Consider the following 71,816-nt stretch of genomic DNA (forward strand, 5'->3'; position numbering starts at 1 on the left):
AGTTCCTTGTGTTTTACAGTAGGTTCTCTTTAGTCATCTGTTTTATACATTTATACATGTATCTGTATATATATCTGTACATTTATCAATCCCAATCTCCCAATTCATCCTACCTCTCTTTTCTTTTATTTTTTAAAAATGCTTTTTCAAATTCTTTTCCCATTGTTGCATAATATTGAGCAGAGTTCCCTGTGCTATACAGTAGGTCCTTGTTGGTTACCAGTTTTAATTTTTAAAAATTAAAAAAACAATCTCTGGCCACAGCATGAGGCACGTGGGGCAAACGGGATCTTAGTTCCCTGACTGGGGATCCAACCTGTGCCCCTCTGCACTGGAATCGAGGAATCTTAAACACTGGACCGCCAGGGAAGTCCTTCCACTTTAAATATAGCAGTGTGTATCTGTCAGTCCCAAACTCCCTCTCTATCACTCCAGACTGCCTTTCCCCCCTGGTAACCATAAGTTCCTTCTCTAAGTCTGTGAGTCTGTGTTTGAGAATCACACAAACAGGCAGTATCCTTTGTCCAAGGACCTCCACATCTACAAATGCATTTAACCAAATTTCAGTTGCAAGGGGGTTTCCAATGATATTTTTACCCCCTAAGGAAGAGAAGTCACAAATTTTCATATGTCTTATGATCCATGGGAAAATATTAATGATCTGTGTTTCTGCTAAGTCGCTTCAGTCGTGTCCGACTCTGTGCGACCCCATAGACGGTAGTCCACCAGGCTCCGCCGTCCCTGGGATTCTCCAGACAAGAACACTGGAGTGGGTTGCCATTTCCTTCTCCAGCGCATGAAAGTGAAAAGTGAAAGTGAAGTCGTTCAGTCGTGTCCAACTCTTTGCGACCCCATGGACTGCAGCCCATCAGGCTCCTCCATCCATGGGATTTACCAGGCAAGAGTACTGGAGTGGGTTGCCATTGCCTTCTCCAATGATCTGTGTTACTGGTACACAAAGCATCAATATTCATTGGGAATGTTACTAGTAATATGTTGAAAGTCTGTCCTTTGTCCCATTTAAATATATCCAGAAGAGCTACTTCATTTCCTGGTTCTGTACGAGAGCTTGGGTATAGACTTTTCTAGTCACTGCCTAAACCTAAAATATAATAATATATCTATTATATCCAATAATATATTATTAGATTTTTCAAAATATAATATAATACATTTAGAAAAAAGTCTAAGCCCAAGCATTAGCTGGGCTTGGGTTGAAACATTTGTTGCTCACGTTGCAACAGCTGAAACACTAAGCTTGAATTAAAATGGTTGTTCCCTCCACACCTAGAAAGAGAGTTGGCAGTTTCCTCTCTATTTCCTCTCCTCCTGCAGGTAGCTAAGAGCCATTTTGGAGGTGGGAGCAAGAATAAAGGAGTCAGGACAGCTCTTTCTGGCGGGCAGTGTTGCACTCTTGAAGTTTGTACTTTCTGGACTTAGTACTGCTTCAAGTTGACTCTGTCCCGGGTGGTTTCATGGCTTGAGTTTTCCCCCACCCAACTGATGGGAGTTGCTCACTTGTGGTTGTCTTGATCTGGCTGAATCCATCTCTTTTCCAGCTAGTTTACTGTGATACCTTTCCCTGACCACTCGCTTTCTCTTTTTTTTTTTCTTTTAAAAAATATTCTATTTATTTATTTGGCGTTGGGTCTCAGTTGCACCACGCTCATCTTTTGTTGCAGTTTATGGGCTCTCTAGTTGTGCTATGTGAGTTGGTTTCCTGACCAGGGATCAAACCCAAGTTCCCTGCATTGGAAGGCTGATTCCTAACCACTGGACCACCGGGGAAGACCCTGAGTCATTTTTTTAATCAAGGGAAAATAACACACACATGCAAAAAAAAAAAAAAAAAAAGATTTTCCTGCAAAAGTAAGGCATGAAGCTTGTTTTGTAAGCTAAATTTGAATTATCATTATTTTAAAGATTTATTTACTTATTTCGCTGCATTTGGTCTTCGTTGCTGTGTGCTGGCTTTCTCTAGTTGCAGTGTGTGGGCTTCTCAGCGTGGTGGCTTCTCTTGTTGGGGAGCACTCGCTCTAGGCATGTAGACTTCAGTAGTTGTGGCACTCAAGCTCCAGAGTGGGGGTCAGTAGTTGTGGCACATGGGCTTAATTGCCCTGCAGCATGTGGGATCTCCCCAGAGCAGGAATCGAACCCATGTCCCCTGTGTTGGCAGGCAGATTCGTAACCACTGGACTACCAGGAATCCCTTGAGCTGTTTTTTAATCAAGGGAAGATAGCACATTAAAAAAAAAAAAGGTTTTCCTGCAAAAGGAAGGCATGAAACTTGAGATGGAGAGAGACCTTTTAGCAAAGTCAACATCCAGAATTGGTTTGTACCTGTGGTTGGGTGGTGGAAGGCAAGGAAGAATAATTAGAGGGCAGAGTGTAAAGAAATTCCATGAGAATTTCCTCTTGCTTCCCAGCTCTCTTTATTTGTGTCTTTTGATCTCTAGCAGCAACTGGGACGGAAAGAACTCCTGACGACCCCTATTCAGACGTATATATTATGGTCAACATCATGAAGTTCTGGACACCTCTCCCCGTGATGTTCCTCTGTATGGTTCTACTGTCTGTGCTGGGAGGAGTGAAGGAAAGATATAACAGGTGATGAGGCTGGATTGAGGATCAAAAGGGCATGACGGGGCTGTGCTTATTTCTGAACAAATGAAGAAGTATCGTGCCTAATACATCTGACCCAGGACTCACTTCCCTGGATCACCTGTTGGAGCATTTGTGTATAGATACTTTTCAATAGACAGAGATCCAAGAAATTCCCAAGCTGAGATCCTTCAATGTTTCTTCTTCCAACCTTAAAAGTATCAATGAACATCTGTCAGCTTTTAGATACATTCCATAATTATAAGGATATGATATTTTCCCATGTCAGGCTATCTTAGAGGAGAGGGGGCACCAGTCCAGAGCTACCATATTTTCCCATTTTTCCAACTCTGTGTTCTAACTGTGCACATTGATGATTACCAAATGGCATTTCTTGATATATACCCTTAATTTAGTGGAAGGATATTTCAGAAGTCCAATGCAATGGAATGATTGCTTGAGATAAAGCCGACCCATTGGTAGGATATTTCAGAATGTAAAAAGATGGAAAAGAGACATGAGATGGGTCTTTAGTGGAGCAATGTTGGGGGCCACATGATGAGAAAATGAAAGCAATGGAGGGGGCCCAGAAAATGAGATGAGAGAGAGAAGAGTTTGGAGAGAGGCTGAATTACTTTACTTTTTTTTTTTTTTTTTAATAGGATGATTTTTTTTCTCGAGTTGTGGCATGCAGATTTAGTTGCCCTGAAGTATGTGGGATCTTAGTTCCCCAACCAGGGATCAAACCCATGTCCCCTCCATTGGAAGGCGGATTCTTAACCACTGGACCACCATAGAAGTCCTGAGGCTGAGTTATGTTAAAGGCAGGGTCAGCAAGGAGGGGAAGAAAGTAAGGAAAATCTATTCCTTACTCTGCCTGGTCTAGTTTCCCATGTTATGAAATAGGTGTGATAATGAGGGTAGAGGTTATCTCAGACTCTGAGATCTCCCATTATAAAGATGCAACTTTTATAGGAGGGCATATGAATGCTGGGAGTATACGGAGTCCTATCTCTAGGATGCTCAAAGAGGACCCAGAAGTCTGCAACACTATAGGACTTCGGGAGCAGAGAAGTCTAAGAGGTTAGTGAAGATGCGATGGGGTCAGTGAAAATACAATGAGAAGGCTAACGAAGGGGATTTTTCTTAGACGATAGGTACTTTGGTGGGGACTTGGGGCCAGGATTCTAGGAGGGGCCCCTAGAGGGGCCCTCTAGCTTAACTTAAGCTGTTAAGCTTATGAAGGACTTTTCTCCCCACACTTGGTCTATATGGCCCCATCAATGTCTTACCATCTCATCTCATTTTCAGGGGGGAATTGTTCCTTGATGAGTGCTGGGGAGAGCCAACCATCCGAGACTGTAGCAAGAGGTGTTCTAGAAGCTTTAGATGTGTAAAAATAAATCACACATGCTGCTGGACCTACTGTGGAAACATCTGCTGGGAAAATACAGTGAGTTTGGAGGTGCACACTTGGGTGTGTGTCATCACTGATTCTCACCTTCTTCTCAGATGCTGTTATCCCTAAACAGAGGGGTCCCAAATCCTAGGCACAAATGTAGCAGAAGACCATTTCCCCTAAACCTGAAAGCCAATTCACTGGCAAATAGACCGAGATACCAGCTTGGGGAACCTTGTTTCTTCAATATATAATTAATGCCTGTGATGTCTTCATTCTGTATTTCAACAGCTTGGTGTTTCTCTATTTTTCAGTCCAGATTTCTAGCCGTAGCATCCATAGTCAGACTTTTCCATGAACCATTTTAGCTTATCCAGGTCCCAGATTTCTACCTTCGTCTATTCAGTGAACTAATACCATCCCCTCCTCCAAATCAGAAGTGGACAATTCCTGTTGTTACATGAAGTATTCTTGTTCCAAGGTCTGGTGAAGATGAATAATATTAAGCTTGGGAATGAATTCTTGCTTCCCAGATTTCCAGAGCCTCTAAGCATCTAACCTTTTTCTCTTGCAGCTAATCACTGAAGAAGCTAAAACTCTACCCTCCCACTGAGACACCAGTTCATTCAGACTGAGGGCTGGGAAGGAGTAACTCCTTGGCAAATAAACTCATACGCCAGCAGCGGTCCTTGACATTTTTCCCACTCCATTCCACTACCCTTGAATGCCATTATTACAGTCCCCTCTATTGTTATAGTGTGTACATAAGTTTCCAACTCTTGCTTCCAAATCTTGCTTCCCCATTTGATTACCTTAGAACTAACAGGCTAAATCATGGACTTCAAGAATAGAGGTTTATTTCTCGAATGCCATTTTAATGCGGGAAACTGGCAAGCAGCCGTTTCTTTCAGTTTTTCAGAGAGCAGGCCTCTGATGAATTTGTTTTTCACAGGGTATGGGTAAACAATTCTAAAACTATTTTACAGGTATGAAAGATTGAACAGGTAAGTAACTGGTAGATAAGAGCCAGGTTTCTGTGAGAGAAGTTGGAAATAAGCAAAAGGAAAATGCTAGGATGAACCCTGGGTTACTGGATTAAAATCAGAGATATCAATATGAACTCATGTTCAGATATATATATATATATAGTTGGTCAAAAAGTTCACTTGGGTTTTTCTGTAAGATCTTATGGACAAACCCAAATGAACTTTTTGGTCAACCCTATATATACACACACAGGGGCTTCCCTGGTGGCTCAGTGGTAAAGAACTTGCCTGCCAATGCAGGAGACACGGGTTTAGTCCCTGAGTCGGAAAGATCCCCTGGAGAAGGAAATGACAACCCACTCCAATATTCTTCCTGGAGAATCCCAGGGACAGAGGAGCCTGGTGGACTACAGTAGATATGGTCTCAAAGAGTCGGACACAACTGAAGTGACCAAGCATGCATGCACACACACTCCTAGATAATGTTATTTTAGACTTAAGAACATCTCCTTCTGGAAAGAAAATCTTCCTGGAATGGTTCAAGGAACCAATATACTTGGACTGATGAGCATTTCTTGGTGGTAAATCTTGCACCCAGCACCTAACCCCAACATCTGCATTCCAGATATCTTCCTGGAGCTTCTTAATTAGGCATTCTGAGTCTGCTTATGACACAGAGAGCTATGAAACGTGGGATGGAGTACACTTGCTGATGAAGGCATCAGTATGAACCCACCTGTGAACACTGGGGGCAGTCAAAGCATGGAGCAGGCAGGAGCTGACCACCATTATGATGTATGAGATGAGGAGGATACTTCTAGAGTCCTTTCATATGCTTGACATAGAGAAGACCAGGAGACGAGAACAAGTCATGCAAAAGTCGTTGCAACCATGAGGCGATGGGCTGGCTCACAGCAGATCAGCTCTGACTTGCAATTCTCTGCAGGCTGGAACTTGACCTTTTAGAGACCCAAATCAAAGCAGAATCGGCATTTGTTTCTTCCTTTGCCTCCATAAATTTCAAGGTCTTCCAAGGGACCCCCCACTCTTCCTTTTTGCGTAATAAAGACGCATACAATTATTTCAATAAAACCAGAAAAGGCTCTGGTGTCCAGGCAAGCACTCCTCCTACCTATAACATTCTAGGTATAGCCTCTGAGTTCTCTAGGGCAGGGTAGACTGTGGAAAGGAAGAGGTCAGCCTGGCACCTATGATTACAATCTCTTTCCTAGGGCCCCCCTGTCCAAGGGCAGCTCTTAGCGGAAGTGGAGGACACCCTCCAGTACCAGAAGCCCTGTGATGCTCCTGAGATGGGTCAGAGGCTCTGGGCCGATGCAGGCATGTCCTGTCTCCTTCACTGATGCTCAGCAGGAACCACTGGCCTGGAGCCTAACACCACATCCCCGCCTCCAGCAGGGCCTGCCCTCCCGAGTGCTTCACAACTGACCCCATGTCCCAGCTGGACACACGTGCCCGGGTCTCTGGACTTAGTCCAGGACCACAGCAGAGGAGGGGTGACTGCACAGAGTAGGGGGACTCTGGACCCCAGGGGAGAATTTCTACTGACTCACCGTGAAACCAGCGGCAAGACCCAAGGCATCCTGTGCCAGTCAAGCCTAGTCACATCACCCTGAACCAACTGTTCCTTCCTCCAGGTTAAAAAAAGAAGAAAGATGAGGCCACAAGGAAAGGTTGGGCTCATCCAGTTAAAGGAAGGGCCGGGGTCTCAGGGGTCGCAGGCTGGGCCCCACAACACGAGCAGCCTGTCGCTGGTGCTGGAGCGGGGACAGCACAGGACTCAGTCCCCGTGGACCATCTCACTGGGAGGCGCAGAAGGGAGCACAGAGGAAACCTCGTCCTCCAAGCAGCCCACGACTTCTCCCTCTGCTTTGCCCTTGGACATGTCCTCTCGCTTCCTTGGGATTCATTTTCTTCGTTGCAAAGAGACAGTGACCTGAACCTCTCAAGGACGATGAGCAGGATGGGATGGGGGTGGACCAAGTTTACGAAGAGTCCTTCTCGGGGACCTCCCCCTCTGTGCCCCAGGGTCTAGCCTCCCGGCATCTCATGTTGAACTTGGCCCTCTGTGGCTCCGGGCGAGGCATGTTCTCCTGAAGACCAGGAGGTGCCGCACATGAGCGGGTCCTCCCCCTGGGAGTCCTGGTTCAGTGAGCAGAGGAACAGGGGGGCTGGGCTCGCAGGGGCCTGGCAGAGAGGCAGGAGGGAGGTGGGGAGGGGGAGCAGAGAAGCTTGACAAGGGGAGAGAGATCAGAGACCTGGACCCAGAAAGGGGGGGCCCTGTGGGGTCTGCGCCGGGTCCTCCATGATCACAGGCACCGGGAGTGAGCCAGGCAGGTCCTCCCACATTTGTTCTGGTTTATTTGACAGGGACAGGTTGTTCAGATACTGGCTGGACAGGGTGGCGTTCCTCTTGACATCTTTGTGTCCAGGGTCAGGTCCTTGTCTTCAGCCGCAGGCACAGTGTCTGCGGAGACGGCTGGCGGGGGCAGGATGCCTGGTCCCCTGCTCTCTGACTCACAGGATGTTCATACAAACATTCCCGCAGAAGGTTGAGCAGCATACGGTATTTTGTGGACAGTGCTGGAAGTATGAACAGTGGTTCTCACAAGTAAACTCCTTGGGTCGCTTCGTACAGGCTTTAGCTTTGAGATCTTAAAAGAGCAGGAGGAGAAGCAGGGTCAGTGGAACCAGCCTCCACAGAGCACTCCTCTCGAGTTGAAAGCCTCCCCAGAGAACTGAGACCTCAAAATTTACTCAGGAGAAACTTGGATTTTTCAGGGAACTCACCTCCGCCCTTCACCAGATCCTGGTGATGGGTAGTATCTTAAATCCCACTCCTCCTCCTCTTCCCCAATAGACCTCGATGCCTGGACTTCTGGACTTTCTCCATAATCCTGCAACAGGACTCCGTCTCCCATACTAGTCATGGCCTTGGCCAAATCACCTCCACAGAACCTGCACCCAAACCCTGAGAACTCCACAAAGGCGAGGATGACCTGCTAACCCTCCCCTACTCACCACCATCTGCAGGGACCAGAGAGGGAGGTGAACTTGCCCCTTCATCCTCCCTCCTCTCATGCGGCCACTGTCTGCACGATCCCTGCCGCTTCCCAGCCACACAGCACCCTCAGCGTTTCCCTTCTACTCTCCCCATCCTGCTCCCTCTGAGATAAATTTATCCTGACCCTTGCACCCCAAACGTTGCTCTCCCATGTACTTTCATTCTACACCTACTCCCCTGACAGTCTCGGGATGTTAACCTGCCACCTGTGTGCATAAACCAAAGAACAGTTGTTTGTTTTCCCACCTGATTCTCACTCAGGTGTATCTTTCCCCGTTGTAGGCACCACGTGTCTCTGGATTTGGGGGATGGGGAATGAAAAGATGCAGGTTCCCCCTCCACCCCCATCACTCTTCCCAGAGCCAGATAAAGAGACTGGAGGACCGTGGTTTGGGAAGAACCAGAGTCTTCATAGTGCCATGGTCCGAATAGGATGTGTCGGAAAGTTCTAATTCCCAGGTCCTCCTTAGACTGGACATGTCACCCCCGCCCCCGCCCCGCCCCTGCCCCATCACCTACGGTTCATCCCCTGGCTGCGTTGCCCTCCCCGGGCCTGCAGCAGCAGGACGCAAAGAAGCAAGATGGACAGCAGAGCCTGGGTTCTCATGACTCTGGCCAGAGTGGTGAGCACTCCGTCTGGCCTGGACTCCCCTGGACAGCTGAGTGGGGAGAGGGGAAGGGAAGGAAGGAGAGGTGATCCTGGGCTCCTGGCTGCCTCTCCTGGCCAAGCCGGGGCAGAGCAAGGAGCCCTTGTTTCCTCCCCTGGCCTGCCCCTCACCACGGCCCACTCCTGTGACCCTGGGGCTCCTACAGGGACGGTCCTCCTCTCACAGCTAATCGTCTCCTTTTGCAAACAAACTATTTTTTCTGCAAAAAAACAGTAGCTCTATATTTTGTTTATAAAATAATTTATAAACAAAATTAAAGAAGGAACATAGTTTAAAAGATACAGAAACAACCAAAGTCCAACCATAGATGGCTGGATAAAGAAGATGTGATATATATATACAATGGAATATTATTCAGCCATGAGAAAGAAGGAAGTCCTGGCACTGATGACAACTTGGATGAAACTTAAAGCATTAGGATAAGTGAAAAAAGCCAGACAGGAAAAGATAAATGATATCACACGTGTGTTATCTAAAAAACTGAACTCATAGAAACAAAGAGTAGTATTGTGGTTCATAGGAGCTGGAGGTTGGGGGACAAGAGGAGATTTGGGGAAATGGTCCAAACTTTCAGCTATAAAATTAATAAATTCTGGGAATGGAATGTACAGCCTAGTGGTTACAACTAATCTTAGTGTATTATATACCTGAAAGTTCCTAACAGAATAAATCTTAAATATTATCGTCATTAAAAAGAAATGATGGGGACTTCCCTGATGGTCCAGTGTTTAAGAATCCACCTTCCAATCCAAAGGACGAGGTTCAATCCCTGGCTGGGGAAATAAGACCCTGCATGCCACAGAGTGTAACCAAAAAAAAAAAAAGGCAATAAAGTTCCAAGAGGAAAAATACAACTGATACAACTGTCATTATTTGCAGATGATGTTGAATACTTTGAACACTGAAAAGAACACATCGTGATATTACAGTAAACAATGGGTGAGTTTAGCAAGATAACTGGCTACAGATCAATACGCAAAAGTCCGTTTATCTACATTAGCAACAAACGAAAAGGAATAATTAAAAAGCTAGGATGTTGTTTACAATTTTAACAGTTCAAACCTCTAGGAATAAATATAACAAAGACAAGCCAGAACTCTACATGGAAGAACTTATTAAAACTTTGTGAAAGGATATTAACAAGACAGAAATAGATGAGAGACCTAACAAGGTCAGGATGAGGGGGGTGACGAGAGTGTGGATTTGAAAATGCTTCCTGACCCTGCAGTAGGCGTGGTTGGGAGGTGCTCAGATTTCTGCCAAAGCCTCCTGATTGGCGGACACAGTGTAAGGCAGTCACAGCTCCTCGCCTTCACTTTGCCTTCTGTTCTAAGCTGTGCCTGGTCACAACTTTGACCAGGACTTGCCCAACCATCCTACCAGCAGCATGAAGCCTGCGCTGTTTCTCCAGCTCCTGCTGCTGACTCACTTAGCATCGCAGCTGGTGTCTGGGAGTCCCAAGCAACATTTTAGGAGTAGGTGCTGGGTCTGGGCCCAGGGGAGGGAAGAAGCATCTGGAGAGATGAGAGGATGTGAGGGATGGGTACATCTCATGAAAAAATACAGTTTCGTGTTCAAAAGTCCGAGTTTTATTGTCAGCAAGATCTAGGTTTGAATCCCCGCTCTGTTTCACACTGAGTGAGCTTAAGTAGAGTGTGTGACCTTTGGATTTTATCTTTGTGATGGATAGAATGAGAGTGGGGTAGCTGGGAGACGAAATGGAGACAATGCATGTAAACATAGAGTGCCCCTACTGAACCAGGGTAAGTGCTCGATAAGTATTAACTACTGTAAATGTTATCCGCTCCATCATCCAGCTTCTTCATGGATGCTTGGGCCAACTTTTCAAGCATTGAAACAGAGAGGAAAAGTAAATTGGCAGAATTCAACCTGCGACCTACATAATCTCAGCCTCAGAGGATTTTTTGCGAGGAAAGGAAACAAAGTGTTGCATTTCATTTCCCATGTTAAATGCTCAGAGGTGCCTGCACAGTCATCAGAGATTAGCACTCATGGGAAGGTGTGGAGTTCATCTCTGCAGCCACTGTTGCCTAGCTCCAACCAAATAAGAGCTCTGGCCACAGTTACTTTGATGACCAAAACCAAATGGAAAATGAGTTGTCATTCATTATCCCTGCACTTCTCCATAGGAGATGTATCTTCAGAATATTGCAGGCTCAGGAGAGGATTATGTGTACTATCTCATGTATCTAGGGAGGCAAGGTCCTATGTTAGAGTTCTCAGAGAGAGAGTGCAGGTTTAACCAAGGAAGGCTAAACTAGCTGCAAGAGAATGGGGTTATCCAGGATAGGGAATAGCTGGAGAACCAGAGACTAAAATTTGAGGAGAGAGAGACACAGAGGCTTTATGAAAGATTGGTAAGTACCATAGAGAGATTAGGACCAGATACCCTGTAAAGGAAGCAGAACTTGAGACGGTCAACCTCTCTGAGATTCCTGGCTCATGGACTCTTTTTCCAGAGTGTTCCACTGAGCCCCAAGCTCTCCAAAGTGAGGATCAGGTCCAATTTCTTTTTTTTAATTTTTGGTTGCGTTGGTCTTCATTGCTGCGCGAGGGTTTTTTCCAGTTTCAGCAAGCAAAGGCTGCTCTTCATTGCAGTGCACAGGTTACCTGTCGCGGTGGTTTCTCTTGTTGTGGAGCACAGGCTTAGGCACACGGGCGTCAGTAGTTGCAGCATATAGGCTCGGTAGTCGTGGCGCTAGGGCCTAGTGGCTCCACGGCATGTGGAATCTTCCCAGACCAGGGACTGAACCCATGTCCCCTGCATTAGCAGGCAGATTCTTAATCACTGAAACAACAGGGAAGCCCAAATTCTTGCATGGATCCAGTGAGCTAAGGAATGACAGGCTGAGTACAGAGTACGGTGTGTTAGTTGCTCAGTCATGTCCAACTCTGTGACCCCATGGACTGTACAGCCCATCAATCTCTTTTGTCCATGAGATTTTCCAGGTAAGGATACTGGAGTGGGTTGCCATATCCTTCTCCAGGGGATCTTCCTGACCCAGGGATCAAACCCAGGTCTCCTGCACGGCAGTCGGGTGCTTTACTGTCTGAGCTACTAGGGAAGCCTTGGTTTCTGCCAAATTGTCATCAGCCTGGTTCTTGGCTTCTTACCCACCATCTCCGGTATCATTTGCTATTACTGTTATAGCCCCAGCTTCATTAATCACTTACTCCTTTTAGATCAGCATGATATCCTACAGATCCCCTTGTAATTGCAAATACCTGCAGAGCAGTAAACCAACAAAGGCTTACAGAATGCTCTTCTTATGACATTTGCCCCAAAGAAAAGACAAGTCAAAAGGAACGAAAATTAAGATCTGGCAGGTCTTGACTAAAGGAGTTAATGGGTTTGTTCTTAATGGCTTAGAGTTCAGGAACAGAGAGAATATTGTGAGCTGGAGCCTTGGGGCAGGATCCCCTGGTAGAGGTGCTCTTGGCTTTGATCTGATTTCTGGTAGGTGGGGTAAAGGAATGCCTAAGTAAAATATTTATTCTTCTCTAACAATAGAAAGTGGGGGACCCTGGAACTCTGACCTCACAATCGCTAGAGACCTGGGAAGATGAAACAGGTGATCTTTGCACCCTGTTCTGAAATACCCATCCTTCTTCCCATGAAAGAAGTCACCGCCAGAACTCATTTGAGATTTGGGTTCTAGCATTCTGATGCCAATAACTTACGTGTGCTGTGCGGTCTTTATCCATTTCAAAAATCTTCTCTTTTACTCATTCTTCCTATGCACAAATAACATGTTAGGTCAAACCCTAGGATAAACTATTGTTTGTTTGAGTCTGCACAATGAATCAGAACAAATGGACCGGCACACGTATGCCATTCATTCCCTTGAACCAGACTCAACCAGGGCCGATGGGGACTTAGCATTTGATCTGCCAGGGTGATGAGTGACCCCTGCGTGCAGGATTCTCCCAAACTCCGTCTTTCATAGAAAGAGTTCTCAGCCCAAAAATCTCACTCTACCTCCCTGTGACCACACTAGGGGATCAGCGTGCCTGGTTCCCCGGCAGTTCCTTGGACTTGTAGAGTTCTGAACATCACTCCAGGCTTCTCTTTTCTACTCTGTGTTCCAGGGTATATCTTGGAACCTCCACCCTGCCGATCAGACCCGGAAAACTGTACCGATTTCTGCACATTGCAGGAAGATTGCCAACCAGGATTTCAGTGCTGTTCTGCCTTCTGTGGTATAGTTTGTACATTAAACAAATATGTAAACCGCGAAAGGTAAGGGCCTCTCCTGCCCAACCCTGACTGTAGCACTGCTGGTGAGAGCTCAATAAAAGAGTCTCTCTTACCAGTCACGATGATGGATCTCTTTCTCTCTAACATTTTCTTTCTCTTTACCAAGAATAATTACCATAAATGTCCTGATGGAAGGAGCCTTCCTCCACTCAAGAACTACATAATCATTCTCTCCCTACCATCATACCTGTCAATCTCTGTACCTGTCTCTCTGAACACACTGATAAACTTCTCCATTCACTGACCTGTCTCTGAATCCATGCTCTGGGACCTTGCATCTGGAGCTGCATCACCAGAATCCCAAAGCAACTCTGTTCTCTGGTTTTGCTCACCCTCTTTTACCAAACACCACATTTCCGCCCCCCCGCCACCCCCAGTGTTCTGGTTTCTGCAGATGCTCCGGTACAAGGGATGCTCTGATTACTTGGCCAGGCATCAGCACCGGCCCCAATTCCACTGAACAGGGAGAACTCCCAGAAGAGAGAAAGGGTATTACAGGCCCGATGAAATGTCTGGTTTCTAATCCTATCTTGCAACTATCTCTTTCTGTGACCTTGAGTAGGGCAGTTCCCTATTTTTGCCTTTCATTTTCTCATGCGGAAAATGGAGACTCTTTTTTTTCCAGCCTTGCAAGATGGTTATGGAGGTATAGACAAGATCTCAAGAGACCCACAAGACAGGAGACGTAACCAGTGAGCTTCTGAACTATCTTACTCTCTGCTACATTCCCTGCCTTGAGCATTATAGCCCACATAGGACCCAGAGTGATCAAATACAAGCCCAGAACTAGATCTCTGGACCCAAATCCCGGCTTCACCACTTCTTGGCTGAGTGATCTGGGCCACAGCTTCCCCATCTTTAAAACCGAAACAGCAAAAGTGAAATTAAAGTAGAAAACCCAGACAATCTCTAAAAACATTGCTTGCCACGTAATTCTATCTTCTTTCCTTTCTGTATAAGTGTTAGTCGCTCAGTCATGCCCAACTCTTTGTGACCCCAAGGACTATAGGCCGCCAGGCTCCTTTGTCCTTGAAATTCTCCAGGCCAGAATACTGGAGTGGGTAGCCATTCCCCTCTCAAGGAGATCTCCCCAGCCCAGGGATCGAACCCAGGTGTCCCACATTGTAGGCAGATTATTTACTGTCTGAGCCACTAGGGAAGCCCTTTGCCACATAATAATTACTCAGGAAATTTTAGTGATGAGACAACCACTTCTCTCTCAGGATTGGCCCTTACCATTCAGCTCGACATCTTTCAAAGCTCCACCTTGGAAGGCACAAGCCTAAGTCTGAACCTCTGTGTTCTCTGGGTTCTCTGAGGTTCCGCTTTCCCTATGACATGAGGACTTAGCTTCACGGTTTTGTTGCAATCATGGAAGTAGTGGAAATTTTTAAAATGATATCTCTAAGAAAAAAACCTCATCAGGTAACATTTGAAAATGTTTTTCTTCTACAGACCCAAAAGCAAAACCTTGAGAAACAACGGGGTTGGCGAGTGAGGCATATTTTCCAGAGCATTTTGTAAGTATCACGGTTGGACCTGGGCTTCCCCAGACAAGTTTTCTCCAGTTTTCCTTCTCCAGCCTCTCCAGAGACTCACAGATTCCCAAAAGGTCAGAATAGCCTTTTGTCACTGATGGCCCTGCCTCCATTGTTCCCCTCCTGAGGCTATGTCCTCACTCCCTGGGGCAGGATGTGGTCCAGAGTCAGTTCAGCAACACAGAACAGCGAAGGAGGCTGGGTCATGGCCCAAGGTGAACTCAGGACACTCAGATCTGAATGTATGCCAGGGACCAGGGTCTGCCAGCCTCAGGTTGACAGTGCCCTGGGCAGGGAGTAGAGCTGAGCCCTTCACACTGTGTGGCCTTGGTCAGCTCACCTTATGTCTCTGAGACCACCAACTTCCCCATGGGAAAGACAAGAGAACATCTGTCCCTCAGGTTCTGTGAGGATTACATGAGGCCATGTGGAATGGAAGAATTTGGTCATTGCAAAGACGCTGCATAGGTTAGAAGCTGCCAGCAACTCACACTTTCTGGGTTCCAGGCTTTTCCTCTTTAAAAAAAAAAAATAGGGGAAGGACTTCCCTGGCATTCCAGTTGTTAATATTCCACGCTTCTGTTGCAAGAGGCACGGGTTCTACCCCTGGTCAGAGAACTAAGATCCAACATGTTTTGCAGCTTGGCCAAAGCAAAAGGTGTGTGTGGGGAGGGGGGTGGAATTATCTTTATTGTTTTACCAATATTACAAGAAAGGGGAGAAAAATGGAGTCTTCTGTAACTCCACCATCAAAAGAAAGCTACTCTTCATATCTTGGGAGCATCCCTTGTGGCTCAGCTGGTAAAGAAATCTGCCTGCAATGCGGGAGACCCTGGGTTGGAAGGGAACAGCTACCCACAAAGAGTCAGACACGACTGAGCGACTTTCACTTCACTTCACATCTTGGTAGCATTTTTTTTTTCAGGCTGTCTGGGGGGAAATGAGGAACTTAGGGTCTTCTAACAGCCCTTCTGAAGTCAACAGAGTTTCCAAGTTAGAACCTTGGTATTTCAGCTTAGAAACTCTGTACTCATTAGATAAATGGTAGCGAGCAGAGGCCAGTGAAGGTGTTGAAGTGCATGTGGACCACAGTTGCTCAGGTCCTGAGGAGCCAGCCATGCTGACTTCCTCTGCACCTTATAATAATTAACTTCCCGAGTCACACACTGGCCAGCAACCAATGCATCAACACTGTAGCCTAGTCCAGGACCCGTGCAGCATTCACTTTCAGATCTGTTAGATCCTTGTGTCACCATGTTTGCTGTCCCCAACCCTGCAGCCTGTCCTCTGCAGAATGGTTCCCCTCAACTGACAGTTCCTACCATGGAGACCCCTGTGTTGGCTGGGAAGTTCAGGCAAGGTAGGAGATGGTAGTGCCAGTGAGAGCCTGAAAAATAATACTGATCTTATTCCCAGAAAAGGTAGTGTTGAGCTTCCTGTGGAGACAGGGAATGGAGGATAGCATAGACCAGGCAGATCCCATCACAGTCTTCCAGGAAACCTGGGCTCTGCTGGGTGTTGTAAGGGCTTCCAACTTTGTCAATGAGAACTAACATTTTTAGCCATGATGTCCTTCATCTCACGGGATCCTCACAGCAACAATAATACCCAGTTTACAGACAAAGAAACCGAGAATTGTGGAGTTAAAGTAATAATCTCAGCATTAGCCAACCGGTCAGTGGTGGAGCTGGATTACAAACCCGAGGCTTGGGGTGACAAGCCCAGAGGATTGTCGCTGTGAGCGATTTAGTTCATTTCTACTGAGTAGATTCTCACACTTCCTATTTCCACTGAATGTTTCCACTGATGCTTTCATCCAGCTGTCAACTAGGGCTCATACTCCTTTCTAAGCCCTTTCAGGCTTAGAAACCTGCCTCACTAAACTTGATCTTTTGCCAATGCCCCAGCCACTCTCTCTCCAGCTATCCTCTAACTCAAGCTCTTCTTTCTGCCCAGAATGTCTTTCTCCCACTTTTTCAACAAACTCCCAATCATGTTTCAAGTTTCATATTAAGAAAAAGATCTCCATGGAAGCTTCACCAATCCACCCCAGGCAGAATGGTTCTCTTGTCTTTTCACAGAACCTTATCGTGGCCCTACCTTCTACTTTATCACACTGTACTGTAATTGTTTACCTTAGTATTTTCTTTGTCTAGAATATGAGTTTCCTAAAAGTAGAAACTGTGTCTGATTTCTATGCCACAGTACCCTTTAACCCAACACCATGCCTTGCACATAGTGAAAAGTGAAAGTGTTAGTTGCTCAGTCATGTCCAACTCTTTGCCCCCCTGTGAATTGTAACCCACCAGGCTCTTCTGTCCATGGAATTCTCCAGGCAAGAATACTACAGTGGGTAGCCATTTCCTTCTCCAGAGGATCTTCCCAACCCAGGGATTGAACCCAGGTCTCTCACATTGCAGGCAGATTCTTTACCATCTGAGCCACCAGGGAAGCCCGTAGTAAGGACATAATTCTGACTTCAAATGAGGATGAGAAGCAGGCTGGCAAGGTGTAGTCTAATCCTAACATTTCATCAATTCCTCTCCCAAAGAAAATCTTCACTGGCTAGCCCAGAAGCATTCAAATGGAGCTGTCTGTTTCAATTTTTGTCTGCTGGACTCAGGTGTTTTGCAAATTCTTTTCCTTAAAGACTCATTTATACTTGATTTTGAAGATAGAAATAGAATGAAAAACAAGCAAAAAAGAAGTGTGGAAATATCCCGTTCATAAGGGGGACTAGGAGGGAGTAAGGGCTAGGGGTCCTGGCTGCTGTGGAACTCAGCCCAGCTCTGTGCTTGCTGACCTGGTGACACTGGGTATCTCCAAGTTTTCAGGGTTCCAATCTCTTCATCAGTAAATGGATGAATTGTGTCATGAGGCAAAATGAGATGAGACAGGTAACAGCATATGCCACAGTGCCTGGCAGAGAGTCTAAGGAAAATGTGACTATTATTATTCAGTAATCCCAATTCCTTGTTTGTCCAAAACTCTTGTTTTATAAAGGAATCAAAGTGTACATTCTACCTTAAACTTTATGTTTCTTAAAAAATTTTTCTCTAGGTTCCATATACATTAGCTCTCAAAGACAAGTATCGTGTGTCTGATGTTTGCAATAGCTTCTAAGATGGATCAAGGCATATTTATGAAAAGCACTCCATCCCTGAAAGACTGTGTGATTAAATCAAATAAAAGCTCAGCTAATTTAACAATGATCTCGATTTCTCTACTAAACCTCCAGCAACTAAGAAAGATGTCGCTTCTCTCTGCAAGTCCCATGTAAATGTTACCAACTTGGAAATTTGTGGTCACCTAGTCCCACCATTCAATGTCGCCCCAATCACATCTCCTCCAAATGAACTTTTCCCAAGATAAATGTATCACAATTCCATATCCTACCCCTCTCTTATATGACACCCTTCTTTACTTGCGGATCCCTGATAAACCCTGCCTAAGAGCTGGAAACTGTTCAGAAAACTCTGCAGTCTCCTTTAGCACCGTGAGTTGACCAGATGTGTTCAAGTTGACCTAGTGAGCTGCTCCTCTCACGTTAAGGTTGACCCATTCAAGCGACAGCTATCAAACTTCCCTGGTGAACCAGTGATTAAGAATTTGCCTGCCAATGCAGGGGACATGGGTTTGATCCCTGGTTTGGGAAGATTCCACATATCTTGGGGTGGTTAAGCTGGCAAACCACAACTACTGAGCCCATGAATCCTAGAGCCCTCATACCACCACTAGAGAGTAGCCCCTACACATGGCAACTAGAGAAAGCCCTTGCACAGCAACAAAGACCCAGCACAGCCAAATACATATATAAAGTCAAAGTGTACAAACTTCCAGCTACAAGATAAATAATTACTAGGGGTATAATGTACTATGCGATAAATATAATTAACACTGTTTATGTTATATATGAAAGTTGTTGAGAGTAAATCAAGAGTTCTCATTATAAGAAAAAATCTTTTTTCTATTCATTTAATTTAGTATCTATATAAGATGATGGATCATCACCAAGCTTACTGTACTAATCATTTCATGATTAGTCAAATCATTCTGCTGTACCCCTTAAACTTATACAGTGATGCATGTCAATTATAACTTGACAAAACTGGAAGAAGAAATAATAAAATTAAACTAAAAACAAATGAAGCAATGAAACAAGGCAGAAACAGACTCATAGATACACAGAACAAACAAGTGGTTGCCAGCAGGGAGGGCAGTGGGGGAATGAGTGGAATAGATGAAGAAGATAAAAGGTATAAATTTCCAGTTACAAAATAAATGAATCTCAAAGATAAAATGTAAAGCATGGAATATACTCAATGGTTTGGTAAAAACTTTGTATGTGACAGACGGTAACTAGACTGATGACTTTGTGATGTATAGAAATATTGAGGCACTATGTTGTACACCTGGAACTAACACAGTTTTGTAGGTCAATTATGTTGTTGTTGCTATTTAGTCACTCAGTTGTGTCCAACTCTTCACGACCCCATGGAAGCACACCAGGCTTCCCTGTCCTTGACCATCTCCTAGAGGTTGCTCAAATCCAACCATCTCTTGTCCTCTGTCATCCCCTTCTCCTGCCTTCAATCTTTCCCAGCATCAGGGTCTTTTCAAATGAGTCAGCTCTTCACATCAGGTGTCCAAAGTATTGAAATTTCACCTTTAACATCAGTCTTTCCCATGAACAGCCAGGACTGATCTCCTTGAGGAGGGACAGGTTGGATCTCCTTGCAGTCCAAGGGACTCTCAAGAGTCTTCTCCAACACCACAGTTCAAAAGCATCAATTCTTCAGTGCTCAGCTTTCTTTATAGCCCAACTCTCACATCCATACTCGACTACTGGAAAAACCATAGTCTTGACTAGACGGACCTTTGTTGGCAAAGTAATGTCTCTGCTTTTTAATATGTTGTCTAGGTTTGTCATAGCTTTTCTTCCAAGGAGCAAGCATCTTTTAATTTCATGACTGCAATCACCATCTGAGTGATTTTGGAGGCCAAGAAAATAAAGTCTGTCACTGTTTCCATTTCTTCCCCATCTATTTGCCATGAAGTGGTGGGACCAGATGCCATGATCTTAGTTTTCTGAATGTTGAGCATTAAGCCAACTTTTTCACTCTCCTCTTTCACTTTCATCAAGAGACTCTTTAGTTCCTCTTTGTTTTCTGCCATAAGGGTAGTGTCATCTGCATATCTGAGGTTATTGATATTTCCTCTGGCGATCTTGATTCCAGCTTGTGCTTCCTCCAGCCCGGCATTTTGCATGATGTACTCTGCATATAAGTTAAATAGCAGGGTGACAATATATAGCCTTGACGTACTCCTCTCCCAATTTGAAACCAGTCCATTGTTCCATGTCCGGTTCTGACTGTTGTTTCTTGACCTGCATACAGGTCAATTATACTTCAATTTTTTTAAAAAGACAATCATTGAAGAGTGCCCATTCATTCTAAAGAGAATTATTAAATACCTAAAGAGGAAGCCATTTAGAAGTGGTCAGATGGTCCAATGACCATCACTCAACTTCAGCCATCAGAGAGAAGTTTAGAGCCTCAATATAGAGAGGGTTGATGAATATGTTTTTGGAAGGGATGTCATAGATCTAGCATGCTGTGTTTCCCTCCAGCACACCAAATCAGAGACTTTTTAAAAAACTAACCATTCATAGATGTATTAAGATATATTGTGCTAGAAGGGAAGAGATTCCAGCCCCATGCTGACCTGCAGAGACATGAGACTCCCTACCACTGTTGCTATCCAAGCAGAGCATGGAAGAATGCTTGGAAGAGATTGAGATGTGTTTCCTGAAGTTGGGGGGCATTAGGCTCTCGCCTATGTTACTAAAAGGTGTGTGGTCCAGCTGCTCGCTGCTCAAAAGCCAATAAACAGGCCAGGTTGGTGGAAAAGGAAGTTTGCTTTATTTCAGATGCTGACAACTCAGGGGGAGGGTGGGCATCTCCAAAGGCTGACTTCCCCCCTGCCACTGGCAACCAGTGGAGCAAGAACTTTTACAGACAGAAGTGGGGGGGGGGGGGGGGGGGGGCTACATGCAGAAACAGCACAGTGATCTCTGACAGTCATCTTCAAACTGGTCATCAGCGGTCTGACCAGCGTCATTCCTGATTGTTTTAGGTGCAGTTAATCTTCAGTTCCAGGGCTTCCCCAATGGTGCTAGTGGTCAAGAATCTGCCTGCCAATGCTGGAGACACAGGTTCAATCCCTGGATAGGGAAGATCCCCTGGAGGAGAGCATGGCACACCACTTCAGTATCCTTGCCTGGAGAATCCCATGGACAGAGGAGCTTGCAGGGGGACTACAGTTCATGGGGTCGCAGAAAGTTGGACATGACTGAAGCAACTTAGCAGCAGCAGCAATCTTCGGTTCCAAGGTGCATTTATTCCCATTTCTTTGAGGCCAGTTCTCAGAATTGTGGCAGCTGATGTCGTGGGTACAGTCTGTCATCATGTAGTTAATTTCTTCCACCTGCTGTTTTAGTGAGCTGTCTTATAGATAGCTCACAGAACACGGCTCAGAATATTATCTATATCCTTTAAGAAGGAACTAAAGGTCCTTGACTATGCTTAATGAGTACGTTTTCATTATTTGGTCTCATTGGACTGTTTTACTTCATTTCCACATGCTCTCATTTCTCTGATTAAACTTATTCTTTGACTAAAGTTTTCTGCAGACAAAAGGCAGGCAGAGGACCCTGGTGGAAGGACCGTAGGGTCCTGCTCTGTTTCACCTAGACAGTGAGAAGCAAAGGAAGAAGACTGCCTTCCAGAGTCTGAAAGGACTTGGAAGCCCCAGATTTCTTGTGAGCCAAGGAAATAACAGAGAAGTAGCCAGGCTTGAGACATTTAGGAAGAACTTCAGCAAGAAGACTTCCAGCTCTGGACTCCTTGTGTGTGTTGCCAGGGGCAATTACAGAAGGACTTAGCCCCTTAACCACCCCATTAGAGAAGGCTGCAGTCTGGAAATGAAAAACACCCCTTTGACCTGGTGCACCCGGTGTTTGTTGACATACCTTGAGGAAAGATAGACTGAATGGCTTCCAAAGACTCATCAATCCAGGATTCCCAGTTCTCCTTTGATTTTCTGTTTTTAGGTAAAGAGTGGGTTTATTTAGAGAGACACACATTCCACAAACAGAATGTGGGTCATCTTAAAAGGCAAGAATGGCTCTGGGAGAAACGTGATCCACAGACAGAGAGCGGCCCATCTCAGAAGGCGAGAGCGTTCCCTTGTGTCTTAACACAGATTTTTCTTCTAAGGATCCAAGAATGTCTCCAGCAATAGCCACTGTGATCTACCAACTTGGGTGTTGTGCAGTTTTTTTTTAACATCCCAGGATGGAATTCCTCCACCAAGGCTCACAAAACTGTACTTGGAAGAAGGGGTAAGATTGCCAAGTGGCCATTTCATGCTCTTCATTTCACTAAACGAATCAAGAGGGGTTTCCCTGTTGACTGTAGTGGCCAATCACTATTATAAAAAAGAAATAGGACTGCTATGCTAAGTTGTTCAGTCATGTCCAACTCTTTGTGACTCCATGGGCTATAGCCCACCAGGCTCCTCTGTCCCTGGAATTCTCCAGGCAAGAATACTGGAGTGGGTAGCCTACTGCTGCTAAACTACAAAGGTAAGAATTAGACCTAGAACATAGGAAACTTCTAGGTCTAATGTAATAGAAGATTACAGCAACCAATAAAGACAGAACCATGAAAGTCTCGCAAGCTTCAGATATGAGAATTTGGAGTGAGAATTCTACCAGGTTTAAAAAAAAGCACACACAAACCCACTGATACATTGCTGGATGAAAACAAAGGGAATGTGGATGAATAGCATGAGGAAAAGATCAAAAATATCAGCCACAACATTCTGGTCAGAAAAGTGAACCATAACATTCTCCTTCTTGCTGTATCATGGATGTTTATAAATATATATATCATTAATATTATATATGGGTCTATGTATGTTAATTCTTTCCCATCTCCTACTATCTTATACTGTGTGTGTATGTAATGTTTAAATCATAATTTTTTTCATGAGTGGTTTAGTCAACATTGCTGAGCAACATCATCCCTCACCAAGAAAATCTCAGTGGCAAGCAACAATAGAAGTTTCTCACATATCAGCAGAAACACAGACATCTGACTACCTAAACTGGGTTTAGCTGAGCTTGAATCCAGGCTGAGGGGAGGGTCCACTTTGATCTATACATTTCTCATTCTTCTGGGACCAGTGGTTTCTCAAGAAACATTCTTCTCATGGAAAAAAGCAGAAGTCAAAGGAGGAAATTTCAATTCTCCAAGCACATTTCAAACTTGACCAAAGCAAATAACAAACCAAGTCCAGAGTCAAGGAGATAGGAAGTACAGAGAGAGTAGTCTGTTCACCTGAAAGTCTTTGTACCAAAGTAGATGTGTAATAAAAAGCCTATATTTGATAAGGCTTACAAGAAAGAGAGTAACTTAAATACTACAGAAGGATAATGAATCCAGTGTACTCATACTTTGCATTTCAAAAGTGAGAAATGCTCCTTTTCGTGACTCAAAAAATTTTAGAAAAGCATGATAGTATGAACAGTGTTTATGAACATTGTAATAGAAGCAATGGGCAAGATGGAGGGAAGCTAGAAAGATCAAAGCTGGAGAACAAGGAAGAAGGCTGTACTTCTCAGATCCCCATCATTTAAATAATGTGAAAGAATGTTAACAAGGTATTCTCCATGGCGATGGTAATGATTGAATACCAAAGAAATTACAGTCCAAAAGAGCAAAACTAAGAGTAAAGAGAATGTAGGGTGAGGAAGGGATAGAGTGAGAGTTTGAAGGTAGCAGATGCAAACTAATATGTACAGAATGGATAACACAACAATGTCCTAATGTAGTTAAGTGAAAGTCGCTCAGTCATGTCTGACTCTGCAACCCCATAGTCTATACAGTCCATGGAATTCTCCAGGCCAGAACACTGAAGTGGATAACCCATCCCTTCTCCATCGAATCTTCCCAACCCAGGAATCAAACTGGGGTGTGCTGCATTACAGGCGGATTCTTAACCAACTGAGCTATCAGGGAAGCCATCCTACTGTGGAGCACAGAGAGCTATATTCACTGTCCTGTGATAAGCCACAATGAAAAAGAATGTGTGTGTGTGTGTGTTCTATATACATAAACATGGGCTTCCCTGATGGCTTAGACTCCAGGCCAGAATTCTGGAGTGGGTAGCCTCTCCCTTCTCCAGGGGATCGTCCCAACCCAAGAATCAAACCCAGGTCTCCCGCATTGCAGCTGAGCCGCAAGGGAAGCCCCAACATATATAAGAAATTTAGAATTGGAAGGACTGATGCTGAAGCTGAAACTCCAACACTTTGTCCACCTGATGTGAAGAACTGACTCACTGGAAAGGACCCTGATGCTGGGAAAGACTGAAGGCAGGAGGAGAAGCGGATGACAGAGGATGAGATGGTTGGATGGCATCACCAACTCGATGGACGTGAGTTTGTGTAAGCTCCAGGAGTTGGTGATGGACAGGGAACCCTGGCGTGCTGCAGTCCGTGGGGTTGCAAAGAGTCAGACATGACTGAGTGACTGAACTGAACTGAGAAATTAGAAGTTGTATATATATATGTAACTGAATCACTTCTAATTTTATTTCAGGGTACAGGCTAAGGCATGAATATAGCCTCTCCTGGGGATCTCACTACTGCTCTTACAATCTTTTCTAGTCATCTGGAGAAGCAAGTAAAGCTCAAAGAAGGGTTCAGATGAACCTCCTCCTTGATGCTATTAGGAGAAAGAGGGAGATGGCTTCTCTGAGATGAGACTATTCTTTTAAGTAAATTCTTGGCAGCTCTACTTGCGTTTAGTTCCCACTCATCCCACTTCACTACCTGTCAGCCACGGGGGCAGAACAGGATGTGCCAGGTCCCCAGCCATGAAGCTAATGAACCAAGGAGGTGACCTTGAGTCTCCAAAGCCCCTTTTCACCCTTTCCACATTCCAAGCAGCATGTTACCCTAAAAAAAAATAATTTAGGGGACTTCCCTGGTGGTCCAGTGGTTAAGAATCCAGCTGCCAATGCAAGGGACACAGGTTCTATCCCTGGTCCTCGGAGATCCCCCATAGCCTGGGACAACAAAGCCTGTGCTCCACAACAACAGAAGTCACAGCAATGAGAACCCCATGCACCGTAACTAGAGAAAACCTGCGTGCAGCAACAAAGACCTAGTGCAGACAAAAATAAAAATATAAAATAAATAAATAATAAAAATGATTTTATTATGAAGACTGAGTTCAAGCTAGCTTATGGGTTTACTCATTTATTTATTCCTATTCAACCTAGTTTCAGAAGGGTTTAAGGCAGCTTACCAAGACTTATAACACATTGTATTTTTAAAAATAAATTTAGCTGATATAAGGAAGACAGAGCATAGAAGATATAAGGGTAATAAAGTATGACAGAACCACGAGGGAGACTACGAAACATCATAAAATTGACTGTCAAAGAGAAAAAGAATCCAGAAGGAAAAAAGGGTATGTTACCCCTCCCTTTTCCCCATAAGACTTCACACTATTGTTTTTCTTAGTCCACTTTTAGAGAGATATTGGGTAGAAATAGATATTTTTTTCCTTTGGGCCACACTTTGTGGCTTATAGGATCCTAGTTCCCTGACCAGGGAATAAACCCAAGCCCTCCACAATGAGAGCACCGAGTCCCAATCACTGGACCACCAGGGAATTCCAGAGAAGCAATAAATTTGAGACCACTTTCCCCAACATGATCTGACTTGCAAATAGAGTTTGAGCTTGGCTGCAAAAGCTAATTTACCATGAAACTCATGCAGCTTAAGCCTCAGGCCACTCGTGTGCTCTTCTCAAGGCTCACTGCCTGCCAGGATGAGTCAGGAAGGAGTAGCCTCATCCAAGCATGGAGGCAGGCAGCGTTGTCCCTACCCGGGGTGAAGGGGTGGAGGCTGAGGGGGCACGGAATCAATACTACATGCCCTAATGAAGGCCTTAAGGTAGTACTGTGTTCACATCTGGACAATCCCTACTGACAATCTGTTGTACTCACCAGGCAAACTGATCCCATATTTGAGCTCAAGGAGAAATCTCAATCAGGTGTTGCACTGCAAGTAACCTGCTTGCAGCCAGCCTTCAAGGCTTCATGACCACATCATGAACCAAGGACACGCACAGTGGGGGGTGGGGAGGACTTGGGAGAGATGGATCAGAGGCTACTGAGCTGCAATGAGAGCCTATTAAGTTAAGATCAAAGAGTTAGGGTCTTCCCTGTGGTCCAGTGGTTAAGAATCCACCTTTCAACACAGGGTGCATGGGTTCAATCCCTGGTTGGGGAACTAAGATCCCACATGCTGTGGAGCAACTAAGCCCATGAGCAACTAGAGAGTCCATGTGCTGAAACAAAGATACTGCATGCCACAACTAAGACCAAAGCAGCCAAATAAAGAAATTTTTAAAAAGAAAGAAGGGAAATGGATTATCACCCCCTTCCTCAACTAATACATTCTAAGCACCTTGACTTGCTTGGAGGGAGACAAGGCTGGACTGAAAAAAACCTGGCACATATACCACACAAAAGGGACTGACCTTCCAGGATGGAATTTCTTTTTTTCTTTACCTTTCCTTTTTTTTATTTTATTGAAGTATAGTTGATTTATTATAGTAAATATTGTTAATATAGCAATATAGTGTTAATTTCTTCTGTATAGCAAAGCGACTCAGATACTTGTATATATAGATATATATGTATAGATACAGATATCCCCTACCCTGTCTCCCCCTAGGCAGCCACAAGTCGATTCTCTGTGTCTGTCTGTTTCTGTTTTGTAGATTTGTTCATTTGTTTGTATTTTAGATTCCACATATAAACAATATCATACAGTATTTGTCCTTCTCTTTCTGACTTACTTTCCTTAGTGTGATAACCTCTAGGTTCATCTATGTTGCTGCAAATGACATTATTTCATTCTTTTTGATAGCTGAGTAATATTCCAGGATGGAATCTCATGAAAGGATATTTTACCCCAGCCTGAGTTTTAGTTCACTTCAGTCACTCAGTGATGTCTGACTCTTTGCAACCCCATGGACTGCAGCACCCCAGGCTTCCCTGCTCATCACCAACTCCCAGAGCTTGCTCAAACTTACTTCCATCAAGTTGATGATGTCATCCAACCAACTCATCCTCTGTCGTCCCCTTCTGCTTCTACCTTCAATCTTTCCCAGCATCAGGGTCTTTTCCAATGAGTCGGTTCTTTGCATCACGTGGACAAAGTATTGGAGCTTCAGCTTCAGAATCAGTCCTTCCAAGGAATATTCAGGACTGATTTCCCTGAGTTGATTGAATGTATTAAAGAAGAAGTGACGAGAATGGGGAATTTAGGAGATGCGCTCATAGATTGGTCCAGCTTTTCCTGGGGAGGGAGTAAAGGTTGGGAAGCTGGGGGACAAGGGTTTGGGTACAATAATGGCCAAAATAAAATGGGCCAAGAAAGACAATGACACTTATGAATATACTGTTGACAACTGCTAGAAATTCTCTTTCCAGTCCACCCCCAGCTGAGACTGTGACAGATCAGTAGGTCCTCAATTCCTGGGGGGCAGCAGGGTGAGGCTACATCAAGTTAATAATGATACTTGGGGGACAGAATGAAAGACAATTGTCTTTTTACTTTCTATTTTCTGTCCCCCTGGAGAAGACTGAATATGAATACATGAAGACTATAATCCCTTGGAGAGCACCCTTGTCATTCCATCATGATGTCTCCAAGAATTACAATTTATATAAAAGTATAATTAAATAGAGGCTAAAGGTTTACCTCAAGAGTTGGCAAACTTTTTCTGGAAAGGATCAGCCAGTAAATATTTTTGACTTTTCAGGCTATCTGATCTCTGTCACAAGTACTCAAGCCTGCCGTTTAGCACACACACAAAAAAATAGACAATATATAAATGAATGAGTGGAGGTGTGTTCCAGCAAAGCCTCATTTACAGTCATAAATGACATGGCAGATTTGGCATACTCGTCATGTTTGTCGATACCTGCCTGCTAAGGTGGGAAGGGGAGGCTCTAGGGAACACCAGAGTTTTTGAAATGAACATCAAAGTCCTTTTATCCTAAAAGTAAGATGAAATAGAAATAGATACTCTTTTACAGGGCATATTAACTTAGGTTTGAACCATCACAATGACTCATTGGATTAAGGTGATCTGGAAATCAGTGTCTCTGGCCAAGACACTCAACCAGGGGCAATTTTCCCCAAAAGGAACATTCTAGTCAAGGCTATGGTTTTTCCAGTGGTCATGTATGGATGTGAGGAAAGCTGAGCACCGAAAAATTGATGCTTTTGAACTGTGGTGTTGGAGAAGACTCTTGAGAGTCCCTTGGACTGCAATGAGATCCAACCAGTCCATCCTAAAGGAGATCAGTCCTGAATGTTCATTGGAAGGACTGATGCTGAAGCTGAAACTCCAATACTTTGGCCACCTCATGGGAAGAGTTGACTCGCTGGAAAAGACCCTGATGCTGGGAGGGATTGGGGGCAGGAGGAGAAGGGGACCACAGAGGATGAGATGGCAGGATGGCATCACAGACTCAATGGGCATGAGTTTGAGGAGACTCCGGGAGTTGATGATGGACAAGGAGGCCTGGCGTGCTGTGATTCATGGGGTCGCAAAGAGTTGGACACGACTGAGCGACTGAACTGAACTGAACTGAGAGAAATTTGGGATTAGCAAAATTGAGCAGGAGATGGTTTCTACTAAAATGCAGTGAAGAGAGAGAAAGAACGCTGCCAAACATCCCACAAACAGAGCAGACTAAGAGCAGATTAAGGACTTCCCTGGTTGTTCAGTGGTTAAGACTCTGAACTTCCATGGTAAGGGGCACAGGTTCCATCCCAGGTTGGGAAACTAAGATCCCACAGGCCATGCAGTGTGGCCCAAAAAGAGAGAGAGCAGACTGAATGACTTAAGTTAGCTGATATAACTGACTCCTTTAAAAAAAAATGTTTCATCATCCTTTACCCTGAAAGGATTATTGGACTCAGGCTTTCTCTAGTTGCAACGAGCCGAGGGTTGAGCAGGGGGGTACTCTTCACTGCAGGGCGCAGGCTTCTCATCGCAATTCAACTCTTGTTGAAGAGCGCAGGCCACAGGCTTGAGGTGCGCAGCTTCCGTACTTGGGGCACACAGGCTCAGGAGCTGCTGTTGGCTTGCAGGCTTCGTTGCTGCAGGACACATGGGATCTTCTTGGGCCAGGGATAGAACCCATGTCCCCTGCACTTACAGGAGGATTCTTATCCACTGTGCCAACCAGAGAAGTCCAGAAATAGAGTACTTATTAAATCTCATGTCTAGTCCCCCAAATTGGCATCTGATAAAGTACATTCTGGATAATGTATATAATGGACAGATAATCGTATGACAGTACAAACACTTTTACATTTGTAAGAAGTTAAAATGACCTAGATGTCCTATGAATGATTTTAAGAGCAAATTTTAAAACTTGAATTGTGGTGTGTTTGGGGTTTTTTTTTTCAGTCCTTCTATACTTGCTCCAAGTTGTGGTCTTTGAAACTGTATTCCGTCACTGCACGTTGGATGAGCCAGGGGAATTATTACATTAACACAGAGACCTTTCATTACTTGTATGTAACTGTTGCTTTATACTGAGAGAAAACTGAAACTGCGGGGAAAGATTAAATAGTAAGCTGTACAATTTTATTTCGGGAAATAGGAGAAGGTGCGTTTTGTCTCTGGGAAAAAGGGAACATGGGGCTTCCCACATGGCTCAGCGGTGAAGAATCTGCCTGCCAATGCAGGAGACACTGTTCGATCCCTTGTCCAGGAAGATCCCACATGCTACAGAGCAACTAAACCTGTGAGCTGCAACTACTGAGTCCGTGCGCTATAGCCCGGGAACCACAACTACTGAGCACACACAGCCTAGAACTGTGCTCCACAGCGAGAGAAGCCACTTCAATGAGAAGCCCCCACACTGCAACTAAAGGGTAGCCTTCGCTCCCCACAACTAGAGAAAAGCCCTCACAGCAATGAAGAGTCAGCACAGCCAAAAAGAAAGCAAGAAATAAATGAAACTGAGCATGATTTTTCAGCATTTACCCTTGATTCAAATTACTGTTTCAAAATATGTAGACTAACCGTATCTTTTGTCCAGTGTAGATTTTTTCCCCTGATACTATGGTTCCTTGATGCCTTTTGCATTTGGACACATAGCATATGCTTTCTAGATTGGTATCTTGACAAAATAAGTGTTAACTATGTCTCAAACTTCACCCCATACCACCACCAAAATGTCTTATTCAAAAAAAAAAAAAACAAACTAAAACCATACTTCTAAGTCAGAGTCTATATTTTGGTATAAGACTTGGGATGGGTTTTTTTAGTTTGTTTGGGGTTTCTTTAGGATATTTATTTTTTAATTAATTTGTATTAGAGTTGATTTACAATCCTGTGTTAGCATCTGTTGTATAGCAAAGTGAATCAGTTATACATACATATATACACATAGATATCCACTTCTTTATGTGTATGTATATATGTCTCCACTCATATATATACATATATATATAATCCATGTAGATAGATAGATAGATATCCAGTAGTCGTGTATGGATGTGAGAGTTGAACCATAAAGAAGGCTGAGGGCCAAAGAATTGTTGCTTTTTAACTGTGGTGCTGGAAAACACTCTTAAGAGTCCCTTGGACAGCAAGGAGATCAAACCAGTCAATCCTAAAGGAAAATCAACCCTGACTATTCACTAGAAGGACTGATGCTGAAGCTGAAGCTCCAATACTGTGGTCATCTGATGCGAAGAGCTGACTCATTGGAAAAGATCCTGACACTGGGAAAGATTGAGGGCAGGAGGAGGAGGGGACGACAGAGGATGAGATGGTTGGATGGCATCACAACTCAATGGACATGACTTTGAGCAAACTCAGGGAGACAGTGAAGGACAGGGAAGCCTGGTATGCTGCAGTCCACAGGGTCACAAAGAGTCGACACAACTGAGCAACTGAACAACAGCAACACTGTGTTTTAGATTCCTTTCCCATATAGGTCACCACAGAGTATTGAGCAGAGTTCCCTGTGCTATGTAATAGGCTACCAGTTATCTATTTTATATATAGCTGTGTGTATATGTCAGTCCCAATCTACCAGTTTATTCCTACCTCTACCTTGGTAACCATAAGTTTGTTTTCTATGTCAAGTGACTCTATTTCTGTTTCGTAAACAAGTTCATCTGTACTATTATTTTAGATTCCACATATAAGTGGTATCATATATCTTTTTTTCTCTGTGTGACTTATTTCACTCAGTATGACAGTCTCTAGGTTCATCCATGTTACTGCGAATGGCATTATTTCATTCTTTTTTATAGCTGCTGGGTTTTTCTTTGTTTTGTTTATTTCACATTGAATATACTGAGATACCCAAGAAGTCTGAAATCTGCAAACAGGTGACTAGGGCCTGACCCAGCCCATCCTGGGCTTTAGATTTGGAAATAACTTCTTTCTGTGAATTCCTTGCCCAGTCTACTGATCTGAAAACTCATCTGATGTAAGGGTTTATGACTACATCTGAGAAATCATCTTCAATGTAAAACTTACACAAAAATTGCACTGTAGGAATCAAAAATTTGTGGGAAGAACTTTGTTTGGAGCACTAGCTTATATCATTCACTTTTTTCTTTTTTTTTGGCTGGGCCAAAGGTGTGTGGGATCTTAGTACCCCAACCAGGTTTCAAACTTGCACCCCCTGCCTTGGAGCATGGAGGCTTAACCACTGGACTGCCAGCGAAGTCCCTCACCTCTTTCTCTGTGATCCATCTCACTGATTATAGCATATGTAAGTTTTTTTCACACTGAAATTATACAGGACTTCCCTGGTGGACCAATGGCTGGGACCGCCATGCTCCCAAAATAGGGGACCTGGTGTTTGACCCGTGGTCAGGGAACTAGATCCCACATACCACAACTAAAGATCCTACATGCTGCAACTGAAAGAGATCCCATCTGCTTCAATGAAATAATAAAGAATCTTTTATTCTTTAGTTGAGCCAAATAAATAATCTTTTTAAAAGAGAAATTATACAAACATTTGGTATAATGAACCTTGTTACCTTGATATTTTAAGAAATGAAACCCTAGCAGGAGAGGATATTGGTCTCCAGTTTTGTTTTGTTTTTTTAACTTATATTGATGAGACTGAAGGAGAGCCATATACCTACCGGGAAGGAGTGTGCTTTGCCACACCAAACAGAAGAGATTTTTGCAAATTCAATTTCAAATTCTCACCTAGGTTTTAAATTTTTTTTCAGATACTCCTGAGTAATAACTTCTCCAAGGAGGTGAAGGGAGGAGTTCTGCAACATAGGGCCGGTAGCTTGGGACACCAAAAGATCACAGATAATTAAAGAAACCAAACATGTCAAGTTAAGGAATTCCTTGCTTTTCTATGTTTGGGAAGATGCATGAGTCTGGGCTCATTAAAATCATTCCTTTGATATGCACTTCACCTATCTGGGGCCAGTGTCCTGTGTTTTCACACATGAGTTTCCTCAGGGCTTGCTGCGGGGAATGGCTGCAGTCTGATGGCTCCTAGATGGCAGGTGTTCTTTCCTACCTGAGTTCCTTCAGGGTTCACTAGTTCACCATCCGTGGTGGCTGCAACTGCTGGTTACTGTGACATCCTTGTTTACCAATATGGCAGGAAATACTCCATTTCTCAAACTTGAGAGTGTAAAACTCCTAGAAGAAGGCATAAAAAGAAACCTCCTTGATAATAGTTTTTGGCAATCATATTTTGGATATAACATCAAAATTACAAGCAACAAAACCAAAAATAAGCAAGTGGGACTACACCATATTAAAGAGCTTTGCACAACAAAGGAAACAATCAACAAAATTGTTACCAACTCCAAGCTCACACTATTGGCCCCACAATAGGCCAACTAACTGAAGGAGGAGGTGTTAAGGCAAGGAACATGACTTTATCCAGAAAGTCAGCAGACTCATGTATCAAAATAACCATCTTGTCTTGGTCTGGATGCTGCTTTCTTTTATAAAACAGAGAGAGAAAGGGAGGGAGGAAGGGAAGTTAAAAAACCCATTTATCCTGCAAAATAGGAGGGTATGTGTTAATGTCTTCTTTTCTGCAGCCTGTCACAGGTGGGCTGGCTCAGATTGTTTATCTGTGAGCTGAATAAAGGCACTTTAGTTTAATAGTCAAGCAGAGAGGCTAGGTTCCCTGAGACAGGCCATTATGTATGAATATAATAACAAAAGCAAAGGTTAAAGTCAAAGAAACAGATCCAACATAGAGTAAGAATTGGCTCTTCCCTGCAACAAAATGAAAAGTCAACCTATGGAATGAGAGAAAATATTTGTAAACCATATATCTGGTAAAGAGTTTATATTCAAAATATATAAGGAAATCCTACAATTCATTAGGGAGGAAAAGCCAAAACATCTTATTTTAAAAAGGACAAAGTCCTGACTAGACATTCATCCAAGAAGACATAAGAATGAACATAAGTATATGACATAAGTATATGAAAAGATCACCAACATCACTACTCATTAAGGAAATGTTTATGCTGGACACAAGATTAATGTATAATATGAATAACTTTTTGTACATCAGAAAGAGGAAAAATGCATCGTTTAAAGGTAACTTTTACAATAATATCAAAAATATAATTAAGACTGCAAGACCTGTATGGTAAATACCATAAACCATTCTTGGCAGGTAATAATGAAAACCTGTATAGATGAACTGTATCCTGAAGACTATATTGTAAGGATATCATTCTCTTCAAACTGGTCTGTAAATTCGATGCAATTCAAAACAATATCCAAGATGGGTCTTTTGAAGTACTTAACAGACTCTAAAATGTATGAGTAAATGCATTTTATGAGTAAATGAGTAAATCCACCTGCCAGTGCAGCAGACACATCCTGGTCCTGGAAGATGCCACATGCCACAAAAACAGCTGAAACCTGTGTGCTGAAACTACTAAACCCATGCTCTAAAGCTCACGAACCACAACTACTGAGCCCATATGCTGCAACTACTGAAGCCCTTGCAACTACACCTGTGCTCCACAACAAGAGAAGCCACTGCAATAAGGAGTAGCCCCCACTTACCACAACTATAGAAAGCCCATTCATAGCAACAAAGACTTAGTGCAATCAAAAATTTAAAAAATAAAATAAAATGTATACGAACAGATTCAAACATGTGCTAATCAGGGAAGGGAAGGGATGCAGAAACAAGGTAGGAGCAGTCAAGAAAAATAGTGCAAACTTGGGACAGAGTCCTGGTTCCTCCTTGAGGAATATATACAATATCTTTGAGTTCTTCTTTCGGAACTAAGGCCTACACTCAGGCAGATGATGGTAACTTCAGGATGAGCACAAGATTCCTGGAGGACAACCCACATAACCTCACCACCAACCAATCAGAAAGAAGTCACATACCCTGCAGCCCTCACCCCAAATGTTGCCTATGAAAACTTCTCCTCTCCTCAGAACCTTTGGGGAGTTTGGGGGTTTTGAGCATGAGCTACCAGTTCTCCTTGTTTGGCCCCACAATAAACCTTTCTCTAATCCAAAATAAATAAATAAAATGTATATGAAAATGCAAAACCCTAAAATAATACAAAATGCAAGCAATTAAGCGTGATTTTGGAGCAGGAATATACAGCAGAGTAAAATAAATAGTTCAGGAACTGGACAAAAGAGGAAGTCACTAATAAACGGATCTAGAGGCACTGAAAAAAAGAAATTGTACCTTTACTTTATACTTTACCAAAAATAATCAACTTTAGGTAAAATGAAGATCATGGCATCCAGTCCTATCATTTCATGGCAAATCAGTTCAGTTCAGTTCAGTCACTCAGTTTTGTCCGACTCTTTGTGACCCCATGGACCAAAGCATACCAGGCTTCCCTGTCCATCACCAACTTCCGGAGCTTACACAAACTTTGAGTTTGCTCAAATTCATGTCCATTAAGTTCTTGATGCCATCCAACCATCTCATCCTCTGTCATCCCCTTCTCCTCCTGCCCTCAATCTTTCCCAGCATCAGGGTCTTTTCAAATGAGTCAGCTCTTTGCATCAGGTGGCCAAAGTATTGAAGTTCCAGCTGCAATATCAGTCCTTCCATTGAACACCCAGGACTGATCTCCTTTAGGATGGACTGGTTGGATCTCCTTGCAGTTCAAGGGACTCTCAAGAGTCTTCTCCAACACCACAGTTCAAAAGCATCAATTCTTCGGTGCTCGGCTTTCTTTATGGTCCAACTCTCACATCCATACATGACTACTAGAAAAACCATAGCCTTGACTAGACGGACCTTTGTTGGCAAAGTAATGTCTTTGCTTTTTAATATGCTGTCTAAGTTGGTCATAACTTTCCTTCCAAGGAATAAGCATCTTTTAATTTCATGGCTGCAATCACCATCTGCAGTGATTTTGGAGCCCAGAAAAATTAAGTCTGACACTGTTTCCACTGTTTCCCCATCTATTTGCCATGAAGTGATGGGACCAGATGCCATGATCTTAGTTTTCTGAATGTTGAGCTTTAAGCCAACTTTTTCACTCTCCTCTTTCACTTTCATCAAGAGGCTTTTTAGTTCTTCTTTACTTTCTGCCATAAGGGTGATGTCATCTGCACATCTGAGGTTATTGATATTTCCTCTGGAGATCTTGATTCCAGCTTGTGCTTCTTCCAGCCCAGCATTTCTCATGATGTACTCTGCATATAAGTTAAATAAGCAGGGTGACAATATACAGCCTTGACATACTCCTTTTCCTATTTGGAACCAGTCTGCTGTTCCATATCCAGTTCTAACTGTTGCTTCCTGACCTGCATACAGGTTTCTCAAGAGGCAGGTCAGGTGGTCTGGTATTCCCACCTCTTTCATAATTTTCCAGTTCATTGTGATCCACACAGTCAAAGGTTTTGGCATAGTCGATAAAGCAGAAATAGATGTTTTTCTGGAACTCTCTTGCTTTTTCAGTGATCCAGCGGATATTGGCAATTTGATCTCTGGTTCCTCTGCCTTTTCTAAAACCAGCTTGAACATCTGGAAGTTCATGGTTCATGTATTGCTGAAGCCTGGCTTGGAGAATTTTGAGCATTACTTCTATTGTTTTCCTCTATTTCTTTGCACTGATCACTGAGAAAGGCTTTCTTATCTCTCCTTGCTATTATTTGGAACTCAGCGTTCAAATGGGTATATGTTTCCTTTTCTCCCTTGCTTTTCACTTCTCTTCTTTTCACAGCTATTTGTAAGGCCTCGTCAGACAGCCATTTTACTTTTTTGCATTTCTTTTTCTTGGGGATGGTCTTGATCCCTGTCTCCTGTACAATGTCGCGAACCACCATCCATAGTTCATCAGGCACTCTGTCTATCAGATCTAGTCCCTTAAATCTATTTCTCACTTCCACTGTATAATCATAAGGGATTTGATTTAGGTCATACCTGAATGGTCTAGTGGTTTTCCCTACTTTCTTCAATTTAAGTCTGAATTTGGCAATGAGTTCATGATCTGAGCCAGTCAGCTCCCGGTCTTGTTTTTGCTGACTGTATAGAGTTTCTCCATCTTTGGCTGCAAAAAATATAATCAGTCTGATTTTGGTGTTGACCATCTAGTGATGTCCATGTGTAGAGTCTTCTCTTGTGTTGTTGGAAGAGGGTGTTTGCTATGACCAGTGCATTCTCTTGGCAAAACTCTTTGCGCAACGCTGGAGTGGCAAGCAGCCGAGAGGAGATACCCCATGTCCAAGGTCATGGCAAATAGGTGGAGATAAAGTGGAAACAATGACAGATTTTATTTTCTCAGGTTCCAAAATCACCTTGTACTGTGACTGCAGCCATGAAATCAAAAGACGCTTGCTCCTTGGAAGAAAAACTATGACAAACTTAGAGTAATTTTGCCATCAAAGGTCTGTAAAGTCAAAGCTATGGTTTTTCCAGTAGTCACGTATGGATGTGAGAGTTGGGCCATAAAGAAGGTTGAGCGCTAAAGAATTGTTGCTTTTGAACTGTGGTGCTAAAGAAGACTCTTGAGAGTCCCTTGGACAGCAAGGAGATCAAACCAGTCAATCCTAAAGGAAATCAACCCTGAATATTCATTGGCAGGATTGATGATGAAGCTGAAGCTCCAATACTTTGGCCACCTGATTCGAAGGGCTGACTCATTGGAAGAGACTCTGATGCTGGAAACGGTTGAGGGCAAGAGGAGAGGGGGACAACAGAGGATGAGATGGCTGGATGGCATCACTGATTTAATGGACATGAGTTTGAGAGAGATAGTGAAGGACAGGGAAGGCTTGTATGCTGCAGCTCATGGGGTCACAAAGAGTCAGACACAACTTAGCAACTGAACAACAACAACAGGTGGCTTAGAGGTGCAAATGCGAAAGTCAAAATTTCAAAAGTCTTACAAGAAAACAAAACCAATATGTCCCACATTCCTAGGTAATAGAGTGTTGTGAGTTCAAATCTTGTGTTCACTACATAATGGCCGTGTGACTTTGTACATATAACTTAACCTCAGCCTGTATCTTCATCTGTAAATGATGATCACAAGTGCACCTAATTCATGGGGTTCATGTGATTATTTAGTGAGATAGAAATAGATGTAGATATAGACTTAGATATAAGGTTTCAATTAAACAGTGCTTTTCTTGAAGAAATTGCTATAGGGTTTAGCTACTGTTGGGTTGCACCCAGCAGGCCTGCAAGGCCTGTCCAGCTTCAAGACCAAAAAAGAGCCCAAAGTCATCAACAGAGACATCAAAGGTTTAATGGATGGGAGAATCTGTAGGACACTCCACTGTGTGCAGCAGACAGTGGACAGGACACGGCAGCAGACTTCATTCTGGAGGCCAGCAAGATTGAGGGGGCAGAGATCAGTAGTTAAAGGGGAACTTGACATCAGGTTGTCTCATCAGTCACCAGGGAAACTAGTAAAAGGGCATGCCTCTCACCACCCTTTTGATAACAATCACTAGCTGAATACTGAGGCAAGTACATAGGAAAGTAGCAGGAGAAGGAGTTGAGTAGGAGGGTTGAGTAGGAGAAGCAGCACTGGTCCAATGGAGGATGTACAGAGAACAATAGAACAGCCATCTTGAGTAACCTGATCATACAGCTACTGTCATTACTGTTGTATTTATTACATTCTTTCTGCTGCACCAGGATAGGTCTCTTCTTTGCTGTAGAAGGTTAAGGTGAGGAAAGGAAGTAATCTCTTTAATTCAATGTTCTGATGGTTCTACCCTCCATGGTTAAACATACATAGAAGCCCTGCATTCTAGATAAACTCGTGACTCACTATCAGGGGTCTAAATCAGCTTGGGACCTTCAGCTTCATGGCTGGATACCCAAGCACTCACTGTCCAACTCATCACTAGGAAATGCCCAGTCCTGGCCCTTGGGGTAAGTGGGCCCAGCCCTCTCAAGTATCAGGCCCAGAATATAACATTAGTTGATACCAAAACTCTCCTACTTGCTACTGGCTGCACCATGAAATTGATCAAGCTGGGATTTCTTCTGGGGCTCTTCACCTTCTCCTTGCTGACTACTCCATTAATGGGTGGTATGACTAGGATTACTGACATGGTATGTGGACAATTCAAAGGTATGAAACTGAAGCAGAAAATAAATCCAAGGACCAATTAAGAATGAGGAAGAAAGAATTAGAAAAAAATTGATATGCAGATGGTCCAAGAAGGTCCTCCTTTAGTATCAATACCCATAAATGCTGACTACCTTGAGCTGAGGCATCTACTCTAGGCATCCTGTGGATGTCTGATGAGAAAAAAAAAAAAACTGTGATGCAAATAAGTCCTTTCCAAATGGGATTCTCTTTTGTAGGAAGTGCAAAGGACTAAAAGTATTCTGAATTATGGGTTTCACGGTAAATTTCAAAAATTCCAGACCATTCAAGGGCATGCGGGGGGGAAGAAGTGGAGCAAGGGATAGTTAGGAAGTTTGGGATAGACATGTCCACACTGCTATATTTAAAATGGATGACCAACAAGGACCTACGGTCCAGCACAGGGAACTCTGCTCAATGTTATGTGGCAGCCTGGATGGGAGGGGAGTTTGGGGGAGAATGGATACATGTGTGTGTATGGCTGAGTTCCTTCGCTGTTCGCCTGAAATCACAACTCTGTTAATCAGCTATCTGTGCTGTGCCTAGTTGCTCAGTCATGTCCAACTCTTTGCGATCCCATGGACTGTAGCCTGCCAGGCTCCTCTGTCCATCGGATTCTCCAGGCAAGAATACTGGAGTGGGTTGCCATGCCCTCCTCCAAGGGATCTTCCGCATCCAGGGATTGGACCCAGGTCTTCTGCTTTGCAGGCAGATTATTTATCATCTGAGCTACCAGGGAAGCCCAAGAATACTGGAGTGGGTAGCCTATCCCTTGTCCAGGGGAACTTCCCAACCCAGGAATCGAACCTGGGTCTCCTGCATTGCACCAAGAATCAAACCAGGCTTCCCCGGTGGCTCAGATGGTAAGGAATCCGCCTGCAATGCAGGAGACCTGGGTTCAATCCCTGGATTGGGAAGAGCCCCTGGAGAAGGGAAAGGCTACCCACTCTAGTATTCTGGCCTGGAGAATTCCATGTACAGAGGAGCCTGGTAGGCTACAGTTCATGGGGTAACAAAGAGTTGGACATGACTGAAGTGACTTAGCACTACCACAGGCTCTGGGGAAGTAGAGAATACTTGAACATATGGTTACTGTTTAGAGAAGCTTACAATGTAGACATAAAAGACAATGAAGTTTTCTTTCACAGGTACTATGTACAGGCTCAAGTGCTTCCAGAACATAGGGAAAAAGTAACACAGTCTACACTGTAAGTCAGACACCCCAAATTCCAGCTTTGTCATTTAACAAATGTGCACACTAGTACACTAGTCCAAGTCACTCAATCCCATACCATCCCTTAGCTTCAGTTTCACTTGTATAAAGTGTGGATCAAAAGAAAGCCTGTATCAGAGGATGTATGTATAAAATAAGCTTGTGCATGTCACTGTATTTAAATGGGTACTTTTACCAAGGAATAAATTCCAGTCTGGCTGCTTGAGTAGGATGAACAACAATCTCTGGGTTGCCAGTACAACCATGTTGTAGCTGCTTGGATCACTTACTATGTGATTTTTTTTTTTTTTTGGTATTTTTGTATTAAATTAATTTATTTCTAATTGGAGGATAATTGTTTTAAAATGTTGTGTTGGCTTCTGCCATAAATCTACATGAATGAACCATAGTATACGTATGTCCCCTCCCTTTTGAACCTCCCTCCCACCTCCTACCCCATCCCACCCGTCTAGTTTGTCACAGAGCACCTAGCTGAGCTCCCTGTGCGATACAGCAACTTCCCATTGGCTATCTGTTTTACCTACGGTAATGTATATGTTTCAGTGCTACTCTCTCAATTCATCCCACCCTCTCCTTCCCCTGCTGTGGCCATAAGTGCTTTCTTATCACTAAGAGCAGAAGGTTTGCCTCTGGGAAGCAGACAACGGGAGAGATGACAGGGTGTGGGGGTGAATGAGTATTACCTCCAGGTTATGCATCTTGGTATGCATCCTGTTTGAGAAGCAAGCACAGTTAACTTAAATTGGGGACATGGTTAGTATAGTGAGTCTATGAAAACTGGAAGGTAAGCATTGTATGTCCTGTCCAGGCAGTTAACAGGTGAGAAAGATGAGAAGGAGATTGAGCTTTAATATAATGTAAGATGTGAAAGGTGAACATCATTACTTCGCACAAGATACTGGTAAAGGGTTTCACAGGAGGTTCAGTGTTATAGAATCCACCTGCCAAGCAGGAGATGCATGTTCAACCCCTGGGTTGGGAAGACCCCGTGGAGAAGGAAATGGCAACCCACTCCAGTATTCTTGCCTGAGAAATCCCATGAACAGAGGAGCCTAGCAGGCTACAGTCCGTGAGGTTGCAAAGAGTCAGACAGACTTAGTGACTAAGTCACCACTACCACCACTGATAGAACCTCCTTTTTCATGGCTCACCATCTCTTCAAATCACTGCTGAAGACCAGAAACTGGAGTTGTAATCAATTTGCATGCCCAAGGGCAAACTTGCCAGGTGATCTTAATTCCAAGAGAAAACCAAATGTCTTTCAGTGACCTTGAATAGGGTATTTCCAGACTACCGTGGCAAATGTGTAAAGGCCTGTGAAGACAAGCTCTTTAATTTCCCCTAATTCAATGTGAACCTCTCACGCAGATCCCTGCTCGATGTCGATCAAATTTGGCAGCTGCTATGAAGTTCACTTCAGATATTTCTACAACCAAACCTCCAAATTATGTGAAAGTTTTGTCTACTCTGGCTGTGATGGCAATCTTAACAACTACAAGCTTAAAATAGAATGTCAACTAGCCTGTGAGAAAGATTTCAAAAAGTAAGGGATTTAATGTTATCCTTGGTTATTGGGGAGTGGAAAAGGAGAGGCTCTGAGATCCCAGGACAAATCCTGGCTGGGGAGGGGAAGTGGCATGATTGTCATAATCAAAACATTTAACAGTTGGGTTGGATCTCATAATCACTTGTCAGTTTGCAGTTAGGAAATCAAAAGTCCAGAGAGAAAATTACAGCCATCATTTACCACCAATTCTGGGTACTACACTAAGTAATTACATATATTGATAGAATTTAAAATTAAAATCACCCTAAGATAGGTGTGTATCATTATTTTTATATGGCAGATGAGGAAACAAAGTCCAATAGAGGTAACTAACTGGCCCAAGATCACATTAATAAATGGCATGGCAAGGTTTCTAACCAAATCTGGTCATCCATGGCTGAATCATCTTACATGCACAGGATCACCCAGACCCAAACCTTGAACTCCAAGACCTGTGAACTTCTCGTAGCAACATGCTGTTTTATACAGCTAAGCTCCCAGCCCACACCTCACCATTGCCCAGTCATAAAACTAGAAGGAGGTCCACAGAGCTAACAGGGCTATGGTGTAGGTGATCTCTAGGAAAGTGAGATGGAACATGGCCTTATGAATACTTCAAAAGCAGAAAATCTGTTTTATTTATTTATTTAATATCCCTAGTGACTCTTTGTAGCACCTGGCACATAGAAGACAATGGCTAAGTTTTGAGGGAATGAAAGAGAGATTAATGAAGAATGAAAGTTTAATCAATGGAAGTAGAGGGACACTGAAAGAGATGCAATCCTCTGGGCTTTCCCTGAGATAAAAATGACCTAACATAGTCCAGGGAGACTTTACAAAACCTATAACCTGTTTCTTTTGTTTCTTTGTTTGTTTTGCTTAAACAGGTCATCTGAGGAAGCATAAAAAATGCTGGAGCTTATTGATACACCGTCTGAAGCAAAGCTGTGGGGAAAGTCAGACCAGTTTTAAGATCTTTGTAAACCCCATAATCCTTGAAATGTGCATCCGTTTACTGTTTTCCTAATGTTAGTGTTGTGTTTCCTGAGAAATAACTGTATGATCATTAAAATGAAAGAATGTTGTGTGTGAGCCCTTCTTCCTCTCTGCATATCCCACCCCACCCCCCACCCCTTTATCCAGAGCTGGAATGTGAGCTGGTCCTAATCCATTACTCCCTACTCCTTCCTGAACCATTCCTCATGCATATAGTCAATGCTCATACTGTTGGAGATGTGATGAGCCAAATCCGGATGGGTTTGCATCACTTCACCTCTCAGGCTGAGTAGATAGTAGAACCAAAGTACCAAATCTACACTACTCTTTGTCCTTGAAATCAAACCAAGCAGTGACCCTGAAACTCAAATGAAATGTTCTTGCACTCATAACAAATTTTTCTTCGCAGTGTCTTCTGATTCATATTCACCAAGCCAGGAGTCCCAATTTGTTTAACTATCTTCCTGATATCATCTCTATTTATCACAGTTATTGAATACTTGGACATTTTTCAGTGCCTCCATCACTGACATTTGACTTGGCTATTCTCAGTGCTGAGAAAAGAACTCTCAGCTTCAGTTCAGTGAGTGTGCTTTAGCTCCCAAGAGAGTGACCATCCTGACACTGTTTGCCAAGTCTTCTGAACACAATGCTCCAAGGTTCCACATGACCATGATCTTCCCAGCTGCAGGACACTCAGCTTAGCCATCTCATTTCTGAATTTCTTTAGGCATCCCTTCCGTGAACCCCTTCCCTGTCTGTCTTTTTGATGGAGTCCAATCCTTCAACTGTGAATCACATCCTGCAGCACCAGTCACTAGGGCCAATGTCAGGGGCATTATGAACCAGTGAAATCTTGTCACTAGACATGCAAGTTTGGGTCTCTGCTCAGTCTTAAGAATAAGAAAACAAGTCCGCTAAACTGAGACAATTTTCTGCAAAACTTCTGATTACTTCAAGATGAGACTCTCATCCAGACAGGGTTTACTCTGAATATATGTACATTCCAACTTAGGTGAAGACTCTAGAATTACAAATCATTCTTGAACCCCATCAGCCATAGGAGACATGCTATGGAGCCTGAAATATAGGCACTGGGCTAATCTGATTGGTCCGCAGAAATGAAAGTTCTGAGATTTTCCTATGGTGAGACATGAAACTGGGTGTCCCAGAGTAGAAGGTTTGTTGGGTACAAAAATGCATAACATATTCCCTTAGACTGTCTGCTTCCTCTTCCAGTCAACTCCTGGAAAAGCCAGAGAAGTGAAAAAAAAAAGGTATGTAAATACTAATAACTAAACTCAAGACTAAGAATCCTTTGAGGAAAGAGGGCAGTTATACCTTGGGGAGGAAAGGATATTTTGATGCCCAAGACAGTTGGGGACCAAAAGTGGAAGAATGACTTGGATGATGGCTTTTAACTTGTGTTATCCTCCTCAACACAAAAATCTGAGTCTGTCAGTGTTTTCCTTGTCTCCTTGGCAAAGCAGTAATAGCCCCAAGATACCACAAGGGCAACTGAGATAACATGTGCAGCCCCAGCGCCCAGCTAGAGTAAGGTGTGCATAAAAACAAGTGCAATTGGGCTTCCCTGGTGGTCCAGCGGTTAAGAATCTGCCTGCCAGTGCAAAGGACACAGGCTCAGACCCCTGGTCCAGGAAGAGCTCACATGCTAGAGAGCAACAAAGCCCGTGTTGCCGCAACTGCTGAGCCCATGCACCCTAGAGCCAACGTTCCACAAGAGAAATCACTGCAGTGAGAGGCCCACACACCACAACTAGAGAATAGCCCCAGCTTGCTTCAACTAGAGAAAGTCCTCATGCAGCAATGAGGAACAAGTGCAGCCATAAATAAATAAATGAAATAAAAAACTGATGCAATTGGACTAACCAGACACAGAGTTTATTGTTTTGTCTTCTTCCTATATGCACCGAAGGTCCAACTGTCACGTCCATATGTGACTACTGGAACAACTATAGCTTTGACTAGACAGACCTTTGTTGGCAAAGTGATGTCTCTGCTTTTTAATACACTGTCTAGGTCAAAGTTTTTCTTCCAAGGAGCAAGTGTCTTTTGATTTCATGGCTGCAGTCACCATCCAAAGTGATTTGGGAGCCCAAGAAAAGAATATCTGTCACCATTTCCACTTTTTCCCCATCTATTTTCCATGAAGTGATGAGACCAGAAGCCATGATCTTAGTGTTTTTTTTTGTTTGTTTGTTTTCTTTTTTGTTTTTTTAGATGTTCCTTCCAAGTGTCACCACACCGGTATAATAAGAGCCTCCTCTGGTCCACTAAGAGCCAGTGTTACCAAAGGAAAAAAACCATTGCAGTTCCAATCCGAGTGACCTTTAACCTCAGAGATGCTCTTAGAGTTAGAGCTCCAACGAGTTTCCGAACTTTCGATTCCTAGCGAGGCTAGGCGCTTCCTGACTACCAATTCCAGTTTGAGACCTAGACCACAGAAGAGTAGCAACATAGATCACAAGCCCCTTGAAAGCCTATGATCCGATAGATTAGGTTAGTACTTCTAGTTCCCAAGGAGTTATGAAATGGTCAAAGAGACCGAAAAGTTTGACCGGGAAAGGAGGGTTCGGTGCACACGCTTTGCCCGTTTCTGGTCGATTCCCGAAGGAGACATTGGTTGCCTCTTGGCATTGGCAGGTCGGTATAAACCCCCGACAGGTTTCTGCCATAAGCCTTATGAGGTCACCGCGGAACCGCAGAGCAGGGCTCCTCACTTGCTTCGCACAGGACGTTTCATTCATTCACACAAGCACACCGTGGAGTTAGTAAAGTACAGCGGAAAACGTGTTCGCTAGGAGAACAAAGAACTAGAGCTCCAAGCATCCTCACCTTGTCCTGAAGGATCCCGGACGAGCCCCCAAGATGAAAGGTTGTTGCTGAACAATAAGATGTGGGATTCTTGGCCTCCGGAGGAGACGAATTCAATCTGGGGCCAGAGACAAGGCTGGATGGCTCAGAGCTTTTGTGTAATAAAGTTTTATTAAAGTATAAAGGAGATAGAGAAAGCTTCTGACATAGGCATCAGGAGGGGGCAAAAGAGTACCCCCGATCTTAGTGTTTTGAATGTTGAGTTTTAAGCCAGCTTTTTCACTCTCCTCTTTCACTTTCATCAAGAGGCTCTTTAGTTCCTCTTCACTTTCTGCCATAAAGGTGGTGTCATCTACATATCTGAGGTTATTGATGTTTCTCCTAGCAATCTTGAGTCCAGCATGTGGTTCATCCAGTCCAGCATTTCACATGATGTACTCTGCATATAAGTTATATAAGCAGGGTGACAATATACAGCCTTGATGTACTTCTTTCTCAATTTTGAACCAATTTTCTGTTCCATGTGGAGGCTGAGCCAAAGTGGAAACAACACCCAGTTGTGGATGTGTCTGGTGGTGAAAGTAAAGTCCATTGTTGTAAAGAGCAATATTGCATAGGAACCTGGATTGTTAGGTCCATGAATCAAGGTAAATTGGATGTAGTCAAATAGAAGATGGCAAGAGCTAACATTGACATTTTAGGAATCAGTGAACTAAAATGGACAGGAATGGGTGAATTTAATTCCGATGACCATTATATCTACTACTGTGGGTAAGAATCCCTTAGAAGAAATGAAGCAGCCTTCATAGTCAACAAAAGAGTCTGAAATACAGTATTTGGGTGCAGTCTCAAAAATGACAGAATGATCTCTGTTTGTTTCCAAGACAAACCATTCAGCCTCACAGTAATCCAAGTCTATGCCCCAACCACTAATGCCAAAGAAACTGAAGTCAAATGGCTCTATGAAGAACTCCAAGTCTTTCTAGAACTAACACCAAAAAAAAAAAGATGTTTTTCTCATCACAGAGGACTGGAATGCAATAACAGGAAATCAAGAGATACCTGGAGTAACAGGCAAGTTTGGCATTGGAGTACTAAATAAAGCAGGGCAAAAAACAGGGGAGGATAATAGTTGTAATTAATTTCAGTCAATTTCAGCTCTTAGGGGAGCAGCAGCTATGTATTCCCCACCCCCACCCACATGACAGACAACTGTGCACGTGTTCCTGGAGAAGTTTAAACACAGCTGTGGCAGCCAACTTGGGCGAAAAGAATTCTGTTCTCCAAATATCAGGGATCTATGCTCTGCCTGGCGATTGCCGCTTCTGATCTCGTAAAGAAGCACCTCCTCTCATTGTTACAAGCCCTTCCCCCTCTGGTCAAAGTGACTTCCAGGGCCAGTGCCCGTTTCCCTACACTTCATTTCTCTCTTTCTGGGAGCCAGACATTTAAAAAATAACTACGTATATAGGAGAAGTTAGAAAGTGAGAATGCATGTCCTGGAAAGGGCTCAGAAAAAATGTGAAAATATTGTAAGCTTTCATTTCAGACTGATCCTCAACATAGGGACAGACTAAAGCAATCAAAAACAAACAGAAACAAAACAGCACTCACAAAAACAGTAACAAAATAAAATCACTCCCTAGGGAAGGGAGAGATATGGATTTCCAGAGTTACCACATTATTAGATTCAAATGCCCGATTTTTGTAAAAAAAGAAAAAAAGTCACAAGGCATACAAAGAAATATGAAAGCTTTCTTAATAAATCAATAATAATTGTCCCTGAAGAAGATCTGATGGAAGATCTGCTAGAGAAAGATTTTTTAAGACAACTGTCTCAAAGATGCTTAAAGAGCTTTCTGGACCTGGCTAAGGAGGAGGCGCCATCTTTGGAGTTGACATTCACCACAACAAGGACCAAACGGTTCCACGCAAGGAGCCCAAGAGCCAGGACATTTACCTGGGGCTGTTGGTCAAACTGTACGGGTTTCTGGCCGGAGGAACCAACTCCACCTTCAATTAGGTCGTCCTGAAGAGATTGCTCATGAGCCATACCAACTAGCCACCATGGTCCCTTTCCCGGATGATCCGGAAGATGAAGCTTCCTGGCCGGGAAGGCAAAACAGCTGTGGCCGTGGGGACTGTAACCGATGATGTTCATGTCCAGTTCAGCCCAGTTCAGTTCAGTCACTCAGTCGTGTCCGACGCTTTGCGACCCCATGAACTGCAGCACGCCAGGCCTCCCTGTCCATCACCAACTCCCGGAGTTTACTCAAACTCATGTCCATCGAGTCAGTGATGCCATCCAGCCACCTCATCCTCTGTCGTCCCCTTCTCCTGCCCTCAGTCTTTCCCAGTATCAGGGTCTTTTCACTGAGTCAGCTCTTCGCATCAGGTTCGTGTCCAGGAGGTGCCCAAACTGAAGGTTGTGTGCTCTGCGAGTGAGCAGCCGCGCCCAGAGTCACAGCCTCAAGGCAGGGGACAAGATCCTCACCTTTGACCAGCTGGCCCTGGCCTCTCCCAAGGGCTGTAGCACTGTCCTCCTCGCTGGTCCTCACGAGGGCTGAGAGGTGTACAAGGCATTTTGGCAAGGCCCCAGTAACCCGGCATAGCCACCCCAAACCCTATGTCCGCTCCAAGGGCCGGAAGTTCGAGCGCGCCAGAGGCCGACGAGCCAGCCTTGGCTGCAAAAACTAACCCAAGAGTCTACCTTGTTATTAAAAAGATTTTGGATGCAAAAAAAAAAAAAAAAAGTTCAAGGAACTATCTTGAAGAAAGTCAATACAATGAATGAATAAAATGGAAATATCAATAAAGAGATTTTTTTTAACTAAAAACAAACAGAAAAGAAATTCTGGAACTGAAAAATACAGGAACTGAAATGAAAAAGTCGTTAGAGGGATTCAAAGGCAGATTTAAGCAGGCAGAACAAAAAAGCAGTGAACTTGAATGATGATAGAAATTATCAAGTCTGAAGAACAGAAACAAAAAAATGTCTGTGGTACATTATAAAAATATATCAAAATACTCATTGTGGGAGTCCCAGAAGGAGAAGTGAGAGAGAAAAGGGAGAGAGAGTTTTTGAAGAAATATGACAGAAAACTTACAAAATTTGGTGAAAGATATGAATATAAATATCCAAAAAGTACAATAAACTGCAAGATGAACAAAATACATATCTCTTATAGATAAACAGATTTTCTTCTCTTGGCCAAATTTTGAGTTCATGAGTGATGAGACCATGTCATCTGAGTCTTCTGTGTCTCTCTACCCTTTCTCTTTTCCTCTAGACCTAGGACATACATAGCCCGTCGAGATTAAATCATAACAATCAGCATGTCTGGAAGGAATTCCTCCATGTTCTGAGGTTGATAAAAAAAAAAAAACAAGGAAATATATCCTAAATTGCAAAGACTTTCAGCTAGTGAAACCATCATCATTTCTCCAAAGTTCCATTCTAGTAGATGAGATTGAATCAAATAATTAGTTAGTAATTATCATTAACAAATGATTAGTAGCAATACTACTAACTATAGTGTTATGGTATATTATAGTATTATAACTATAGTTACAATAGTATAACAATCAAGTAGTATATAAATAAATACAACATAAATAAAAGTACAGCTTTTATAAGTGTTACCAATGACGGGTACATATTGCTATAAAATTATAGAAAAGAGGGCTTGCCCTGATCAGGGAAGCCATGGAAAGGTTAACAGAAGGAATCACAACTGAGTCAAAACCTAATGGATGACACAGAGGAATGATGAGATAATAGAAGAACAGGCAGAGACAATACCATCTCTAAAAATGTCATGGTTGAGAAAGTGATGGGTTTAACAGACTAAAAAATAAATTCCACAAGTTAGGGGAAGAAAGAGTAGGAGGAAATTTTAAGAAGACAAGATGCCTCTAGAGATGGGAAAACATAAAGTAAATAAATTGACAGGCATTATTATATTTTATTACTTCTTGTATTGGGATATAAATTCCTAAAATAGTCAGGAACAATATAATACTACTTACTAGGAAAATTATAAAGCTTTCACTAAGTCCATTAAGGTTGGTATTGACAAAAATATAATAGACAAAAAAAAAAATCAAATCTAACGGGATGATGAAACAGTTTTGGAGATGGATAGTAAGGATAACTGCACAGCAACATGAGGGTACTTAACTCACAAAACTGTACACTTATAAGTGGTTAGAATGATAAATTTTATGATACGTATGTTTTACCATAATTAAAAAATCTAAGTTCGTTATAGCAGTATACTTATGTCCCAAAATGATCTAGTATTTGATCCTATTGTAAGAATCATAAGAAATTAATATCATAGCAAATGGGACACAGGGAAGTTGGATATCTCTTTGGCTAAATTTATGCATAGCTTCTATATCTATTCACTGGAAAAGACCCTGATGGTGGGAAAGATTGAAGGCAAAAGGAGAAGGGGGCAGCAGAGAATGAGATGGTTAGATGGCATCACTAATTCAATGGACATTAATTTGAGCAAAAGAAGATAGTGAAGAAGAGGAACATGGTGTGCTGTAGTCCATGGTATCACAAAGAGTAGGATGCAACTTAGCAACTGAACAACAACAAAGCTTCTACATCTAAAATTACAGCTGTGATTATTGTGAGTCTATTAACCAAGTGATGGGCTACTCAAGCAAGAGGATCATGATATTTACAAAGTGACATATCTGGTCCACTTGACTATTAGGAATCTCTTCCATATTGATGATCTGTAATGAATGTGAATGGTCTCACATTATGGGTTCATTTATTTCATAAGTTACTCTTGAGCAACAATTATGTGTCATAATAAAATTTCTGTTCACATTTCCTTCTCTAAAATTTGTTCTTAGATTTTTCGCCACTGTGACATGAGGTATGTGAGATCTCAGTTGCCCAACCAGGGACCAAATCTGTGCCCTTGCGCTGAGAACACGGAGTTCCTCTGCCAGGGAAGTCCCAGTTCTCACCAACTTTTAATCTTACTTATTCCACTACCCTTGCAATAAAGACAGACCATTATAATTTCCCATAAATCCATGAATTAGGTTGTCTTTGCTTCCAGGTAAAGTGAACAAGAACAGATATTTCCTCAAGATCTGCCCACTCAGAAAATTTTTGTTCCTCACTGTTCTTCAGGGTAATGAAGCTATAAATGCTGAAACAGTTGTTTTCAATCAGTCCTAACACACATACATGGAAGGATTGTGCAAATCAGACAATTTTTTCACCATTAGTCATCCCTGAAGAAACCTCAAGTGTGGATTTCAAATACTGTAACAGTGCAACACAACAGGAAGAGCATATTCCATAGGTTAAGAGTGTAAATTGCTTGCTCATAAAATTTACTTGTGCCTTTGGGACCATGTCATAATTGGTCTAATATAGACTCCTTCCTTATTTAAAAGGACTTTCAGTGGGTTTACCAAGTACTCCAAGCTTTTCTCAAACACCCTTCTTTTGCAAGCTTTTTTCCAGGCAAAGCAAGGAGTTAATGACCCTCACTGTTTTCCACCCTATAAATTTACACCCACTATCTTAGATCCCCACACACTGAAATGGAAAGCTTCATCTTCTCTCCCTGAGGACCTAAAGTTCAGAACATTCACACTTGCACATGACCATATGGGAACTTTCTGTTCAGTTCAGTTCAGTCACTCAGTCATGTCCGACTCTTTGCAACCCCATGAATCGCAGCATGCCAGGCCTCCCTGTCTATCACCAACTCCCAGAGTTTACACAAAGTCATGTCCATTGAGTTGGTGATGCCATCCAACCATCTTATCTTCTGTTGTCCCTTTCTCCTCCCGACTTCAAGCTTTCCCAGCATTAGGGTCTTTTCCAATGAGTCAGCTCTTCACATCAGGTGGCCAGAGTACTGGAGTTTCCGCTTCAACATCAGTCCTTCCAATGAACACTCAGGACTGATCTCTTTTAGGATGGACTGGTTGGATCTCCTTGCAGTCCAAGGGACTCTCAAGAGTCTTCAACACCACAGTTCAAAAGCATCAATTTTTCAGCGTTCAGCTTTCTTCACAGTCCAACTCTCACATCCATACATGACCACTGGAAAAACCATAGCCTTGACTAGATGGACCTTTGTTGGCAAAGTAACGTCTCTGCTTTTTAATATGCTATCTAGGTTGGTCATAACTTTCCTTCCAAGGGAGTAAACGTCTTTTAATTTCATGGCTGCAGTCACCATCTGCAGTGATTTAGGAGCCCAATATTTAAATAACAGTGCCATCACGTAGCCTGTCTACTGAGCACACTGGGGGGAAATACAAGGCATTCAGCACTCTGGAACATATTTATTCCTTCATCATAGCCTAGGGCCTCTCCTTCCCAGCCCAGCCACTATTCAGCCTTGTCCTACTAAGGACAATAGAGCTGGTGACCAGGCCAAGCAAAGATGTTGGTCTTGTTGAAACTATAGAACCAAAGCTTTCACATTCCTTTTACTGCAGCTGCTGGCCCTGATCTTACTCCATGCTGTGGAGAATGTACTCCAGCCAACCCAAGACACTTAGCCTCTACCCACGGACTATTAAATCAGATTCCAAGTCTTTTATACAATTTAATTGTGCATGCTCAGTCGCTCAGTTGTGTCCCCTTTGCGACCCCCCCCTTTTTTTGCGACTCTTTGTGACCCCATGAACTGCAATCTACCAGGCTCCTCTGTCTAAGGAATTTTCCAGGCAAGAATACTGCCGTGGGTTGCCATTTCCTACTCTAGAGGATCTTCCTCATCCAAGGATAGAACCTGAGTCTCTTGTGTCTCCTGCACTGGCAAGAGGATTCTTTACCACTTCATCACCTGGGCAGCCCCATACAATTTAGTTATGAAAGCCCTAAAGAAAGGAATTTTGTCTCATTTGGCTTCCTCAAACAGTATGTGACCTAGAAGAGCAGAGAAACTATGTAATTGTATATTGATTACATTATCAACACAGGGCTGGATTATAATGACACTCTAGAACTCAAGTATGCAAAAATATTTAAAGGCTACCAAAAAATTTAAAATGTAAGTTTAACATTTTTCAAAAATAGCATCCCACCTAGATCTAAATCAAGGTTGCTTATATTTGTTGCCACACAAAATATATATTATTAATCACATGGAGATAATATGTAACAGAATTTATATAGTCTATGCATTATAAGCTAAAACATTTTAATCCTTTCTTACTCAAGTCCAAGTCCAAAAAAAAAAGTTAATGCCCTTAGCAAAAAGAAAAATTCTGGCACCAATAAGATTATAGATAAAGATTTGCCCAGTATGAACAAAAATCCCTGAACATTAAAAGCTTGGATTCTCTAGTGGTGACGGTTTAGTCACTAAGTCGTGTTTGACTCTTGCAACCCCATGAACTGTAATGCCCAGGTTCCTCTGTCCATGGGATTTCCCAGGCAAGAATACTGACATGGGTTGCCATTTCCTTCTACAGTGGATCTTCCTGACCCAGGGATCAAACCTGGGTCTCCTGCACTGAAGATTCTTTACCGCTGAGCCACCAGGGAAGTTTTGACTCTTAACCAGATACTCACAGATCCCAATGCTCCCATTCATGAGCTGCTTCTGCCCACACTTTTAGAAAAGAAAAGACATCATGACTGAGAGTCCAGTATGTGGGGGGAAAGTTCTGCAAAGAAAACTTGGGATGCTGTTACCAAGTGGAGAATAGCAAGCAAAACCAAAAATATTCACTACATCCCATCCCTTGACTTTTCAACTCATATGTACTGTTTTCCAATCATAAACTTTTTAAGGTTTATGATTAACATAGCCAAAAACATTTAACAAAACCCAAAAAGAGACTTTTGGCAGTCCCATTCCCTACCTCAACTAACTTCAGGGCTAGGGTTTTACAGGTAAAGTCCCTTATCTTTTAGCAGGACCTGAATCCTGCCAGGAAATTCTGCAACCAGTGTATCAAATGGCAAGTTTCAACATCAACCAACAAACCTCAAATAAAATAGTAGGTAAAATGGAAAAGAGACCATGTTTGTGCTATGTGTATGCTCAATCGTGTCCAAATCTTTGCAACCTTGTGGACTAAAACTCGCCAGGCTCCTCTGTCCGTGGGAGTTTCCAGGCAAGAATACTGGAGTGGGTTGCCATTTCCTCCTCCCGGGGATCTTCCCAACCCAGGGATCGAACCCTCTTCCGTCTCCTGCATTGGCAGGTGGATTCTTTACCACTGTGCCACCTGGGAAGCCTGTTTGTACTGTAGCTAGTTTTTTATATATATGTAATTTCATTTATTTTATTTTTGGCTGTGCTGGGTCTTTATCGCTACATGGGTTTTTCTCTAGATGCAGGGAGCAGGGGCTCCTCTCTAGTTGTGGTGCATGGGCGTCTCACTGCAGTGGCTTCTCTTCTTCCAGGACACAGGCTCTAGGGCACATGAGCTCAATAGTTGTGGTTCCAGAACTCTAGAGCACAGGCTCAGTAGCTGTGGCTCACAGATTTAGCAGCTTCACAGCACGTTGGATCTTCCTGGACCAGGGATCGAACTCATGTCCCCTGCATGGGCAGTTGGATTCTTTACCACTTTACCATCACACTCTTGCTGTAGCTAGTTTTAATAATATTCTTCCTCCAAATATGTTCCATATTGCCCCACCTTTGTCCAGAATCTCTGTTTAACTGAGCTCTTTACAAATTGGGTAGCCCAAATTAACATTCTAGACAGAAGAAATGTGAGCTCATGGTGGGACTTCCTGGACAGTTTTTAATCTTTCCCTCTTTCAGGCTTTCTAATTTCATGATCACCTCAATACAATAATGCTCTAGGGCTTCAGAGTCCCTTCAGTGAAGCATTAACCATATTCCCCCTTGATAGTCAGGCTCATTCACTTTAGGTAAAAATATAATCCTCCTTTTATTGCTTTGCCAAGTGCAAGAGAATTGCAATTGAAGCCATAAATGTGGGTTAAGGAAGCTGTTAGACCACAGAAAAAAGAGGCATAGCCAGAAGTGAAATATACATCCAATGAAATTGCCTGGCCAAATACAAACTCTTTCTTCTCTCTAATGGAATGCTACTGGATGCATGAGTCCCTCAGGCATTTCTCAAGAAACTTCCATTATTAGTTTTCAACTAGACAGAGCAGAAAATGAAATGCCAAAAAATAAATACAGGAAATTTAATGACCCCTCTTGTTTTCTGCCTCTTATCTCTTTCATCTGAAATGTTGCACTATATGACTTCCACTGAAATGGAACATCTCACTTTCTTCCCCCCAGTGACATGCAGTACATGACGTTCACCACACATGACTAGAGAGATACTTCATGCAAAACACCAAGTTATCCAGCATCCTGGAGATATTTTTTCAACTCATTATAGCCTAGTGAAAGTGAAAGTCACTCAGTCATGTCCGACTCTTTTCGACCCCATGGACTATACAGTTCATGGAATTCTCTAGGCCAGAATGCTGGAGTGGGTAGCCATTCCCTTCTCCAGGGGATCTTCACAAGCCAGGGATTGAACCCAGGTCTCCCACATTGCAGGCAGATTCTTTACCAACTGAGCCACCAGGGGTCCTATTCCAATTAGTTTTGCCATCACCCAGGCTTCTTTTTATTGAAAGCTGGGTTAGTTAGCAAGTTAAGCAAAAATGTTGACTCTGTTGCAATCATGGAGCAAGGCACCTTCGGACTCCTGACCCAACAGTGAGGGATAGACATCAAGGATTTAGCTTTGGTAACTCCCCTGGTGCCCAGTGAAGGGGCTTCACCTTCCAATGAAGGGGGTGGAGGTTAGATCCCTGGTCGGGGACCTTGGATCCCACATGCCTCCTGGCCAAAAAAAAACAAAACATAAAACAAAAATAATATTGTAGCAAATTCAGAAAAGTCTTTAAAAATGGTTCATACCAAAAAAAAAAAAAAAAAAAAAATAGAATCTAGCTTCCACTAGGTAGATCTTAGTTGGAGAAGAAAATGGCAACCCGCTCCAGTATTCTTGCCTGGAGAATCCCAGGGACAGGGGAGCCTGGCAGGCTGCTGTCTATGGGGTGGCAGAGTCGGACATGACTGAAGCAACTTAGCAGCAGCAGCAGGTAGATCTTAAATGTTCTCACCACCATACATACATGGTAGTTATATGAAGTGATCAATATATTAATTTGTTATCGCTTTGAAGTGAAAGTGAAAGTCCCTCAGTTGTGTCCAATTCTTTGCGACCCGATGAGGTGTAGCCCACCAAGCTCCTCTGGGATTCTCCAGGCAAGAATACTGGAGTGAGTTGCCATGTCCTCTTCCAGGGAATCTTTCCAACCCAGAGTATACGTATATCAAAACATCATGTTGTGCACCTTAAATATAATTTTTAATTATCAACTGAACTTTGATAAAGCTGAAGGGTGGGATAGGCCTGACTAGTTACTTCATATTTCTATATTTCCAGTTTTTTATCTTCTATTAAACTTTACTGCATAATACAGTGGTACAATTCAGTGTTTCAGGAACCCCATTCTTATGCTTCACTCTCCCTATTGTGACAACATTAACTCTATTTTCTCCTGATAGAGTCAGTTGAATGAAATTGAGAATCCAGAAATAAATTCTTACATTTTCGATCAACTGATTTCCAACAAAGGGGCCAAGACAGTTTAGGGGAATTCAATAGTTTTTTTCAACAAGTGGTGCTGGAACAATTGGACATACACATGCAAAAGAGGGACATTGGACCCCTGCCTCACTTCATATACAATAACTATCGCAAAATGGATCAAAGATCTAAATGTAAGAGTTAAAACCGTACAACTCTTAGAAGAAAACAGAGGCAAATTTTAGTCACCTTGGATTAGGCAATGGCTCCTTAGACTGACACTAAAAGCACAAGTAACAAAAGAAAACACTGAAGAACTTGCCTGTTGGTTCAGGCAATTCAGGTAATTCAGTTAAGAATCATCTTAACTTGCCTGGTTAAGATTCTACACTTCCAAAGGATGGGGCACAGATTCAATCCCTAGTCAAGGAACTAAGGTCCTACCAGCTATGTGGCCATAAGCAAATAGATACATTCAGTTCAGTTCAGTTCAGTTCAGTCGCTCAGTTGTGTCTGACTCTTTGCAATCCTATGGCCAGCACACCAGGCCTCCCTGTTCATCACCAACTCCTGGAGTTTACACAAAATCATGTCCATTGAGTCAGTGATGCCATACAACCATCTCATCTTCTGTTTCCCTTTCTCCTCCTGACTTCAATCTTTCCCAGCATTAGGGTCTTTTCCAATGAGTCAGCTCTTCACATCAGGTGGCCAAAGTATTGGAGTTTCCGCTTCAACATCAGTCCTTCCAATGAACACTCAGGACTGATCTCCTTTAGGATGGACTGGTTGGATCTCCTTGCAGTCCAAGGAACTCTCAGAGTCTTCTCCAACACCACAGTTCAAAAGCATCAATTCTTCAGTGCTCAGCTTTCTTTATAGTCCAACTCTCACATCCATACATGACTACTGGAAAAACCATAGTCTTGACTAGATGGACCTTTGCTGACAAAGTAATGTCTTTGCTTTTCAATATGCTGTCTAGGTTGGTCATAACTTTCCTTCCAAGGAGTAAGCGTCTTTTAATTTCATGGCTGCAATCACCATCTGCAGTGATTTTGGAGCCCAGAAAAATAAAGTCAGCCACTGTTTCCTCTGTTTTACCATCCATTTGCCATGAAGTGATGGGACCAGTTGCCATGATCTTAGTTTTCTGAATGTTAAGCTTTAAGCCAACTTTTTCACTCTCCTCTTTCACTTTGATCAAGAGGTTCTTCAGTTCTTCTTCACTTTCTGCCATAAGGATGGTGTCATCTGCATATCTGAGGTTATTGATATTTCTCCCGGCAATCTTGATTCCAGCTTGTGCTTCATCCAGCCCAGCATTTCTCACGATGTACTCTGCATATAAGTTAAAAAAGCAGAGTAACAACATACAGCCTTGACGTACTCCTTTTCCTATTTGGAACCAGTCTGTTGTTCTACATCCAGTTCTAACTGTTGCTTCCTGACCTGCATACAGGTTTCTCAAGAGGCAGATCAGGTGGTCTGGTATTCTCATCTCTTTCAGAATTTTCCACAGTCTATTGTGATCCACACAGTCAAAGGCTTTGGCATAGTCAATAAAGCAGAAATAGGTGTTTTTCTGGAACACTCTGACTTTTTCGATGATCCAGCAGATGTTTGGTAATTTGATATCTGGTTCCTCTGCCTTTTCTAAAACCAGCTTGGGCGGTAGGGGGATCGGGATGGGGAACACATGTAAATCCACGGCTGATTCATGTCAATGTATGGCAAAAACCACTACAATGTTGTAAAGCAATTAGCCTCCAACTAATAAAAATAAATGAAAAAAATAAATAAATAAAACCAGCTTGAACATCTGGAAGTTCACGGTTCACATATTGTTGAAGCCTGGCTTGGAGAATTTTGAGCATTACTTTACTAGAGTGTTAGGTGAGTGCAACTGTGCAGTAGTTTGAGCATTCTTTGGCATTGCCTTTCTTAGGGATTGGAATGAAAACTGACATTTTCCAGTCCTGTGGCCACTGCTGAGTTTTCCAAATTTGCTGGCATATTGAGTGAAGCACTTTCACAGCATCATCTTTTAGGATTTGAAGTAGCTCAACTGGAATTCCATCACCTCCACTAGCTTATATTTCATCAAAGCTTTAAAAATTGAACTTTGAAGGGCACTCTCAAGAATGTTGAGAGAATTTCCTAGTGGTCCAAAGATTAGGAGCTCTATGCTTCACTGCAGGGGGCACAGGTTCAATCCCTAGCCAGGGAACTAAGATCCTACAGGTCACACAGTGTGGCCAAAAAAAAAAAAAAGAAAGTGGAAAGACAACCCACAGAATGGGAGAAAATTTTGCAAATCACATATCTGATAAAGGACTAGTAGCCAGAATACAGGCTTCCTGGTGGCTCAAACAGTAAAGAAACTGTCTGCAATGTGGGAGACCCAGGTTTGATCCCTGGGTCGGGAAGATACCCTGGAGGAGGGCATTACTACCTATTCTGTATTCTTGCCTGGAGAATTCCATGGACAGAGGAGCCTGGTGGGCTACAGCTGATGGGGTCACAACTGAGCAACTGACACTTTCAATTTTTTTTCAGCCAGAATGTATACAGAATTCTTATAACTCAAAAGTAAAAATGAAAAGACAATAATTAAAACAAACTAATCTTAAAATGCATATAAATTAAATAAGCAGAAGAACTAAAAAGCCTCTTGATGAAAGTGAAAGAGGAGAGTGAAAAAGTTGGCTTAAAGCTCAACATTCAGAAAACTAAGATCATGGCATCCGGTCCCGTCACTTCATGGCAAATGGATGGTAGAACAGTGGAAATAGTGTCAGACTTTATTTTTCTGGGCTCCAAAATCACTGCAGATGGTGATTGCAGCCATGAAATTAAAAGACGTTTACTCCTTGGAAGGAAAGTTATGATGAACCTAGACAGCATATTGAAAAGCAAAGACATTACTTTGTCAACAAAGGTCCATCTAGTCAAGACTATGGTTTTTCCAGTAGTCATGTATGGATGTGAGAGTTGGACTATAAAGAAAGCTGAGCACCAAAGAATTGATGCTTTTGAACTGTGGTGTTCGAGAAGACTCCTGAGAGTCCCTTGAACTGCAAGGAGATCCAACCAGTCCATCCTAAAGGAGATCAGTCCTGAGTGTTCATTGGAAGGACTGATGTTGAAGCTGAAACTCCAATACTTTGGCCACCTGATGTGAAGAGCTGACTCATTGGAAAAGACCCTGATGTTGGGAAAGATTGAGGGCAGGAGGAGAAGGGGATGGCAGAGGATGAGATGGTTGTATGGCATCACCGACACAATGGACATGGGTTTGGGTGGACTCTGGGAGTTGGTGATGGACAGGGATGCCTGGCGTGCTGCGGTTCATGGGGTTGCAAAGAGTCAGACATGACTGAGTGACTGAACTGAACTGGACTGAACTTATATGCAGAGTACATCATGAGAAATGCTGGGCTGGATGAAGCACAAGCTGGAATCAAGATTGCCGGGAGAAATATCAATAACCTCAGATATGCAGATGACACCACTCTTATGGCAGAAAGTGAAGAAGAACTGAAGAGCCTCCTGATGAAAGTGAAAGAAGAGAGTGAAAAAGTTGGCTAAAGCTCAACATTCAGAAAACAAAGATCATGGCATCTGGTCCCATCACTTCATGGAAAATAGATGGAGAAACACTGAAAACATTTTTTAGTGTTGACTGACTTCATTTTGGGGGGCTCCAAAATCACTGCAGATGGTGACTGAAGCCATCAAATTAAAAGACACTTACTCCTTGGAAGGAAAGTTATGACCAACCTAGACAGCATATTAAAAAGCTGCAGCCTATGGGGTCACAGAGAGTCAGACACGGCTGAGCGACTGAACTGAACTGAATCTTAAAATTGGCAAAGGGTTTCAGTAAACATTTCCTCAAAGATATATAGACAATCAACACATGAAAAGATGCCCAACACCCTTGGTCATTACAGAAATGCAAATCAAAATCACAATGAGGGCTTCCCTGGTGGCCCAGTAGTAAAGAATCTGCCTCCCAATACAGGAGACACGGGTTGAATTCCTGGTCCAGGAAGAGAGCAACTAAACCCACATGCCACAGCTGCTGAAGCCCTCACGCTCTAGAGCCTGTACTCTGCAATAAGAGAAGCCACCACAATGAGAAGCCTGCGCACCACAACAAAGAGAAAGCCCCACTTGCCCCAACTAGAGAGAAGAAAAAGACCAAGCAGCATCAAAGACCCAGAACAGCCATAAATAAATAAATAAAATTATTTTTTCAAAAAATCACAATGACATACCATTTCACATCCACTAGGATGGCTATAATTTTTTAAAAAGTTAGACAATAACAAGGGTTGAAAGAATGGAGAAACTGGAACCCTCATATGTTGCTGACGGGATTGTCAAGTGGAGAAACTGCTCTAGAGAGCAGTTTGACATTTCCTTAAAAACTTAAACACGCAGTTACTATGCTGTTGTAATTCAGTCGCTAAGTCATGTCTGACTCTTTGCAGCCTCACGAACTGCAGCACACCAGGCTTCCCTGTCTTTCACCATATCCCGGAGTTTACTCAAACTCATGTCCATTGACTCAGTGATGCGATCCAACCATCTTATCTTCTGTTGCCCCATTCTCCTGCCTTCAATCTTTCCCAGCATCAGGGTCTTTTCCAATGAGTTGGTTGTTTGCATCAGGTGGCCAAATTATTGGAGCTTCAGCTTCAACATCAGTCCTTCCAATGAATATTCAGGGTTGATTTCCTCTACAATCCAGCAATTCCACTCCGTAGTGTACATTCAAAAGAAATGAAAACATGTGTCGACACAAAAACTTATATATAAATTGTTCAAATAAGTATTATTCAGGGAATTTCCTGGCAAGTCAATTCAGTGGTTAAGACTCCATGCTTACACTGCTTGGGGGCAAGGGTTTGATTCCTCTTTGGGGAACTAAGATCCCACAAACTGTGTGGCCAAGTCAAAAAGAAAAAAAGGATTATTCATAATAGCAAAAAAATGGAAGTAACCCAGATGTTCATCAGTTGATGAATAGGTAAACAAATGTGCTGTATTCATTTATTAGAATATTATTTAGCATAGAAAACAGTGAAGTATTGATACATGCTACAACATGGATGAATCTTTAAAATGTTGAGGGGGAAGAAATATATATATTCTGGAAGAATTCTTCTGGAAGAAATATATATATTCTTTTATATTTATGTATATTTTAAAAACTGAGTCACTTTGTTGTACAACAGAAATGAACACAACTTTGAAAATCAACTGTATTTCAATAAAATTAAAAAACGATTTAATTGGCCATTAATACCAAAAATTTAAGTAAATTATGATACTTTAATGATGTAATTATTTTGTAAATGTTACCATAAATGTAATATATAAGTACATATGTAAATACATAATTATGTAAATTATGATGCTTAAATTATGTAAATTATGATGTAATCCATGTAGTTATTTTTAAAGCTCAGCAATATGTTAATAAGGATAAAAGTAAGTCCCAGATGCATCTGTGTAGTATGATTTCAATTATGTCTTTGTTTTTCTTTTAAATAAGATAGAAGCTCTCTTAATGAAACACACTTAATTAATTAAGTGGCATTCTATTTCCTATATAAAGTAAACTGAATAATTTGTTCCCACCTTGGGAGGCACAAGTAGTAGAAGGTTAAAAATATAATTTACCCTCAGAAGGATGATTCTGGCATTTGGAGGAGCAAAGAATGCTGAAACCAAGTAATAGGTTTCTAAGCATATGAGGAAAAGTTGGAGATTGGATGGAGGGGGGGAGAGAAGTGACTTTCTTACTTTCTTCAGTTCAGTAAAGAAATTGATCGGGATAGAAATCTTTTCATTTCTTCTGTAAATTTTAAATATTCTTCCATTAACGTTTTTTTAATTTTATTTATATATATATATATATATATTTTTTTTTTTTTGGCTGTACGAGGTCGTCATTGCTCAGCAGGCTTTTCTCTAGTTTCGGCAAGCAAGGGCTACCTACTCTCTAGTTCTGGTGCACGAGTTTCTCACTGCAGGGACTTCTCTCACGTTGGAGGCTCTAGGGTGTGTGGGCTTCAGTAGTTGTGGCACATGGACTCGGTAGCTGTGCTTCTCATTCTCTAGAGCACAAGCTCAATAGTTGTGGTGCACAGGCTTAGCTGTCCTGCAGCACGTGGGATCCTCCCGGACCAGGGATCAAACCTGTGTCTCCTGCATTGGAGGGTGGACTCTTTACCACTGAGCCGCCAGGGAAGCCCCTCTAGTAAGGTTTAAAAGGCATGGAAAATGATTAACAGATGTTTAACCAAACTTACCAGTATAATCATCTCACCAGTTAAGCCAGCATTTATTTAAATTGCGTGTATCTTTATTAATGACCTCAGGCATGTTGCAATATAGAGTCTGTTTGATATTTCCATTCTATGGAGATTTTTATACTTTTAACCATAAAAATGAGGCTTCCCTGGTGGCTCAGTGATAAAGAATGCACCTGCCAATGCAGGAGACAGGGGTTTGATCTCTGAATTGGGAAAATTCCCTGGAGAAGGAAATAACAACCCACTCCAGTATTCTTACCTGGGAAATCCCCGACAGGCTACAGTCCACGGGGTCACAAGGAGTCAGACACAGCTGAGTGACTAAGCAACAACAAACCATAAAAACACATACAAACTTTTCCTAGTGAATTTTCATCTCCTCGATGTTTGAGTTCTGTACTTTTCACATTCTCTTTTATCGAAGACACTTATTTATTCTGTTTTTCTTAACCATGCTTGCCAAAGTTTTGTCATCTTAATGGCGTTTTAGAGTAGAAACTTCTCATGTTATTTGGCAGTTTTAGTGATTCCTTTTTTAATTTGTTCTTTTCCATCACTACCCTCATCAACGTATTTTGTCTACTTTATTTTATATTTATTTTGCTATTTTGGTTCCAGTTTAAGTCCAGGGCTACATTAACTGATTTCTCCAATGTTTGTGTGTGTTAGTCACTCAGTTGTGTCTGATTCTTTGTGATCACATGGACTGCAGCTTGCCAAGCTCCTCTGTCCATAGAATTCTCCAGGCAAGAAAACTGGAGTGGGTTGCCATTTCTCCCTCCAGGGGATCTCTGGACCCAGGGATCAAACCTAGGTCTCCGGCATTGTGGGCAGATTCTTTACCATCCGAGCCACCAGGGAAGATTTCCAATGTTTACATTTATATATTAAAGCACTGATAACAATTCATTTACAGCTGTTCATTATGAAGATGTTGATTTGATGCCAATATCCTGAAATAGTCATGACCTCTAGACGTGGATGAGAAATGGTTAAGCTGGGGTTCACCACGGGGCTTTGACAAAACAGGACCTTGCAAGCTTCATGGCTGGGTAGCCAAGAATCTACTGTCCTACACACTAGGCTGATTCTTATTGCACCAAAACCCTGCCCTGACATGGGCCCTAGGGAGATGGAATCAGAGAGATGGATCAACTCCCCTTAAGAGAAGGAGTTTCACCCCCAGTATATAACACCAGCCCCATCCAGGACTCTTCCTATCTGCTATCTGCAGCACCATGAAGTCTGGATGGATTCACTTTTTTCTGGGCCTCATCTTTTCCATGCCCCTCCATACACATTCCGGTTTCATATTTTCTCCAGCTCTCAAAAGAACCTTGTGTGAAATCGGATATCTTGGAAGTAAGGCAAGATAGAAGGGGTAACCTAGGAGGGCATTGTGAAAAGGGGATCTAGGCAGCATCCAGGAAGACATTGCTGCCAATAAGCAGGAATCAAGCCCTCCCGTCTCAAACAGCATGGCTCTTAGAGTATCAAAGGTTGGGGTTTCCATTAAGTTCTTCCTAAGGATGAGAGAAGGAGGGAGACAGAAAGTACAGTTGAGTTAAGTTTTTTCCAAGAGATTTCAGTGTAAGAAGAGCGGGGACTGTGAACATCAGATCGATGTCAGGAGTGTCCAGGAAATTCTTTTACTGGTGTGAATATATGTGTGCATGAATGTGTGTGTGTCAGGTGAACTCAATTCTATGTAACACATATGTCCAGGACCACTGTGTTACATTCCACAGATACAGGGAAGCAGAAGTCATCATTCACAGACTTAGGGCACTCACATTCTACCTATTTAAATTAATTTGCTCAAAAAAACATTAATTTGCTCAATTCACATTCCTTTTTTTTTTTTAATTTTTTGGCGGTGCTAAGTCTTCATTGCCGCATGCAGGCTCTTTTCTAGCTGTGGCAAAAAGCAGGGGCTACTCCGTGGTGCCGCGCGCGCGGGCTTCTCATTGCAGCAGCTTCTCTGGTTGTGGAGCCTGGGCTCTAGGCGCACCGGCTTCAGTAGTTGCAGCAGATGGGCTCGGTGGTCGTGGCACACAGGCTTAGTGGCTTCACGGCATGTGGGATCTTCCCGGGCCAGGGATCGAACTCATATCCCCTGCTTTGGCAGGCAGATTAACTATACCACCAGGGAAGCCCTCGATTCACATTCTAATGGACGTGTATTAAAAATACTTTGAGTAAACGGAGCAAATTCCCCATTGTGGGTAAAGGCTGTGGTTGAAGACTTCTTGAAGACTGACATTAACTCCTCCTTTGTCTCCAATATGGTCATCATTTCTCCTGCTCTAACCACCAATCTCCATGGTCTCAGTGAGGCCAGGTAAGTCTGAATGGCTAGGCCCAAAGGCGGGTGGCAGGGGTGGGTGGGGGAGTGGGGGGGGGTGGGGGGGTGAGGGGGTGGGGTGGAGGGGTGAGGGGGTGGGGTGGAGGGGTGAGGGGGGGGGGGGGGGGGGTGAGGGATGGGAGAGGACACAGACTCTGGTGAAGGTGCCAGTTGGAGCACTTTAAGCCTATCCTTCAGGAGGAGATGTAGAGAGCCAAAGGCCTTTTTATCTTATGTGTCTGCACTCTATGGAGGGGATACTCAGTGCTCTGACCCGTGTGCCTGGGCGAACAGATGAGATGTTGACCTCTGGTGACGTGGAGAGTCAGGAAATGGGATAGATTTAACATCCAGAAGGAGTACTGGGGTAAATTCAGGGAGCCTCAGGTGTCTCCTGCTTTCCTCTCTAAGGTAGCAGATCTCCCTTACTGTCCTTCTCCAGCTGTGGATCTGAGTCACAGACCCAGGCTACAGACTAGAATCCTTGCTCTGTATCAATACATAGTGAAATTCAGGCTCAAGGGACTCTCCCAGTGTTACAGGGTCAGGCAGATTCACACGGGCTAATGGGCATCAGTAGGCTGAGTCTGTGAGGAGGGGGATGCCAACTTGGCCCCGGAAAAGAAAACCTGACTCCCGGACTCTCCCACAGACTACTGCAACTACCCTCCTGTGTCGGGCACCTGTAAATTAGCTTTGACCAGATACTACTACAACACTTTGACCTTTAACTGTGAGCCCTTCATCTTCAGTGGCTGCGGAAGCAACAGAAACAACTTTAAACAAAAATATATCTGTGAAAAATTCTGTCTTCCTGAAAGGTAAATCTCTCAGCCCCCTCTCCTCCACTTTCAATGACGCCAAATATTAGTGAACCATGGTTTTTCCAGAAAAATCAAGGAAGAGGTCAGGAGAAATGGAGCAAGGGTGACGAGATATTTTACTTGGGTTGGGAAAAGTCAGTCACAGGCACCAATTTCCAACATCTCAAGTCATTTAGTCCTGATGAAACTCTTTCAAAATTGTGAAAATCGAGGGACTTTCCTGGTCGTCCAGTGGTTAAGAATCTATGCCCCCACTGGAGGGGGCCTGGTTTCCATCCCCACTCGGGGAATTAAGATTCTGCACGCCACTTGGTATGGCCAAAAAACAAAACTGTGAAAATTGATGCCCAGGGAGGCTAACAACTTGGAAGAAGGACATAGATCCAGACCCTCTGACTTCCAGCCCCAGTGTGTCTCTACTACCATGATGGCCTCAGATCTTGGAGATTCTGTCCAACTCCTTATGTTTGCACAGCTAGAAGAGAAGTTAATGGGAGTGTCAGAAGAGTAGGTGGTTCAGTATCCATAGTGAATGTCCAAACACTAGACTTGTGCTCAAGAGCAGAGCCATCACTTCATTAATTTGTCTATTCTCAGGGTCTAGCACTTTAGTTGCTCATTAATATTTTATGAATAGATACATGGATCAGGAGAGATAGGAGCATTTTAAGAATAGCTATGAAGTTCTGCTAACGTTCAAAAGATTCATGGATTCTTCCAATGTCTGTATGAATCACTAAATTTGTTTATTTTTTTCTTAACAGAGACAGAGAAAAAGAAACAACTAATGAGGAGCAAGCAAGTTAACACAACAGAAGGCAGAAACAAGGGAAAAGAAATATTCCTTATGAAGAATTATGCCCAAATTAAATAAATCAGTAAATAAATCAGGCTATATTGCAAGAAGGTTTTCAGATTTCTTACTAATTTCTTTGCCCAGATTTGCCCTTCACACTGATTATATATGTAAAATTTTAACTGAAAAACTTCTATATGGCAAGCCCTGATCTAAATTAATTCACCTCTCCCACCCTAAATTTCTCCAACATCAACTACAAATGATCTCTCTGAGGTACCAACCTACCCATATAATGAGTCAATCTGTATTAAAGCAATCATTGTTGCCATCTCCTTGGCGTGCCCTTCCAAACCTGAGTTTGCTTTCGTATTTTGTCACTGACTCCAGTGGACTTCCATGTAAGTGGCACAAAAAGAATCATCATAAAATTATTTCCTCTGCTCCAATCAACAAGTATCCAACCCCCAACAATGCTTGTATGCTAGAAAAATGTCTCTGGTGCTCCCAAGTGCCTGAAATACAGAAATTGTGACTTTGCAGCTGGGAACTGAAAATCTTAAACCAAGCTGAACCTCTACAGTCAGAGTATAGAGTATCATTCCCCTTTGCCCTAACTGCCTTATCCATAGTCTCATCAAAACCAGACTCACAAATGGGTTCAAAGATACGAGTGTGTGCACATACATACTCAGTTGTGTCCAACTCTTTGTGACCCCATGGACTGTAGCCCGCCAGGCTCCTCTGTCCACAGGATTTCCCAGACAAGAATACTGGAGTGTGTTGTCATGCCCTTTTCCAGGGGAATCTTCCTGACCCAAGAAAGGAACCAGCATCTCCTGTGATTCCTGCATTAGCAGGCAGGTTCTTTACCAGCTGAGCCACCAGGGGAAGCCCCTAAAGATATGTGTAGAGTAGGCCAATATGCGAAGGACTATAAACAGTAACGGGAGCCATAGCTTAGAGCAAAGCCACATGTGAATGTGCTAAACATTCCAGCTTAATTCCATCAATGGCAACCCCTGCCTTTGGGCTGCGGAAACAGCCTTGGAGATATCTCTGCAACTGGCAGAAAGCATAGGTTAGGGATGTCACCCTAGCCCCTCACCCAGGAACTACTCCTGTGTAAGTGTTGAGTCAGAGTGCAGTATCTTGCCCCTTCTGAGTCCTGATCAGATTGTTCTAGGCCTCACGTCATGGGTATAACCTACCTGGTGCCCATTCATGGGTTCTCAAGAGTTTCCTGCCTCTGACTATTTTGAAACACAATGTTATGAAACAAGACTCGTGTCATTTCCATGGAAGTCTTTCAAAACTATATTCTGGTATTCCAAAGAAGGACTTTTGTGAATTTTTTTTAATTAAACATGGTGGGGGGAAAGAAGAATGTAACATAAGAAGGATAATTTAAAAAAAAAAACCAGCAGCTTCGGCACTCCCTAGGAGCTTAGTAAAAATGCAGCTCTTGAGCCCACCTGAGAAGGTTGAGAAGACCCACTTGGAGGAATTCCCTGGCAGTCCAGTGGCTAGGACTTTGTGCTTTTACTGGAGGAAGAGTGGGTTCAATCCCTGATTGAGAAACTAAGATCCTGTGGCGGGGGAGGGGGGGGACGGGAGGGAAGACTCCCTGTTGATGGGCATTCTCATTTCACAAGTTGTTGTTTGTTGTTCAGTTGCTAAGTCGTGTCTGACTCTTTGTGACTCCATGGACTGCAGCCCACCAGGCTCCTCTGTCCTTCACTATTTCCTGGAGTTTACTCAAATTCATGTCCATTGATTCAGTGATGCCATCCAACCATCTCATCCTCTGCCACCCCCTTCTCCTCTTGCCCTCAGTCTTTCCCAGCATCAAGGTCTTTTCCAGTGAGTCAACTTTTCACATCAAGTGGCCAAAGGATTGGAGCTCCACCATCAGTCCTTCCAATGAATATTCAGGGATGATTTCCTTTAGGATTGACTGGTTTGATCACCTTGCAGTCCAGAAACTCTCAAGAATCTTCTCCAGCACCACAATTTGAAAGCATCAATTCTTTAGCGTTCAAACTTCTTTATGGTCCAACTCTCACATAAGTACATGACTACAGGAAAAATGATAGCTTTGATTAGGTGGACTTTTGTCAGCAAAGTGATGTCTCTGCTTTTTAATACGCTGTCTAGGTTTGTTATATCTCCTCTTCCAAGGAGAAAGCATCTTTTAATCTTAAGGCTGCAGCCACTGTCTGCAGTAACTTCAGAGCCCAAGAAAATAAAGTCTAGCACTGCTTCTACTTTTTCCCCTTCTATTTGCCATGAAGTGAGGGGATCAGATGCCATGATCTTAGTTTTTTGAATGTTGAGTTTCAAGACAGCTTTTTCACTATCCTCTTCCACTCTCATCAAAAGGCTCCCTAAGTTCCTCTTCATTTTCTGCCATTAGAGTGGTATCATCTGTATATCTGAGGTTGTTGATATTTCCCCTCGCAATCTTGATTCCAGCTTGTGATTCATCCAGTCTGGCATTTCACAGGATGTAATCTACATTTAAGGTAAAGAAGCAGGGTGACAACATACAGCCTTGTCATGTTCCTTTTCTGGTTTTGAACTAGTCAGTTGTCTGGTTCTAACTGTTCTGGTTCTAACCATGTCTGGTTCTAACTGTTGCTTCCTGCTCCCCATACAGGTTTCTCAGGAGGCAGATAAGGTGGTCTGGTATTCCCATCTTTTTAAGAATTTTCCAGTTTGTTGTGATCCACACAGTCAAAGGCTTAAGCATAGTCAATGAAGCAGAATTGACTTTTTTTAAGGGACCTTTTTTAAATTGTTTTAAAGAGTGACTTCCCCAGCAGTCCAGTGGTTGGGACTCTGCCTTCCAATGCGGGGGATGTGGGTTCGATCCTCGATTGGGGACCTAGGCTACCACATGCCATGGCGTGCAACCAAACATTTTTTTAAAAAAGAGATAAGTAGTAGATGGCTAATTATTTTTTAATTTAAAAAGAAAAGTAAAAATTTAAAGTGGGAGAACAGTAAAAATGGAAACACATAAACTCCATATCAAATGGATCATGATAGAGCAAAAGAACCTTAACACTGAAACCACAAACACTCAGTATCAGAAAAATCAATAGCAATCTATCTGAAAGCTCAAGAAGCATTGAAAAAAGATAGAGGCTTTGTCATCTAAAACACCTGCTGGCTTTGTTGAAATAAAATTGAAAGTAAAAGACTTTGAAGCCATTGGAAATTGAACAAAAGCCTTGCTAAATAAAAAAAAATTGATTATTTAAAAAACAGAATAGCAATAAAAAAACATATGTATCTTCATTCAACACACTGTTGAATGACAAAAGAATCACAGGCACTTTGGCTGATTGCTCCCCATATCAACACCAGCAAAGATTATCTACGGGCCAGGAGAGATTCCTCTTTGAACTTTTCGATATGTTTGGGTATTTCAACAGTGATTATGCAGCCTTTTTAAGAGATAACAACCTGGAGATGTGGTACATATATACAAAGGAGTATCACTCGGCCGTTAAAAAGAATGAAATAATGCCATTTGCAGCAACATGGATGGACCTACAGACTGTCATACTGAGTGAAGTAAGTCAGACTGAGAAGGAGAAATATCATATGACAGCCCTTACCTGTGGACTCTAAAGAGACATGATACAAATGAACTTACTTACAAATCAGAAAGAGACTCACAGACTTAGAAAATAAACTTAAGGTTGCCAATGGGAGGAGATAGAGAGTTTGGGAAGGTCACGTACATACTGCTGTATTCAAAATGAATAATCAACAAGGACCTATTGTATAGCACATGGAACTCTATGCAGTGCTATTGTTGCAGGAAAGGGGACCCCTTCCAGGGCCCAAAATCAGGCTCTTGTCTAACACTCAGGAATGAATTGTCCAAGGAGACACATGCTGACAAAGTAAGAGATTTTATCGGGAAAGGGCACCCGGGTGGAGAGCAGGAGGGTAAGGGAACCCAGGAGAACTGCTCTGTCACATGGTTTACAGTCTCAGGTTTTATGGTGATGGGATTAGTTTCCAGGTAATCTTTAGCCAATCATTCTGACTCAGAGTCCTTCCTGGTGGTGCACGCCTTGTTCAGCCAAGATGGATGCCAGAGAGGATTCTGGGAGGTGGTCGGACAGGTGGTGTCTCCTTTTGACCTTTCCTGAACTCTTCCGGTTGGTGGAGGCTTATTACTTCCCTGTTCCTTACCAGGACCACCTGTTGTAAAACAACTCATGCAAATGGTTACTATGGTGCCTGGCCAGGGTGGGCGATTTCAATCAGCGTGCTTCCCCTAACATTACGTGACAGACTGGAAGGGAGCAGGGCCTAGGGGAGAATGGATACATGTATACGTGTGGCTGAGTTCTTTCACTGTTCAACTGAAACTATCACAACCTGGTTAAGAGGCTATATCCCAATATAAAATAAAAAGTTTAAAGTTTGAAGAAAATAAAAAGATAATAAACCAGGAAAGGAAGAGGGGATGGAAGAAGGGGAGGAGGGAAAGAAGAAAAGGAAAACCAGAAAGACTGGGTGATCCCAAGTATATAAACAGCTCTGAACGTATGGGCAACCTGAAGAAGAAAAACAAGAGAGGGACTTCCCTGACAGTCCAATGGTGAAGACTGAACTCTCAATGCAGGGAATGTTGCTGGCCAAAACCTTGGCCTTCCCTGCCCACCAAAGTCAAATGAAAAATACGGAGACAGAGTGTTGAGGAAATAGATAGTTGACCTTTATTCTCAGCTCGAGGAGAGAGGCACACAGTAGGCTCACACCTCAAGGACTGTGCTCCGCCCCCCACCTCCATGAGGAACCTACGGGCTTATAAGTCACCAGCTCGCTGATGAGGAGCAAAGGTGATAGGATCTTGATTTCTTCCTCTTGCATTGTTTCAAAGACAGTCATCAACTGGCATCTGTAACCCAGTCATTGAGTCTGGCAGTTCGGGGGGCTCTGCAGCCTCCTTTCTGATATGTTAACTACAAGGGAAAGAGTGTTGTAAGGGTGAGCATCAGATAAGGGATGTATTTAGCGTGGAGTCAAAGGAAAATAAGTGTGAAGTGTGGCTCCTGCAACGTCAATGGACAGAAAGGCAAATTTAGTTACAGACATGCAGAGTTAAGAGCAGTTAAAGTAAAAAAAAAAAAAAAAAAAAACAAGGGATGTTCAGGCCTGCTCACTGTTCTCTTTAAATTCTTTGTTCTTAAGAAAGGGAAACAGAAAAACTCATTCCTCTTTTTTCCTTTTCACTGCAACAGGGACACGGGTTTGATCCCTGATGGGGAACTAAGATCCCACATGCTGCACTCTGAGTGGCCAAAAAACAAAGAAAGAAAAGAAAAACAAGAGAATGGTAAAGGCCGGATGAACATTTAAGATTACTGAATTAGGCTCACAGACCCTTGAGGCTGAGAGGGGATTTCGATGCTGACAACTCAGCCCTGTGCTAAATGGAATTGCAAGATAAGAGTTTTGGGGGAAGTAGAAAAGAACAGCTTTAGGGAATTCTGGGGTGGTCCAGTGGTTAGGACTCTTTGGTTTCACTGCCGAGAGTACAAGTTTTATCCCTGGTTGGAGAACTAAGATCCTGCAAGTCATGTGACACTGCCAAGAGGAAAAAAAAAGGAATAGCTTTATTATTTTGCCAGCGGAGTTTTATAGCAATGGTTCAAGGGTCAGGATGCTGATAAGGGTCAGGTTTTACAGAGGTCCTGCCTTCCTTTAATCCAGCCTCAAGTGGTTTCCTGATGAACTTTTGTAGTTGTCAAAGTTATCAAACTATGACCTTCTCTCTGGAATGAAGAATGCTTCATTAAATAGTTTGTCTTCCATTTCCTGGAGATTTTAGTTCTGCAGAAGAGCTCTCAGTTCAGTTCAGTTCAGTTCAGTCGCTCAGTCGTGTCCGACTCTTTGCAACCCCATGAACCGCAGCACACCAGGCTTCCCTGTCCATCACCAACTCCCCGAGCTCACCCAAACCCATGTCCATTGAGTCAGTGATGCCATCCAACCATCTCATCCTCTGTCGTCCCCTTCTCCTCCTGCCC

At 42.9% G+C, this 71,816-nt stretch overlaps 3 protein-coding genes and 1 pseudogene across 3 annotated transcripts; 3 read left to right on the forward strand and 1 right to left on the reverse strand.

Moving 5' to 3' along the window:
- The first annotated feature begins 2,509 nt into the window (after positions 1-2,509).
- Positions 2,510-4,669, forward strand: WFDC11 (WAP four-disulfide core domain 11). The gene is made up of 3 exons (XM_043883164.1): positions 2,510-2,607; positions 3,913-4,054; positions 4,575-4,669. Exons 1-3 carry the CDS (start codon positions 2,510-2,512, stop codon positions 4,611-4,613), a joined length of 279 nt encoding a protein of 92 aa, XP_043739099.1. The 3' UTR covers positions 4,614-4,669.
- Positions 4,670-7,521: 2,852 nt separating this feature from the next.
- WFDC10B (WAP four-disulfide core domain 10B) lies at positions 7,522-8,675 on the reverse strand. The gene is made up of 2 exons (XM_043882842.1): positions 8,588-8,675; positions 7,522-7,658 (listed from the first exon to the last, which is right to left on the reverse strand). Exons 1-2 carry the CDS (start codon positions 8,673-8,675, stop codon positions 7,522-7,524), a joined length of 225 nt encoding a protein of 74 aa, XP_043738777.1.
- A 1,448-nt stretch (positions 8,676-10,123) lies between these two features.
- On the forward strand, positions 10,124-14,513 carry WFDC13 (WAP four-disulfide core domain 13). Its single transcript, XM_043882843.1, has 3 exons — positions 10,124-10,211; positions 12,847-12,997; positions 14,471-14,513. Exons 1-3 carry the CDS (start codon positions 10,124-10,126, stop codon positions 14,511-14,513), a joined length of 282 nt encoding a protein of 93 aa, XP_043738778.1.
- A 1,363-nt stretch (positions 14,514-15,876) lies between these two features.
- Positions 15,877-47,639, forward strand: LOC122681129 (annotated as a pseudogene).
- Positions 47,640-71,816: the final 24,177 nt, after the last annotated feature.

This window comes from Cervus elaphus, chromosome 23, assembly GCF_910594005.1.
Source record: "Cervus elaphus chromosome 23, mCerEla1.1, whole genome shotgun sequence".
In the NCBI taxonomy this organism is placed as follows: domain Eukaryota; kingdom Metazoa; phylum Chordata; class Mammalia; order Artiodactyla; family Cervidae; genus Cervus; species Cervus elaphus.

Bases quoted from the DNA above. Each gene is read 5' to 3' on its own strand.
- WFDC13 (XM_043882843.1), top strand. From the start codon at position 10,124: ATGAAGCCTGCGCTGTTTCTCCAGCTCCTGCTGCTGACTCACTTAGCA. The intron at 10,212-12,846 runs GTAGGTGCTGGG...TCTGTGTTCCAG, and splicing joins TCCCAAGCAACATTTTAGGA to GGTATATCTTGGAACCTCCA. The intron at 12,998-14,470 runs GTAAGGGCCTCT...TTTCTTCTACAG, and splicing joins AAATATGTAAACCGCGAAAG to ACCCAAAAGCAAAACCTTGA.
- WFDC11 (XM_043883164.1), top strand. From the start codon at position 2,510: ATGGTCAACATCATGAAGTTCTGGACACCTCTCCCCGTGATGTTCCTC. The intron at 2,608-3,912 runs GTGATGAGGCTG...TCTCATTTTCAG, and splicing joins GTGAAGGAAAGATATAACAG to GGGGGAATTGTTCCTTGATG. The intron at 4,055-4,574 runs GTGAGTTTGGAG...TTTCTCTTGCAG, and splicing joins ACATCTGCTGGGAAAATACA to CTAATCACTGAAGAAGCTAA.
- WFDC10B (XM_043882842.1), bottom strand. From the start codon at position 8,675: ATGAGAACCCAGGCTCTGCTGTCCATCTTGCTTCTTTGCGTCCTGCTG. The intron at 7,659-8,587 runs GTAGGTGATGGG...TGCTCTTTTAAG, and splicing joins ACGCAGCCAGGGGATGAACC to ATCTCAAAGCTAAAGCCTGT.